Here is a 72089-nt window from a genome sequence, read left to right on the forward strand (position 1 = left end):
AATATTAACTGTGAAAAATGAATACTAAATTTTTGTAACTCACAAACTTTTAATTTGTTTCCTTCATAAATGTTACCCTTTCCTTTCAGTGTATTTACTAAAGGCATTTGTAGAATAAATTATTATTTTTTTTAATGCAAATCCTCACTAGAAGCTGTGAAACCTATCATACATTACAATACTCTGGGGAAGCTGAGGATTAGAAATTTGCCTCTTCTGGAGACCAAATGTGATGCTTTTTTTCAATTCAATTCAGACTTCCAATAAATGGGGGTACTATTGTCTTGCCCAACTGAGAAAAATAGTCTTCTGTTAAAGATTTTCATGTCACAATGGGATTGAAACCCACATTTCGTTGATCAGAGAGTGGAGACACTTGGCCAAAGAGGTTGGCAACTAGACCTACTCCTGAACCTCTGTGAAATCAAAACTCAGGAATTATGGGCCAACTGCTGCCATCTGATGTTCCTAATCAGTTTGTGTGAATATCACAATTTTTACAGTTTGTTTTTCTGAGTTGCAAGATTAAATATGATTTAATTTTTCATCCTGCCTTCTGGGAACAACATAAAAAAGACCCCTACTTACCTGCACCAGAGATCAAGTTACAGCAGCTGGCAGAAGGAGGGGGGGGTGGGTGCAAAGGCCTAGAAAAAATTTCTTCTAGTTGGTGACTGTAATTAACCCTATAAGCCTTTGTTCTGTTGATTTAGTATTACTTCGAAGCAACATGGAGTCCAAAGACTCATCTAGCATCATGGATCATATCAAATCCATCTTACTTGCTAATGGCTTTACCAAATCTTATGTCAGCAATTCGTGTGTAGAGGCTTAAGTGCTGTGAGGACATCATGTTGGAGGCTTAATGGATTTTTTACAATACTCAAAAAGAATTAAAATAGAATTTAATACTTCCTATATTTCATCCTAGTCACTAGGACATCTACGGGGATTACAAAAACAGTTAATGTAACATACACACAAATAATAAACAGTACTGAGCCCAATCACGTGGGCGACACTAAAGTCTTATCTAGTTGGAGCACCCTCTAAGGGCAGTAGTAGTTTGTTCCAGTGGAACCGCCCTCACTACTGAGCTTAACCACATACACAACACTTTCCTCTCCAATGGCTACAGTGATCACAGTATCAAAAAAATAATCAACTCCTCCCCTATTCCCCGTCCTTCTCGTCAACAAGAATTTAAAAATGCCATCACCATACTCTACATCCGTGGCACTTCCGAAAAAATAGCCAAGATACTAAAAAAGTACAACCTACACACAGCATATAAGCCCCACCGCAAACTTGCTACCCTTATCCGTTCTACGAAAGATCAGCTCCCTCCTCTCTCTCTGCCTGGAGTTTACAAAGTACCCTGTTCCTGTAAGCTGGCGTACTTTGGACAGACAGGCAGATCAGCATCCATCTGCTTAGAGGAACACGTCTTACATCTGCAAACACAACTATGGCCATTCAGGCTTGGCTGACCATGTTTTGGATACCACCCACAGGGTATCTTGGAAGAAAACCACCATGCTCCACCACAGCAAATTCAAGAAAGAGAGACTTTTCTTGGAAGCAACAGCAGCTCTCAAAAACCAACCAAATCTGAATAAATACGGTTGTATTAAGATTCCGAAGATTTGGGAAACACTCATCACCAGAGATCCCACCTTACATTCCAGGCCACCTACTACTGCCCTTAGAGGGTGCGCCAACTAGATAGGACTTTAGTGTCACCCACGTGATTGGGCTCAGTGCTGTTTATTATTTGTGTGTATGTTACATTAACTGTTTTTGTAATCCCAGTAGATGTCCTAGTGACTAGGACGAAATATAGGAAGTATTAAATTCTATTTTAATTCTTTTTGAGTGTTGTAAAAAATCCATTAAGCCTCCTTATGTCAGCAAGGTTTCATTGATAATTAGAGTTTCTTTGTCATCTGCCTCTCATCACGATGGTGATACAGAGGTGGTCCATTCTCTGAAGGTATAGCCAAACTACTTAAATCAGTTGACCTACAACTGTCCTTCTCCGCCTATCAACAAGATTTCTACTTTTCTAGGCTCTGTAAAAGATAAACCTCTGCCTTTGGCTAACCCTGGAATGTGTCAAATTCCTTTCCAGTTTGGGTTATCATTTTGACCAAAGAGGTAGATCAGCAGCCGTACATTGTGATGAATGTTTAGACTACATTAAAGTCCATGAGCCCGAACAATCAGGACGTGTGGAATACATTATCTCCTCCAGACACATTGAATTCTTTGGAAGAAAATTAAGGTTCTCCCATAAAAGTAATTATCTCATAGAATGCTTACATAAAGAAAATTGTGAAACCCTGATACATTGTCTGAATTTAAATAGAAGTGATGGACTAAAATTATCCCGTTTATGGGAAGTAGTTCTTTTTGACAAGTTCCTGAATTAATTTTTTAAATTAATGATCTTGAAAGTTATTTTATTAGAACTTTAATGTATTTAGACCATGTCTCTCCATAGCATGTACATATAGGCACATGTTTTCATTGTTGAATCTGTGGTTTCTGTTCTAGTTATTTAATTTGAAAGAAGAATGCCCTTGATACTGGGGATAAAATTCTATGCTAATAAAAAATTACATGAGTAAAATCTGTATTATGGCTTACATTTCAGTTTGTCGAGTTAGCATCATGGATGTTATTATGAAGCTGCATAATACACTGAATAATAAAGTAGTAATTTGGCCTGAATAATAGACAAGTTGATGATAAATGATTTTCATTGCTTGAATATTACATCCTCTCATTATGTACTGGTGACTTAAAATACTAAAAAACAATTTTAACTCAACATTAAAATTCCCTTGACCTCTGGTACTAGGCTAATGTACTACATAGGCTTTCAACCTTTTTTTGGTAGAATTATTATTATATTATTATTTTCATCCACATAAAAGATGCTACAAATGTTGAGTTTTAAGAAATTAAGTATGTTGTGTTAATACAGAATTTATGTATTGCAGAAGTGGAAAAGTAAAAGTTGGAGACTGTGTCTTGATGGTGAATGGCTTGTACCTAAAGGGACTGGAACTTGAAAGAGTGAAGCAGTTGCTTAGTGGTCCACAGAAAAATATATACATGCTAATATCAAGACATGTAAGATATGATTAATAAAAAAATTACTTAATTTGTTTTAATTTTTTAATTAAAATGAAAAGTCCTTTCAACTTAGTTTATAGTGATATAACTTGGATGGTATTTCCATATATGCATCACATAAAGATATTTAAAATGATAAAATTTAATATTACACCCCTTGAGGGTACATGCCAGTAATTTGATGATGATATATAATGCCCATGATTTAAATGATTTCCTTTGAAAGCTGAATAGGTAGATACTTTTGCAGGTTTGTATGGTGATAATTGCTGTGAAAATCTGTAATGTTAAATCTTTTCTTACTGTAATGACAGTGGTTACAAGTTAGGCTACAATTGTTTATAATTATTATTATTATTATTATTATTATTCAGGCCTCCACGGAGTCAAAAGACTCATCATGGGAGGTCCTTTCTAAGAAACATAAGTCTATCAAGACTCATTGAGGGAGATCCCTCCTAGGAAACACAGTCTATCATACCACTTCTTAAATTCATTGACCGTTCTCGCTCTGACCACTCCATCAGGCAATGCATTCCATGGTTCAACCACTCTCCATGCAAAGAAACCACTCCTCATCCTCTTTCTCACAGTTTCCTTTCGTAACTTCCAGGGATGGCCCCTTGTCATGACTCCTTCCTGCTGTTCAATCAAGTGAAAGAACTCCCCAGTGTCAACTCTGTAACCACCTCTCAACAGTTTAAAAGTCTTGATCATATCAGCCCTCCTCCTTCTATCCACCAAACTCTGTCAGTCCACACTCCCTCAGCCGACCTCATAACTAAAATCGTACAGTCCCGACATCATCTTTGTTGTCCGCCTTTGTACCCTTTCCACAGTTAATTCATCCCCTTCAAATCCTGGGGACCTGATCTGAGAACAATAGTCTAAGTGTGGTCTGATTAGAGTCTTATACAATGGAATGATAACCATTTTATCTCTGCAGTTCAGTGTCCTTCTCATTATTGCAGCAATCTTCTGCGTTACCTTCACTACCTTTGCAATATGTCCCCTAAATTTCAGGTTTCTATCAATCATTAAACCCAGATCTCTTGTCTCTCCTACTTCCTCCAGTTTAACTCCTCCCTTAGAGTATGCAGTGTCCCACCAATGTGTCCCAAACCTCAAGACCTTACATTTTGCTGCATTAAACTGACATCCCCATTCATGTACCCATCTATCTAGCTTATTCAAATCCTCTTGCAGGGCTACCACATCTGCACTATTACTAATAACCCTTCCCAGCTTTGCATCATCTGCAAACAACTAAATATCTCCTTGCAATCCACGGACAATGTCATTGATATAAAGGTTAAACAATATAGGTCCCAGTATTGAGCCCTGTGGCACCCCACTTGTAACTTTATGCCTCTTTGATATAGCTCCACCATACACAACTCTCTGATCAGGGGCACGCTGGCCATATATTCAGTGTGTGCTATGCACACAGGCACCAGGATAGTAAAGGTGCCAAAGAGGAGGAAATACTTAAAAAAAAATGTTTTTTTAATAGTGATTTTTTTTTATTGGTTGGGGGGGGGGATAGGAGTGCCAACTAAAGTTTTGCACACAGGCACCAGACACTACTGGCACGCCCCTGTCTCTGATACCTATCGGACGGCCAATCTTGAATCCAGTTGACCAATCTGACATCCAGACCCATGTGCTGCAACTTGAATATCAGCTTATCATGTGGTACCTTGTCCAATGCCTTTGCTAAGTCTAGGAAAAGGCAGTATATGCCTTTCCCTCATCTAATGCTCTTGTAACTTTATCATAAAAGGCTAGCATATTGCTAAATCAAGAGTTCCCCCTTCACAAATCCATGCTGACTCTCACTGATAACATTACCCTCATCTACCCAATGCTGTATATGGTACCTCACTACTTTCTCCAAGATCTTACTAACTACTGATGACACACAAACTGGCCTATAATTAGACACTTCCAGTCTGCTACTGCCCTTATGCAGTGGCACTATCATACCCTCCTTCCATTCCATGGGCACCTTTCCCACAGCCAGACTTTCATTGAAAAGCCAGGTCAAGAGCACTGTCAGTTCCTTAGCACATTCTCTCAAAACTCGTGGTGAAATATCATCCAGTCCCACAGCTTTACTAACATCCAGAGTACTCAGTATGTGGAACACACACACTCTCCTCCTGCACCTCTAAACCTCGAACCTGCTCTATCCCTCTAGTATTCAAATTGACTCCTTCAGGATGAAATACTCCAATAAAGTGTTCATTGAACAATTCCACTATGTCCTCTGCATCAGTCACTCTATTTCCCGTTTTTATCCCACAATGTTATTCTTCCACAGCCATTTCTCCTCCTATTGGCCACATAGCTAAAGAATTCCCTAGAGTTTTCCTTGGATCTAAGGGCCAATCTTTTCTCATATTCCAGTTTTGCCTTCCTTACCATACTAGTCACTTTTTTAGCCTGTGTCTTATATTCTTCATGCATTTTCTTGATAATGGTGTTTCTTAAACTGTTTCATGGAACCCTGGGATTCCCCGAGATCACACAGATATTTATAACTTGTATTAGATGTAGTTTCGGGGGGGGGGGGATTGAAAACATCCTGCGGAAAAAAAAACATGTAGAAAAATACTCAGTTTTATTAAATTAATTGTTGTAATATTATATATCACATGTTTTCTTGATTAATATATTTTGTATGTAACTGTTCATCATAATTCCTTTCAGATAATTTAGGCCTATCTGTGTCAGTTGTTGTGGTTAAAGTGTTGGAGGGGCTGGTGAAAACCAGGATCCAGAATTGGGTTGACAACAGTGGCATTATCTTTGATGGACAGCATGAATTTGCTATAGGGAGGTCATGGACACTACCTACTGATCACAACTATCATACAACAATATTAAAAAAACTAATTATTACTAATGCCACACACAATTTTAAACTTATCTTTTCACAGTGATCTCAATGAACACGGCTCTCTTTGCCGCCTAGTAGCCTTTTCTTTACAATAGTAGTTGTGATTTGGAGCTTCAGTTGAGATATTTTTTGGTAGTTCGTTAGTGATTGAGTTTGTGATGGTGTTTACTATAGTAATATCCATATCTTTTGTTCACATCTTGAATAATTGAATAACATATTTGTTGTTACACATGCTGGCCTGGCTGGCTGAGTGGGTAGCATATCCACTCTCTAGCCAAAAGGCTGTGGGTTCAAATCCTGCCATGGGCATGGATGTTTGTGATTATCTGTGAAAATACTAGTGGTGGCGGTAGATGGCGTTGGTGTAGATGATGGTTGTAGTTGCAGTTCGTTGTAGTTGGTTGGTGAATTGAGTGGAGGCAGAGAGTTGTAGAGTAGGTGCCCTCCCTCGATGAGTCATTGGGCTCCCTGGAGGTATTATGTAATAATAATAATAATAATGATATCCGTTGTTCTGTAAGCCTATATCTCATAACAGATTTAGCCTTAAATGCAACTCCTCTTGTGAAGTTGTTACTATTTTCGGCTGAACCTTCTTTCTCTCTCTCTCTCTCTCTCTCGTCAATAACAATTCCTCTGCTATTCTGTTCTATTCCCTCAGCCATATGGTTGGTGGGGGGGGGGTAGCTATATGCTACCATACTAGGGAAATGATTATGAACAAGGTGATTTCCTGTTGCTTGCCTTCCTTGCCGTACTATATCCTATGCCTGTGTGTTCACGGGACCAGTTTGCCTGCTTGCGGGATGAAAAAACCCCAGATAAACTGGTGGGAAAAAAAACCCTACTGTTCGCGCCCAAGACTGGCTAACTTGGCTATGGCTGAGGAAGATCCTTTAGCTCCTCACATTGTTGATGGGAATCCAACCTACCAACACTACTTCCCCAGGCATATGGTTGCGAAGCGCATAGCCACTATGCTAACCACATGGTCCCTCTGCTATCACTATTATTATTTTATTCAGGATCTTCATGGAGTCACAAGGCTCATGGTAGACAGTCGTAAGACCTATCATAGACAACACAAAGTCAATCATACCACTTCTTAAGCTCATTCGCTGTTTGTGCTCTCACTACCCTATCAGGCAATGCATCCTATGGTCCAACTGCATGCAAAAAAGCCACTCCACACCCTGTTGCTTACCACTTCAGTTCATAACCCCAAGGATGGCCCTTTTTTTTTCTGCCATACAAAAGAACTCCCCCAGTGTCAATCCTGTAACTACCTCTCTACAATTTAAATGTCTCAACCATATTAACTGTCCTGTTTTCCAGACTTTTCAGTCAGCTTATCCTCATAAATATTGTATAGTTCTGATATCATTATTTGCCTCTGCATCCTTTCCAAGGTTAATTTATCCCAGTAACCAAATCTGAGTGCAATAATCTAGATGCAGCTTTATATAGAAGAATCATCATTTTTCTGTCTCTCCGCTGGTCAGTTCTTCTCAGTATTGCAGCAATCTGGATCTTCATGAAAATTAGGGACATGTTTGCAATATGCCCCTAAACTTCAAGTTTCTATCAGTCATCACCCCATTATCTCTTGCCTCCTCTACTTCCTCTAGTACAGTTCCACCAATGCTGCCTCCCAACAATGGGTCACAAACTTGAAGACCTTACATTTAGTTGAATTAAACTAATAACCCTATTATCAGTTTAATAGTTTTTCCATCCATCCTACTTATTCAAACCTTTCTAACTACCACATGTGCTGTTGTTAATAACCCTTACTAACTTCATATGATCAGCAATGATGATTTGAGACAGAGAGCCAGAATCACGGTTGGTATTCTGACAGAGCTGTGTTAGGAGTAGGGAGTACAATTTGTAGATGTATTTCATGTATTTGCAGGAAGAATGGAATTATATAGATGTAATGGATTGCATTTGAATGACTTTGGAGTGAGTGAACTGGAAAAACTGTTGCTAGATCGAAGTGCAGTGTGTGAGCAAGAGATCAAAAGTAAGAGGTGAAGTGAAAGATCAGGAGAGTGGTACAGAAGAGACTGAAGTGCTTGGCAATATGGAAACAGTAGTGTGTAAAATGAAGAGAGAATGGGAATACAAGAGGAATAGGGAAATGGGGGTGGGAGTGCCCAGATGAACAAAGAGAGTGGATGTTGGAAGTAGTAATGAGTGTATATATGGGAATGATCAGCATAGAAATGGAATAGATCAGGATGTGAGTGGGGTAATTGAGACTAAATGGATATGTAGTAAGCAGTGATAAAGGTGATAAGGTAAGGGCAGGTGTGGTGGGGAAAATTATAACTAGCAGGTGGCTTGGGTAGGATTGTTATAGACCTAAAAGTGAACTGTGTTTATTTACAAATGCCATGAGTATCAGAAATAAAGAAGATGAAATTGTTACACCGAGTGAATTTATTTGCTCCAAAATTGTTGGAATAAGTGAAAAAATGGTTGAATGAAGATGATATCCTAACGAATAGAAATGGAAGGATGCAGTGTTTTTTTGCAAGGAGAGAAAGGACAAGGGGGGGGGGCTGCTGATAATAGCAGGGGAATTGTTCACATAAGGCAGACATAAAAGAGGGAAATAGTCACAATGATTTTGAAGTGTGCCGTGAGGTGGAAGTAGACAGTAAGAGATATTTAGTTGAATGTTGCTATAGGTCAGGGAATGTGGAGAGTGGTGAAGAAATGTATAAGCAACTTAAGTTAGTGAACAAGGGACGAGCGATTATTATGGTTGCTTTGAATTTTGGAATTATAAATTGAAATGAAGAGATAGCATTTGAGAATAAGGAAAATTAATTTCTCAGGAGAGACAAGGGATATGTGAGGATTAAGAGTTTAGATCTGATCATTTCATCAGAGGATGTAATTGTGAGTGAGTTTTGCACTTCCCTTGTCAGAGTGATCATGAAGTGATCACTTTTCATAATCATCAGCCAAGAAGTACATGGCTGGCAATTATGACAAGCTTGGAGCTATAGCATGGAATGAGCAGTTGAGCAGTAAGGAAATAAATGCTGCTTAGGAACTGACAAAGAAATACATAACAGCATCAGTGAGCATAAGTGTGTGAATGTATTCTGAAAATCTAAAGTTTCTGAAGTGAAAACTTTTCCACTTGGTTATACTATAAACTAAAGATGCCAAGAAATTATATTCTTGGTTTAATCCTTTATCCAAGTGTAAGCAAACAAAGTTTGCACGTGAAGTAATTTCAGGACTGGGCTACTTGTATATAGAGACTAACGACTTCACATCACTTGCCTTAGTATCCCACAGTGCAAAGTGGAGTAATTTCAGGACTGGGTATAGCATTATGGGAAGGGCCACTACCCAGACCAGTTTCGATTTTTATTGAGGTCTCATAAGTGGGAGCAGACCCAGAAGCATGATACCAAGGTTGAAGTAATGCAGAAGCCATATTTCCATAAACATAAGTAACCAAAAGGTGTCACACCTTATTACTAAAATACTCTGGATTATGACTTCTGACTTCTGCATTACTTGAACAAAATTAATTTGTTCAGATAACATTGTACTTAACACAGAACTCAACCACATATAAAAAGAAAAAAAAATTTTTTTGGCCAATGGCTACACCTCCTACCAAATAAAAAGAATATTAACACCACATACCCACATTGCAACCCTTCCCTCCTTCCAAACATAGATTACACCAAATCCATCACCATTCTCTATATTTGTCGCATCTTGGAAAAGGTGATCAAGATCTTAAAAAAAAGCACAACCTTGTGACTATTTATACATGACAAAAAGCTAGCAGCCCTTATCTGCTCCCCCCCCCCCCCAAAAAAAAGACCAGCTATAACTTCTGGATTTACTTAGCGTACCAGGTATCCTATAGCTGAAACCTTTCATATTATGGACAAACAGGTAGGACAACCAACATCCATATATCAGAGCACCAGAATTACATCTGATTTCACCATTACATCTGCTCTGGATTAGCATACCATGCCCTGGATATCTGGGACAGGATCTGGTGGGGAAAAAAAGCCACCTTTCTCCACTGAATCAAATTTAAATTTGAGGAACTTTTCTTTGAATCTGCTGCTGCTCTTACCAACTATCCTAACCTAAACAAATATGGTTATATCAAACTGCCCCTCATATGGGAGACAGTCAACCCAATGGCCAAGAACACCCAACCAAAGCCAATAGGTGGCATAAAAATTATAAGACTTTAGGTCTCCCTGTATCTCTCCTGTTCCATCTTTGTTACTGAAGTGTGCCTGCATGTACATATTAAATACCAGTGTATTAATCCTTGAAGATGCTGATTTAACTTCAGCAAAATATAGAAAGTAATAATTAAATATTTTTAGTTATCAAGTCTATGTTGTTAATTTCCTTAAACAATATATGATGCTGGAGAATAAACATATAAGCCTAAAAGCAGGAAAAACTCTCTACTAGAAATTCTTTTTCTTTCTATATAGCTTATTCTTCATGTTTATTGTGAAATATTTTAGTTTATTTCACTAATATTTATTACCTAAGTAAATCATAGTTATTTATTTAGTGAGATTTCATCCATTTGGAACACCTGAACTTGGAATATCCCAAGTTTAGGTGTCCCAAATGGATTGATCAATTAAAAGTTCATTTAATGTTTTTTTTGAGATTTTAGCATTTATTACTTAAATTTCATGCACTTCACCTCTTGCTGATAGCCTTTGATGAAATCTTTAATCGATAGTTAAGTTTTAGGAGAGGTTCTTTTCCAACAAGGAAGGTCTTATTTTAGGAATAAGACCTTCCTTGTTGAATCGCTGTTGAATGATTCCTGGAATTCCACTGAAATATCAGTAGTGGATTTGGTCCAGTATCTTATTTATGCATCTATAGAGCCACAGTGCATTCTTATAATGTATAGATGTTTGCTGGCTTCTTCTTTTTTTTTTTTTTTAGTTAAATCCAAAGTGAGAAGCAAACTCTAACATGCAAGGATATAACAAAATACTGAGAATTAAGAACTATCATTCCATAATCGGAATGATAGTTCTTAATTCTTCTATTGTTACTCATCCCTGTATTTTGCTAAGGAAGAGATATTTAATAACTACTGACACATTTCAGAAACTCAGTATAAATGTTTGTTTTTCAGATATTATCTTTTTTTCTACATTATAGAGGACCTAGCATTGTATGATGTACAATTCAGACCAGCAATTTGACTATTCCCTACAATAAATTTGTATTTAAAATTTTTCTATATAATCTAGACTTGATTCTGTGTTAGTTACCTCATTTTACACAACAGAAGAGGTTTTGAAATTTTAAACCATACCTGCTGATTTAGCAACCAACTGTTATTTTCATCATGTGATATGTTTTAACTCTTTTTTACCTTCTGGAAATTTTTTTAGTTTTGTGCTTCTTTTCATTGGAAGAAATTAATGCTTTATTCATTGTAGGAATCAAACAGGTCATCAACCCATAAAAATCAAGAAATTAAGGCAGGTCCACAAACAACTAAATTCCTTCATTCTAAATCTTCTTTTAATAAAGAAAGAGTCTCAAGAACACCAGAGAATGATAAGACAGATTTAAAATCTTGTACTACAAATGTTGAAGTTATTCAGAAAACAAAAGTAGAGGTATGTATAAGAACTGTGTATCATAGATTATTATAGCTAATCAGTCTTTTAAATTTTATAGCTGTTTTTTAAAAATGATTATCTCCATGATTGATAGAAGCAAATTTCAGTGACAAATTTCCTATCCTTTCAGTGGTAAATTTATTCTCTGAATTAACCTTGAGTTATATCAGACAACAAATTTTTCAAAGAGGAGACTGAATCACACAAATAGTGATTCTGATCAGTTAATGGTTAAGTTAGATAATGACTAATCAGAATATACTTTATATTATTGTTATTTGAACAAACTTTTAATCTATATCTAAAATATATATTTAAGTTTTGTATTTCTGGAAAAGACATACAACAAGGTGGCAAGAAAAAAGTTGTCCAAAATGTTAGTTATATTATTATTGTATGGGCACCTCCATGGAATCCAAAGACTCATTGCAGGAGACCCAAACTATCCACACAATCTATCATACTTTCCTTGAACCCATTAACAGACAAAGCACTCGCAACTGACTCTGGCAACTCATTCCATTCATTCACAACTCTCCAAGCAAATAATCTAGTCCTCGCATCCCTACTAATCACCCCTTTTATTCAACTTCCAGGGATGACCTCTTGTTCTGGCCCCCCTTCTAACTAAGTGCCAAAACATTTCCCCTGCATGAATTCTATAAAACCCTTTAAGCAACTTAAATGTTGCTATCATATCCCCTCTTTTCCTCCTATCAACCAACTTCTGCAATCCACATACCTCAATCTATTGTCATAGGGAACATTCCACAGACCACTCATCTTCTCCACTGCTTCCTCATCCCCAAGAAACCCAGGAAACCAGACTTGAACATAGTAATCCAGATATGGATGTTCAAGGCCTTATAAAGAGGAATAACAACTTCCTTATCTCTAGTTAATGTGTTCTTCAATAGCCAAGTAATCTTATGGGCTACCTTAGCAATATACTCTAAACTTTAACTCTCTGTCTACCACTACCCCTAAATCTCTAGTTTCATCTGTTTCCTGGAGTACAGTTCCATCAATGTGATACACAGTTTGTAATCTATTCACCCAAAATGCATAAACTTGACATTTCTCCACATTAAACTGATACCTATTATCTTTTGTCCATACTAACAGCCTATTTAAATCGTCCTGCAAGCTCTCCATGTTGCCTTGATTTGTTATTAATTGTTTATAAAATTGTTATTAATATTTAATAACAACTGAATATTTCCTTTCTGGTTATTTCCTATATCACTTATGTGCAAATTAAATAATAGTGATCCCAGCACTGAACCTTGTGGTGGGATCACTATTCTGCCTTGATTTTCACCTTGATTCTACCCCTCCATATACCACTTTTTGATATCTGTCCAGCAGCCATTCTCTTATTCACATAATCCGTTTCATATCCATCCCCATTTGTTATTCCCATATGGAATAAACAGGACATTATACAGAGAAATACATAGTCTATGTTTAAGTTGTGTCAGAAGTTAGATTGAAGCATTACAGAGAGGTTTAATGTAAAATCAGCAAGACAAAAATACACCTGTATTCCTGCTGAGTGTTCCATTTAAGACTTATGCAAGTATACTTACTTGAGAAGAGGCTAAAAAAATTGTGAAAGGGAAACTTACAGAAAAAACAAGCTAGATTCAACCAAAATGAGTTGCCAGGATATCCGATTTTTGCTTTAAGACTGATAGTTGAGAAATAATGTGAATATAATATGGATCTGTATTTAAGTTTTATAGATCTGGAAAAGGCATATTACAAGGTGCCAAGCGAAAAGCTATTCAAAAAGCTACAATTATATGATAGGGCATTATACATAGTTAGAAAATATAATTGAAGGAGATACAGAAAGATGGTCGGATGTACATCTGCAAGACAAAAATGCAAACTATCTTTACTCTTATATAAATCAAGTGGATATTAAATCTAGCATTATTTCAAAGCCGAACATAGGAACTATGAAAGTTTTGTAAAGAAGTTGATCAGGGAGCTTACAGGAACACACTCGCTGGCATTTACGAGTTGCTCTAGCAAGGGCCATATAGAAAGCATAGGCACTGCCCAAGCGTCTATATATTTGCTTTTTATTGGTCTATTTTGATAAGGTTTCACTGGCCTGACAGCTGTTTCGAACTAGTTGGTTCTCTTTGCAGAAACCTTAAGAAGAAAGCAAAAACTCTCATTCAGTACTAAGGAACTTGAAGTGTCGGAGAGGTGTATTTTTCATAAGCAAACTCTCTGCATAAAGTATTTACTAAAGGAAAATGCTTTTGTAAAAGGTAAAAGCCTTTTGGCTCTTTATTTTAGTATATATCTTTACTCTTATTTATCATTTATGTGGATCATTGCATCATGAAGGCAAGTGACATTAAGCCTGATATCAAACTTGGAGATATTTACCTGACTGCTTACTTTATGCAGATGTTATTCTAAATAAATGCAATATAAGCATTCATGATTCTTAAACTAAATTGGATAACTGCTGTACCAAATATGGTATGAAATTCAGTAGTAAAAAGAAGGGGAGAAAAAGCCAATGAAAATAGGCAGAATATAAACGTTACCTTCATTCTCAATGGAGAATCTATAGAACAAATAAAATATATATGTGGGAAGGCATTATGGGAAAGGCTACTACCTAGGTTTCAATCTCTATTGAGGTCTCATCAGTAGGAGCTAGAGCCAGAAGTGATACCAAGGTTGAAGTAATGAAATCATATTTCCATATACAAGTAGTCAAAAGATGTCACATCTTATTACTAAAATACTCTGGATTAGCCCCCTCACCATAATGTATAACATTATACATCTCTGTAAGTGTGTGTGTGTGTGTGTTGCATTATCGGATAGATACTGAAGCAATTGATGTGAAGTCATTAGCCTTTATATACAAACTTTGTTTGCTTACACTTGGATAAAGGATGAAACTAAGAATATAATTTCTTGGCATCTTTAATTTATTATATAACCAAGTGAAAAAACTTTCAACAACAGTGTGTTGATTAGTTTCGTTGTGGTGATTTTTATTATTATTATTTGGTAATCTCAATGGAGTCAACAGAATCATCGTGGGAGGCCCACTCACCCAGCAGTATGTCTATTATTATTATTACGGGCAACTCCAAGGAGTCTTTAGACTCATCGAGGGAGGCCCTAAACATCATGTCAACAACTATTCAGCTTCCCTGAAAAATATCCTCTGAATTAATCTTATAGAAACCCTTCAGTAATTTGAATGTCTCAATATATCACCCCTCTTCCACCTATCAACCAATGTCTGCAACCCACAAATCTTCAACCTGTTCTCATAAGGTTCATTCCATAGACCTGCTATCATCTTGGTCACTCGCCTCTGGATCCTCTCTACCGCCTCCCCTGGCACCCAGATCTGCACTCCTTGCACCCTTCTTCATCACATCTTTATGCAATTTCCAGGGATAGCCTCTTATTCTCCCCATCTTAACATCCACTTTTTTATAATTTCTTCTGCATTAATCTGATAGACTTTAACTAACTTGAAGGTTTCTATTATATCTCCTCTTTTCCTCCTATTCACCAACCTCTGCAGTCCACATTCTCTCAAATGCCCTTCATAACCCACACTTCAGAGTCCTGATATCACTTTGGTTATTTGTCTTTGGACCCTCTCTAGTGTTTCCACATCACAATGAAAACTAGATGACCAAATCTGAGCACAGTAATCCGACCAATGCCTTATATAGAGCCACCACCACCACCTCCTTATCCCTACATGTCAATGTATTTTTTATCATAGTAGCAGTATAATGTGCAGCCCTTGGAACTTCAGTCCGTTGTCCATCATCACTCCAAGATCCTGAATCTCATCCACTTCCTGAAGTACAGCTTCACTAATACAGTATGTAACCTTATGTCTCTATCCCAAAGTGTAACCTTGCATTTATAAAAATTAAAACTTTAAACCCACTCATTTGTCCAAGCTAAAAGTCTATTCAAATCTTTCCTGTAGAGAATTAACATCAGCACTGCTCCTGATAATTCTACCCAACTTTGCATCATCAGCAAACATATGGCGGAGCTGTGTCTCAGAAAAGGAAGGTGACTAATGGCATGTATCAGGATTCTGTTCTTGGACCTCTACTGTTTAATATCATTAACAAACAAGTTAAACAGTAGAGGCCCAAGAACAGAATCCTGAGACATGTCAGTCATCTTCCTTTTCTGAGACACAGCTCCACCATACACAACTTGCTGGTATCGTTCAGAGAGCCAATCTTCAATCCATCTAACCAACATACTATCTATTTCTATCCTCCTGTTTTATTTTATTCCATTAAACCTGAAATGAGCTTAAACCAGTACCTAAACTTAATATTAGACATTTAATATTTTGATTGTGACTATAATTTATCAACACAACTCAGTTTTGATTCATTTAGTTAATTCATTTGGACAGATATCAAAAAGTGGTATAGGGAGAGGCAGAATCAAGGTGAAAACAGGTGATTAGTGGTGTGCCACAAGGTTCAGTGCTGGGACTACTATTATTTAATTTGTATGGTTGGAGAGATGTTTACGATATGTATACAGCAAGGTTTAATTAAGATGAGAATGTGAATATGCAACATGCTTATGGACTATGAATGTGTCTTTCAACATCAGTAGCAGGCAAAAGGCAGAGTGGGAAATTATGAATGTAGCAATGGAATTCATTTGGTTTTTAGCTACTAAAAATGAAATGATATAAAACCTTCTTACAATTTATTGTTTAATGTTCATGAAAAATAATCATTATTGTGAAACCTCCATGTAGTCACTCATTTTAAGAGGGTCTCACTGTCACTCAAGAAACAACCAAACCATACCTTAAACTTATTAATTTTTACACTAATCACACTCACTGTATTTCACTCTCCCTAGTAAACAAACCTTGTGCACCTTTTCATTCACCACACTGTTGATAATTGAATAAACACATGGAGCTATTCTTGAATAATTTGATATGTCTTTCACAGGGCCATCTTTTTTACCATTCTTCTTTGCAAATTTATAATGCTCCTTATTTTACTCCTCATATGCTTCATCTCTTGACTCATCTTCACTAACTCTGCTTTTATCTTTTCAATCACTTTCTCATTGTCATTTTTTTATTACTATTATTACTATTACTATTATTACGGGCAACTCCAGGGAGTCATTAGACTCATCGAGGGAGGCCCCAAATCATATTCATCACAACTATTCGACATTCTTACAGTATCTATCATACCTCGCCTTAAACTCATTCACTGTAACAGCATCCACCACAGACTCAGGGAGCGCATTCCACTCATTCACTACTCTAAAAGTAAACAACCCAGCTCTAACAACTTTACTAACCACACTTTTGCCCAGTTTCCATGGATGTCCCCTAGTCCTCCCACAACCAGCCCTGTTCTCAAAAATATCTTCTGAATTAATTTTATAGAAACCCTTCAGTAATTTACGAGTCTTGCACTTGGTCAAGTTCCTAAAGAGTGGAAGGAGGGCAAGATTGTGCCACTTCATAAAGGAGGTGATCGAACTCAAGCATCAAACTATAGGCCTATCTGTGTGTCAGGTGTTGTGGTTAAGTTGTTGGAGAAGCTTGTGAGAACTAGGATCCAGAGTTGGGTTGACAACAATGGTATAATTTTTGATGGACAGCATGGATTTGCTAAAGGGAGGTCATGTTTTAGTAATCTACTTACTTATTACAATAAAGTGACTGCTTCCTTGGACAGAGGAGAAGGATACACAGTAATATACTTGGATTTCGCAAAAGCTTTTGATAGAGTACCTCATGATAAGTTGACAGTCAAACTAGAGCAGATGGGGTTGGATATTAGATTCGTGCATTGGATTGGAGGCTGGCTATCTGATAGGTATCAACAAGTTGTGTATGGGGGTGCGATATCCAGGAAAAGGAAAGTCACTAGTGGAGTGCCTCAGGGGTCTGTTTTAGGGCCATTACTATTTAACTTATATATTAATGATATTGGTGAAGATTTGGATGGAGATATTCAGTTGTTTGCAGATGATGCAAAGTTGGGACGAACCATAAAGAGTAGTGAAGATGTTGTGGCCTTGCAAGAAGACTTGAATAAATTGAGTGATTGGGCAAGCAAATGGGGATGTGAGTTCAATGTTGCAAAATGTAAGGTTTTAAAATTTGGAAAACAAAGATGGGATGCAGAATTTATGCTTGGTGAGAATATATTGTTGGAAGTAGAGGAAATAAGAGATCTGGGGGTGATAGTGGATAAGGATCTAAAATTTAGGGGACACATCGCCAAAATTGTGAAGACAACACAAAGACTTCTGGGAATGATGCGGAGGACGCTGACATGTAGAAGTAGGGAGATACTTGTTCCAATGTATAAGGCTTTGATTAGGCCACACTTGGACTATTGTGCCCAGATTTGGTCACCAGGTTTTCAGAAGGATGAAGAGATGTTGGAAAGGGTCCAAAGGCGAATGACTAAGGTAGTTTCTGACCTCTGGAATGTTGAGTATGAGGAAAGATTGAAAAGATGTAATTTACAGAGTCTCGTGGAGAGAAGGAAGAGGGGAGATATGATAGAGACCTACAAGTTGGTAAGGGGTTGTTATAGGATCAATGGTGGAGAAGTTCTACAGAGAATAGTGGGAGATCAGGGGAGAACCAGAGGTCATCCCTGGAAACTGTATAAGGAGGGTGTGAGTAAGGGAGTGAGAGGCAGGTTTTTTTCGTGCAGAGTTGTGAGTGATTGGAATGCCCTGCCTGAGAGCGTGGTGTCTGCAAGTAGTTTGAATGTGTTTAAGACACGGTATGATGAGATGTGTGTGTAAGATAAAAGGCCCTCCTAGATGAGTCTTTGACTCCATGAGGTCTTGTTTTAATAATAATAATAATAATAATTTGAATATCTTAATCATATCTCCCCTCCTCCGCCTATCAACCAATTTTTGCAACCCACAAATCCTCAACCTGTTCTCATACGGTTCATTCCACAGACCTGCTATCATCTTGGTCACTCGCCTCTGGATCCTCTCCACCTCCTCCCCATCAAAAAGAAACCTAGGTGACCAAATCTGAGCACAGTAGTCGAGATGGGGTCTTATCAAGGCTCGATACAGAGGAACAATAACCTGCTTGTCGCTGCTTGTCAACGTATTCTTCAGCAACCAAGTGATTTGATGAGCTGATTTGGCCACTTTTGCAATGTGTCCCCTAAATTTCAATTCCTTATCCACCAACACTCCTAAATCTCGTGCCTCATCAATTTCCTGGAGCACGGTTCCACCAATGCAGTAAACTGCCTCCAATCTTTTCACCCCAAAATACATAACCTTACATTTTGCCACATTAAATTGACATCCATTCTCCTTAGCCCAGACCTCCAATCTATCCAAATCATCCTGCAAAATTTTGACGTCATCTGCATTCACTATTGCCCTACCCAACTTCTCATCATCCGCAAACAAATGAACTGTTCCTCTCAGATCTTTTATTATATCATTAATGAACAAATTAAACAGCAGTGGTCCAAGAACAGATCCTTGTGGCACACCACTAGTCACAGGCCGTCTTGTGGACTCTACTCCTGAGTAAACCACTCTCTGATATCTCTCCGTCAACCACCCTCCTATCCATCTCACCAACCCTATGTCCATTCCCATATGCTGCAATTTACTGATTAGAATTCCATGTGGTATCCTGTCAAAGGCCTTAGCAAGGTCCAGTAGAATCACTGTAAACCCATTACCCTTATCCAGCTCAGCCGTCACTGTGTTATAATACGTGAGCAAGTTACTGAGACATGACCTACCCTTCACAAAACCATGCTGTCCCCGATACAGTATCCCATTTTCTTCTATCCAATCTTGTATTTTCCTCTTGACTATTTTCTCTAAGACCTTGATAATGATTCCTGTTATGCTGATTGGCCGGTAATTTTCAACAGCAGCCTTGGAACCACCTTTGTGCAGTGGAACTATTTTCCCCTCTTTCCACCCCCTTGGGACTGACCCAGACCCGAGACTCAAATTAAACAAAATGGTCAAGGGTACTGACAATACTTTGGCCGCTTCACGTACGACACGAGCTGGTATACCATCCAATCCCACAGATGTATTGACATTGAGGTTCTGTAATAGACTAGTTACCTCTACTTCATTCATCACAATTCCAGTATAAGCTGTTGGTTCTTCCATTCCTGCAAAGTCACCACCTGGATGATATACTCTTGCAAAGTGCTCGCTCAGTAATTCCACAATATCGACTGATTCGGTTACCTCCCTACCCTCAGCATTTTTTATGATCATTCTACCATGAGCATTTTTCCTTTTACTTGCAACATATTGAAAAAACTGTTTGGGATTCTCTTTAGCCTGCGTGGCCAATTTCCTTTCGTAATCTGCTTTTGCTTTTCTTACCACCCTTGTTACCATCCTGGCCTGAGCTTTATGCTGTTCCTGCGCCTGATGGTCACCCTTCTCCTTAAATTCCCTCCACAATTGTTTCTTTTTTTGCAGCTCAAGCTTAATAGTGTTATTCATCCATTTAACCCCTACTTGATTTATTATTCGGACTCTTAGTATACAGTCAACCATTGCCTCCTGCAAGCAGTTCTTAACCACCTCCCATGCACTATCAACATCCAGCCCTTGCAGTTTTACATACCATGGCATTGAGCCAAGCACACACCTAAGCTTGTCATACTTACCAGCTCGGTAATTCCACATGTACCCTTTCTTAATTGTAAATTCGACTCCTTTAGCCACCTCCCAAGTCATGACCTTATGGTCACTCTCACCAATTGGTGGCAACATGGTCATGTTCGTTACAGCCACATTCTCAGTTGCAATTACTAGGTCCAGCACTCTCTGCCCCCTGGTATTTTCCAATACATGTTGCCGTAGATAGTTGTCCCTTAATAACCGCATAAAATCCAATTCCTTCCTCCCATGGAAGGAATTGGATTTTATGCGGTTATTAAGGGACAACTATCAGAGAGGGCAATAAGGATTTTATTGCCCTCTCCTCTTTCCAGTCAATGTTACCATAATTGAAATCACCCATAATAATTACCCTCCTTCCACTCATTTCTTCTATTTGCTTATGCATACTATCCCCACCATCCACTCCATCACCCGGTCTTTAGCAGCACCCAATTGTATATTTTGTTCTGCTAGATTCTATCTCACACCAAACAGCCTCAAATGTGCTTTTTTCCCCATCCTGCAGTTCAACTTCTATACTCCTTGGCTGAAGCTCATCAGCTATCATCAATAACACTCCTCCCCCCTTTTTATTCACCCTGTCACTCCTGAACACGCTATACCCGTCGCATTCAATCCCACTAGCTTTATTATTATTATTATTTTATTATTATTATTATTAAACAAGACCTCATGGAGTCAAAGACTCATCTAGGAGGTCCTTTTATCTCACACACATCTCATCATACCGGGTCTTAAACACATTCAAACTCCTTGCAGACACCACACTCTCAGGCAAGGCATTCCAATCATTCACAACTCTGCACGAAAAAAACCTGCCTCTCACTCCCCTACTCACACCCTCTTTATACAGTTTCCAGGGATGACCTCTGGTTCTCCCCTGATCTCCCACTATTCGCTGTAGAACTTCTCCACCATTGATCCTATAGCAACCCCTTACCAACTTGTAGGTCTCTATCATATCTCCCCTCTTCCTTCTCTCCACTAGTCTCTGCAAATTACATCTTTTCAATCTTTCCTCATACTCGACATTCCAGAGGTCAGAAACTACCTTAGTCAGTCGCCTTTGGACCCTTTCCAACATCTCCTCATCCTTCTGAAAACCAGGTGACCAAATCTGGGCACAATAGTCCATGTGTGGCCTAATCAAAGCCTTATACAATGGAACAAGAATCTCCCTACTTCTACACGTCAGTGTCCTCCTCATCATTCCCAGAAGTCTTTGTGTTGTCTTCACAATTTTGGCGATGTGACCCCTAAATTTTAGATCCTTATCCACTATCACTCCCAGATCTCTTATTTCCTCTACTTCCAACAATATATTCTTACCAAGCATAAATTCTGCATCCCATCTTTGTTTTCCAAATTTTAAAACCTTACATTTTGCAACATTGAACTCACACCCCCATTTGCTTGCCCAATCACTCAATTTATTCAAGTCTTCTTGCAAGGCCACAACATCTTCACTACTCTTTATGGTTCTTCCCAACTTTGCATCATCTGCAAACAACTGAATATCTCCATCCAAATCTTCGCCAATATCATTAATATACAAGTTAAATAGTAATGGCCCTAAAACAGATCCCTGAGGCACTCCACTAGTGACTTTCCTTTTCCTGGATATTGCACCCCCATACACAACTTGTTGATACCTATCAGATAGCCAGTCTCCAATCCAATGCACTAATCTAATATCCAACCCCATCTGCTCTAGTTTGACTGTCAACTTATCATGAGGCACTCTATCAAAAGCTTTTGCGAAATCCAAGTATATTACTGTGTATCCTTCTCCTCTGTCCAAGGAAGCAGTCACTTTATTGTAATAAGTAAGTAGATTACTAAAACACGACCTCCCTTTAGCAAATCCATGCTGTCCATCAAAGATTATACCATTGTTGTCAACCCAACTCTGGATTCTAGCTCTCACAAGCTTCTCCAACAACTTAACCACAACACCCGACACACAGATAGGCCTATAGTTTGATGCTTGAGTTCGATCACCTCCTTTATGAAGTGGCACAATCTTGCCCTCCTTCCACTCTTTAGGGACTTGACCAAGTGCAAGACTCGTATTAAAAAAATATGTCAAGGCAGGTGTCAACTCTCTGGCACATTCCTTCAGAATACGTGGTGATATATTATCAAGTCCCACAGCCTTATTTACATCTAGTTTACTCAACTCCCCAAACACCTCTTGCTCACTTACAGTCAGTCTCTCCTCCCCATCATCAACTGCTCTTAATCTCTCCATGAAGTCACATTCACAAGATTGAAAGATCTTTATGAACTGCTCATTAAGTATCTCCACCACACATTCTGCAACAGCTGTCTTTATACCATTTCCTCCAATCAATGTCATCCTTCCATAATCATTCTTTCTTTTGCTGGCTACATATCGAAAGAACTCCCTAGGATTCTTTTTAGCTTCATTAGCTAACTGCTGTTCATACCTCTCTTTAGCTACTCTCACCAACCAAGTCACTCTCCTTGCCTGGTCTTTGTAGAACTCATGAAATTGGTTACTTCCACTTCTCTTATGCTGCCTCCACAATGCCCTTTTTCTCTGTATTGCATGCTTAATCTCTTTATTCATCCATCTCACACCTAACTTATTTAACCTTCTCACCCGTGGTATACATTTAGACATTGCATCCACTAAATATTTTTTGAAAATCCCCCAAGCTGCATTGATCTCTTTTCCAGCTAACTCCTCATTCCATGCTACACCTGCAAGCTGTCTCCTGAGCTCTTCATAATCACCCCCCTTGTAGTTCCACATATACCCTTTTTTCACAGGGGTCCTTGCACTGCTGGTAACCACCCAAGTAATCACCTCATGGTCACTTTCACCAATTGGTGGATGATTTGATACCTCATTGATAATTACATCCTCCGATGAGATGACCAAATTCAAGACCCTTAATCCTCTTGTGCCCTCTGTTACATACTGTCTGAGGTAGTTATCCCTCAAAAACTCAAGAAACTCATTTTCTTTACTTCCAGTTGCTATCTCTTCATTCCAGTCTATATTGCCATAATTAAAATCACCCATAATGATCACCCTTTTCTTATTTGCTTGGCTTATTTGACTATACATTTCACTATCACCACCATCCACATTACCAGGTCTATAACAACATCCCACCAAGTATTTGATTCTATTCACCTCTATCTCACACCATACTGCCTCAAAACCACTGGCCCCATTTCCCCCTTGCATCTCTACCTTGTATGGACATAACTCTTTCTCTATCATCAATAGCACTCCCCCTCCCTTTTTACCCCTTCTATCCTCACGAAACACATCATACCTTTCCATCTCTATTCCTGTCAGGATGTCATCCTCATCTAACCATGTCTCACTTATTCCGACAATCTCTGGGTGCACAGACGCAATTAGTGCAACCATTTCATCCGCCTTGTTTCTTATACTTCTAGCATTGGTATACAAACACAACAACTCATTTCTGGATCTACAGCTAGTTCCACTGATACCACTCACTCGATGTGATCTCTCCATGCTGGACTGGGGCCATTTCCCTTTCTGCTTCTTCATTTTAGAACCCTTTGCAATTCCATCTGTTTCCTTTTGATCCCTGATCATCCCATTACTTTCCTGCCTACACATTCTCTCACCTCCTCTTGGAGCATCCACCTTTCTCACGCTGTGTATCCCTGTCCACCCTGAGCCTCCCCGTTTCCCTGCTCCTCTTGCACACCCATTCTCTCATTATCTATACTCATACCACTCACTTCCACATTCATTTCCACTCCTTCAATCTCTCCTGTCTTACTCTCCTGCTCTTCCACATCACTCCCCTCTTGATCTGATTCATTCTCTCTATTCACTTCTCTACCTTCCAGCAGCAGTCTCTCCAAGCGACTCACACCATAACCACTCAAATGCAGTCCATCGCTCCCATACAGCTCACTTCGTCCCTCAAACTCATTCCACACATTAACAAACTGTACTCCCATCTCCTCACACATTTCAGCCAGAATATCATTCATAATCCTTGCTCTCCGCCTCATTTCACCACAATCATACCTAGGCAACACACTGACCACCCTTCCTGTCACACTATTCTCCTTTATCTTTCCAAGCAGTCTCCTGACATTCATTTTGACATGCTCTTTGTTCTCTCTCAAATCATTTGTTCCAATTAATACAATTAACTCTTTTGCTCGTTCCCGCCTCATGTTCAATGCCTCAATCACTCTACTCATTTTACCGCCTGGAAAACATACCTTGTGCATTTTATCCTCTAGCACACCTTTAATAATGGAGTCGCCATACAACGCCACTCGCTCATCTTTTGTTAACTCTTTCATGCCATCATGATTTATTTTAATAGTTTTGACCTGCATTCTCTTAATTTCATTCCGCATCCATTTCATTTCTTGCTTCATCCAATCCAATTCACCTTCTGAACCTCGCGACACATTCACTCTATCATTAAATCTTTCTAACTTTCTAACTCTCGACCCTCTCTTCTCACTTTCCCTCTCATTCATCCTTCTTTGTTTCCGTACTTTCGGTCCAACATACGTCCAACTTTCACTGTCATTCTTCTCACTTTCACTCTCACATATCTTTCTTTGTTTCCGTACTTAAAAAAAAACTTCCGTCGAGGCGGATTTGAACCACCGACCTATGGATTACTAAATTCCCTAACTACAGTCCACCGCTCTGCCAACTGAGCTACCGACGGAGATTAATTTATTTAATTAATTTATCATCTATTAATTAATTAATTAATTTATCATCTTCTGTCAGCCATGTTTCACTAATACCGACAACCTGTGGCCTGGAAGTGCCAACCGTGGGCAAAAACTCTTCCTTCTTGTTCCTAATATTCCTGGCATTAGTGTACATGAATCGCAGAAGCCCATTTGTCCCATCCCTACTTTGATTCCTTATACTAACTATCCCATTCTGATTTGTTGTCCGTCGTACTCGCCCGGGCATAATATACTCATTCATACACTTAACTGCCCCCCCCCCTAAAGTCTGCATATCTACTCCCCCCTCTTAATAAATCTAGTTTCCCTGAGTCTGTACATCCACTTCCACATCATTCATCAACACTCTTTCAAGTCTCCGTACACCAACTCCATTCAAATGTAACCCATCCATCTTATATAAGTCCTTTCGCCCATCGAACTCATTCCACACATCCACAAATTCCACACCACTCTCCATGCATAACCCACGCATAAAGTCATTGGCAATTATGGCCCTCCTTCTAAACACTTCGCTGTCATACCACAGTAAGATACTCACCATCCTAACTCTCTCACTCTTCTCTTTTGCTACCTCAAACAACTCCCTCACATCCTCTATCATTTCCATTTTGTCCTCTTTCAAATCATTCATTCCTGCCACGATTATCATCTCTTTCACCCTCTGTTTTTGCAGTCGAATAGATTCGCTGACATCCCTTATGTTCGCACCCGGCTGGTACGACTTCGTTAAACTCTCAATTATTACGCATCTTAATAGCGAATCCCCATACAGCACTCACTCCTTCATTTTATTGACGTTTCCGAACATTCTATTATTTGCCGTCACAGACTTCCGCTGGTTATTTGTCGGTACGTTCAACACACATTTTTCCATGCGCTCCAGTTGTCTTTTAGCTCTGTGTATCGCACCATTCAAACGAGCAATTTCGCTACTCGCATTTATCTCACCATTTTCATTATCGATCAAATCATCCATTCTGTCTGTGTTTCTACCTTCATTTACACTTTCAGCGACGCTCTCACACCTATCTGGCACTACCACGCAATTCTCTAGCACACCGCCATTTTCTACATGCTGACTATCGTTAACGATTGAGAAAGTCATTGTAAATTGCTGTCATTCACACCTACTTTCTACACATTATTGCATGCCCTCACTACCGAAACTCCAGTTGCCTTCTCTTTGTTCACTACCAATCTTGTATAATATCCTATCATCATCAGTTGTATCATCTTTCTCTACACGCTTCCCTACCATCAACCCACTTGCTTCCATTGCTACATTCATGATCTCCCACTCTGCCATTTGCCTGCTACTGATGTTGAAAGAAGCATGTTGTATATTCACATTCTCATCTCAATTAAACCTCGCTGTATACATATCTTAAACATCTCCCCAAGCATACGTATTGCATTCACAGCACCTTACCATTTAAAAAAAAAATCTACACCACGCATGTTCATCTTTCATACTGACCTAAATCTCTCTCTTTCTCTCACAGACAGAGAGAGAGAGAGAGAGAGATGCAGCTATCACACAACAAAAGTTAATTCACAAACTGTTCATATCCCCACACAACAAATGTAAAATTTTAACTCATCTCTCCACATGTCTCTGAGTGATTGCTCTACCACCTGACAGCAAATTTTTTTGATGATGTCACTTAAGAGGATAAAATTATTAACATCTGACTTCTATGGAGTCAGAGACTCATCATGGGAGATACACATTATTGTACACAAAGTCCATCTACTATGCCTTAAAATAATTCAGCATGTCTACATTCAGGAAATCCATTCCACTCACCGGCCACTCTCTATAGAAAGAACCTGCTTCTCATTCCTTTGCTCATAACCTCCTTATACAGTTTCCAAAAATGGCCTCTTTTTCTCCCCTCTTCTCCCATTCTATGAAAATTTTTTTTCTACATTAACTTGATATCCACCCTTTACCAACTTAAATGTCTCAATCATATCTCCTCTTTTCCTCCTATTCACATGATTTTGCAAATTATATTTTTTCAATCTGTTTACATACTCCACATTCCAAAGATCAATTACCACCTGTGTGAGTCTTCTCTTCTAACATATCCCTGCTCAAAACATATCTTAATGAATTGCTTGTTAAATATTTTAAGTACATCTTCTGCAGTGGTTACTAGTCTGTCATTTACATCAACTTATATTCTCTGATAATCATTCTTTCTCATCTGAAATGTATATAAAAAAAAAAAAATGGGATTTTCCTGATTAGCTAATTGCTGCTCATGCTGTACTTTTGAATTCTTTACAAGGCAAGTTGCCTTTCTACTCCACTCTTTATATTTCTTATATAATTTCAAGCTTCCATGCTGGTGCTTCAAGTTATCTCCAGATCATTTTGTGATTGTTAGCCTTTTAGTTCCATATCTGCTTTCCTTGAAGTTCTCATATGACCAATCACTACCCATTGAACACTTCCTATTTGCTCTTGCCATCTGGAGGCATATTGGATACCTCATTTACAGTATCTTTTGATGAAATGATTAAATTCCAGACTCCTGATTCTCATATATCCTCTGTTATGTACTGCCTAAGATAGTGATCTCTCAACAACTTGAGTAATTTGTTTTCCTTGCTCCTAGATGCCATCTATTTATTCTAATTTGCATTGCACTACTTATGTGTATTTTTGGTTAATATTCATTATATTCAAATACAAACTTATTTATTAATTACTGACAATTTACGAAAAACAAAACTACATTAGAGCCTACCAGTTTCGCCAGCAAACTGTCTGGCTTTTTCAAGGCGTTTACGGAGACATGAAAACTAGTAAATGCAAATTGAAAGGAACATAAAAAAACGTTGTAAACCAACTAGTAGCTAAGGTTACACGTTCACATGACAGAGAGGACTTATTGTTCTTATTCATTATCATGCATGCGTGTTTGTTGTAAACGTGTAATGTGATTACTGGCTAGCTGTAGTTCAGATTGATTTAGAGAGAGGATCAGGTTTTTCCACGAACTGTTTAGGATTGCACCCTGATTTCTGTTGAGGTTTCCACCGGTTATTAACACTATTGTGGCTTCCTTGAATAAACAGTGTCTGTAGTCTTGATCCAGATATGGCATGGAGTTGTTTTGCCACTCTATCGTGTGGTTAGATGTACAGAAATGATGTGCTAAGCCGGAAGAGATACTTCTATTGTGCTTTACATCACCAACATGTTCTTTTTGTCTGATTTCTAAACTCCGTGAAGTTTGTCCGATGTAGGCAAGACCACAAGAGCAAGGAATGTAATATACGCCTGGATATTTGTAGAAAGGCACCTTATCTTTTGGGGATCCTAAAACTTGTCTGATGTTGGTGGTTGGTTTGAAGACCACTCTGATGTTGTAGGCTCTTAGTATTCTGGCTATTTGATAAGAAATTGGCTTGATGAAAGGGATCATTACAGTAGAAATGTGCTGGGAGCGTGATTCTTCTTGTCTGGGGTTGTCACCGTATAGATATTTTTTGATGATGTTTTGTGGATATCCATTTTGTGATAATGTGTTGGCTATTAGTGAGAGTTCAGTCTGTGTATCCTCCTCTTCTGATATAAACTTTCTGGCCCTATATTTCAACATGTGGATAATGCTCAGTTTGTGTGTCTTGTGATGGTTTGAAGTATAATGAAGATATCTTCCAGTATCTGTGGGCTTTCTGTAAATAGATAATTTGACACTATTTGATTGTTTCTTTATCAAGATGTCTAAAAAATGCAGTTGGTTGTTGTTTTCCACTTCCAGAGTGAATTTTATCCTGTTATGTATTGAGTTGATTTTATCCACAAACGATTTTAGATTTTCTAAGCTGTCTTGCCATATAATGAAGAGATCGTCAACATATCTCCACCATGTAGATGGTCTAGGGGAGATTGTGGAGAGAATTTCTTTTTCAAGTTTTTCCATGAAAAGGTCTGCACAAGATGCTGATAGTGTGCTTCCCATTGCTAGGCCTTCTAATTGTTGGTATATGGTGTTGTTAACCTTGAAGAAATTAGATTGAAGGCAGTGTCTGAACATCTGTGTGATGTCTAGAGGAAAGAGATCTTGGATGATGTTTATTATTACCTATTCTACTGGTACATTGGTGAAAAGGGATACAACATCTAGACTGGCTAGCATGTCTAGATGTTGGATCTAGAAGTATCTCTTCCGGCTTAGCACATCATTTCTGTACATCTAACCACACAGTAGAGTGGCAAAACAGCTCCATGCCATATCTGGATCATGACTACAGACATCGTTTATTCAAGGAAGCCACAATAGTGTTAATAACTAGTGGAAACCTCAACAGAAATCAGGGTGCAATCCTAAAAAGTTTGTGGAAAAACCTGATCCTCTCTCTCTAAATCAATCTGAACTACAGCTAGCCAGTAATCACATTACACATTTACAACAAACACGCATGCGTGATAATGAATAAGAACAATAAGTCCTCTCTGTCATGCGAACGTGTAACCTTAGCTACTAGTTGGTTTACAACGTTTTTTTACGTTCCTTTCAATTTGCATTTACTAGTTTTAATATCTCCGTAAACGCCTTGAAAAAGCCAGACAGTTTGCTGGCGAAACTGGTAGGCTCTAATGTAGTTTTGTTTTTTGTAAATGGTCAGTAATTAATAAATAAGTTTGTATTTGAATTATATAAACGACCAAATATGTTTAGTTTAAACAGTTTAATTCATTATATTCATTAAAAATATCTCTAGAAAGAAAATGTTACAAATATTGTTTTGCTTACTGTGCTCTGTAACTTCTTATGGCTCTACAGCCCAAATGAGCCTTGGCCTACTGGATTTGTTGCCTCCAGACTTGTCTCCAAAACTTTACTTCTCGAGTTTGGATATTGTAATATGATGTTGATATCTCGACAAATGGTGTCTATCTTGTTTGTTTTTCCTTTTGGTCTCTTACCAAAAATTTTACTGTTTACTGTCATCTTAGGAATACTGTCCTTTTCCATATGGAAAACACTTGCCCACCATAACATTTTTAACTTGATTATATTAGAAATCATGGGTTTTTTATAAAGTTGATATAATTCATGGTTGTATCTGACGCTCCAGAGATCATTCTCATTCACTGGCCAAATATTTTTCTAAGGATTTTCCTTTAAAAATCTGAAATCAATTCTTCACCTTTTGCTGTAAATATTCAGATTTCACATCCATAGGTAACAACTGGACAAATTATTGATTTATATATTTTTTGTCTTCCACTGAATATCTTTTGAACTTGAGTACATATGAAAGAGAATAAAAAGCCTGATTACTTCTGTAATCAAGTATGTATAATACATGCTCTTATAATATAATTGTTTATGTAAGTCTTTATTCCTAAGAATGCCTTCTTTGCATATCAAGAACCAAAAATTTACTGGTTCAAAAGACCTAGTTTTGAATCCTCTTAAGGATATGAGGAACTCTTTATTTAGCTCTTATCAACTGAAACAGCAGTTGACAGATCCAAGACAGAAGCGATAGCAGTAACTTATTGTTCAAACAATATTAAAGAGAAAATTTTGACGAAGACTATATTATAGCTGATTAGGTTACAAACAAACCAAGCAGTTTCAAGCTACTATTCAATAACAAGCATTATTATAATCAGATGTTAATGGAGTTAAGAGACTTTTTACTTATTATGAATCGCTCTTACAAACGTTTGTGAACCTATCATACATTTAGTATTGAGGTGGAGGTTGAGGAGACAAGAGACTTTGGAGTGGTAGCAGACAAGGATCTGATATTCAGAGGTCATATTGTATAAGTCATCACATCAAATTATTGCAACGATGCAGAGGAACTTGACATGCAGAAATAAAGAATTTCTGGTTCCATTGTATAAAGCCTTGATAAGCCATCACATGGATTGTTGTGTACAGATGTGGTTATCTGGTTTACATGGTGATGATGATATATATTGGAAATGTCTAGAGAAGACTGGCTAAAGTGATAACTGGCCTTTGGAATGGGTGATATGATGAGATTAAGGGAATGTAGTGTGAAAAGCCTTCTGAATAGGAGGAAGAGAAGGGATATGATTGAGACATTTAAGTTGGTAAAGGGTTGTTACCAGGTTAATGTGGAGGAAATTTTTCATAGAATGGAAGAAGGGGAGAGAACAAGAGGACATTTCTGGGAGCTCTGTAAGAAGGATGTGAGCATCAGCATAAGGAATAGGTTCTTTACATGGAGAGTGGTTGGTAAGTGGAAAGCATCATCTGACATTGTGGTGAATGCAGATACATTGAATAAGTTTAAAACATGGTTGATGGGCTTTGTGTCTAACAGTGTGTACTTCTCATGATGAATCTTTTGACTCCATGGAGATCTAATGTTAATAATAACAGCAAACTGAATCTACTCACTGTTGTGAAAAATATGTTTAAAAACATTATTTTCTATTCTAAGAAAATTGCCAGTGAGTAAAAATACAAACTTTTTATTTTAAAAAAATAAATTAAAAAAAATTAAACATCAACTTTTCAAATCTTTAGTTTCACTGTGCAAATGTTTGTTCTCCTTGGCTTGATTTAAGAATGAATTTTTTTTCCAAAATTCTTGACTCGAGACACATTAAATTAAAGTTTTTTTACTCTGTCCTCAAAATATTGAGCATAATTTTTTTGCAACTGAAATATAATACTTTCAGAAATATTAATGTTATTTATTTAAGGATGCTGGCAGCTGCATTGCTACATTACCTCGCCATCCAAAGTCTTCACGGTTTTCATTCCATACAGTGGTGTTCAAAAAAGGTCCAGGACAAAAAAGTTTAGGATTTAGTATAGTGGGTGGAAGAGATTCTCCAAAGGGTGAACTTGGCATTTATGTTAAAACTATATTTCCCACTGGTCAGGCAGCTGAGACAGGAAGATTAAAGGAAGGTAAATGTTTTAATTTTTTTTTTTTTTTTTTTTTTGTTGTTTGTATGTTTGTATTGCAAATGTATTGATATTTGAATATTGAAACTCAGTTCAGGAAGAAAAAACAAAACAAGACTTGAATTTAGCAGTACTCAGAAAGATCTCTCACCAAAAAAATTAGTTAACACAGTAGAATGGTCTTATGAGGAGATATATTACACTTATAAACAAAACACATTGCAATCAGAAAAATATTAGGTTTATTGTTCACACTTTTTTATCTTCACAATTAGGCTGTTGACTCTACATTAAATTGCCTCAGTGTTCCATAATTCACAACTCGCCTGCTTTTGTACATGTAAATTGCATGCATTACAGGAAGGATCCTTCCCAAAATGCTGACAATATTATGTAATACAATATCAGAAGAATGAGGAATAACATGGGATTAATAATGATGCTAATGCACTAATCTGTCCAAAAAAAATTGGTCTTTTGAAAGGTTATGTAGGAATAACACTGACAGGATGTGTGGTAGATATTTTTAGAAAGGACATATATGAAGAATAGTGCTGACATGTAGCTAATGATTATTATTATCATACCTCCCATGAGTCAAGACTCATCATGGGAGGCCAATATTCTCAGGTAGTGCAGTCCACCCACTGGCCATGCAAAGCACCTGCTGCAAAGTGTAAGCCTACTTTGCAGCAGGTGCTTTGCATGGCTAACTAATTCAAGATAACTAATTCAAGACCACACCCTCTTTAAACAGCATCTAGGATGGCCTCTTCTACCCTTGTTTGCCTATCCTCTATGAAAAATCTCCTCCACATTAATCTGGTAACAGTCCCTCAACAACTTATGTTTCAATCAAAATCCCCTCTCCTATTCACAAGGCCCTGTTCCATTTTCTCATATTCCATTTTCCAATGATTCAACACTAAGTGAATCTTCTCTAGACTTCAAGATTTCCTCATCCCCTTGAAAACCAGGTGACTAGATCTGTTTACAGTATTCTAGAGGAAACTGTAACATCTTTGCTTCTATATGTTAAAGTGTGCTTCATCGTTGCCATAATATATTGTGATATCCTCACAGTTTTAGCAATGTGATCCCTAAACTTCAAGTCTCTTTCCACCACTACTGAGATCTATATCTTTCAAAATTTTTTCCATTAATTCTATATCCTACATTCCATTCCTGCCTACTGAATTTCAAGACCATACACTTTGCAACACTGAACCAATAGCTTCGTTCACTTGCCCATTCACATAATTCACATAATCAGTTTACTAGAGGGCTACACGGTGTGTGTTGTTTGCAGAGAGCTCCCGAAAAGATAAGTATTATTTTAAGAAAAAATTGGCAATATTGATTTAATCTTAATGTAGTATTGTTTGTTTTTGGTAACTTGGTCTGTCTGTGTGATTTTTGGTGTGATTTCTGCTCTATTTAAACTAGTAGTTTAAAGATACGATTGATAGTGTAGTACATGGCGGCAATGCGATGAAAAACAATGACGACTAAAACTTCACCGTCTTTGTTCAAAAACTTTAATGTAAGGGAATTCGTCCAGTGTAACATGTGTGGCATGTATGCTTTTCCGAAAGAGTCTGGATAGATAATGATAGTGGTGGGAGACTGTGCCAAAAATGTAAGGAAAGTGAGGAATTGAAGTGTGTGTCAGGTCGTGAGATAGTTGTTGTAGAAGAAAGCCAGAATGTGAGAGAAAATAGTGGTTTGATAGTCAATTGTGATTTTGTTCAAGATAGCAATGAGAGCAGTGATGAAAGAGAGAGTGAAGGTAATTATAAAGAGAGAGAAAATGGTTTGAATGATAAAAAAAATGAGAAATTAGCTGTAATGAGTGAGATCACACAGTTACGCAGAGTAATACATAGGGCGAAGCGACAGTTGGAGCGACTACAAAACTCTTTCCCGAATGCCTTGGCTAATGGAAATAAGCAAGTGAAAGGAAAAATAAGCGTATGACTGGGAGTGTTTCAGAAATGAAGGAAAGAGTGTTGTACGGTGACTCGTTAGTAAGAGGTGATAGATGAGAGTTTGACTAAATCGTTCTTACCGGGTGTGAAAATAAGGATGTAAGTGAGAGTATTAGAGCACAAAAGCAGAGGGTGAAAGAAATAATAGTCGTAGCCGGCACGAATGATTTGAAAGGAGATAAACTTGATATGGGAGAGGACTTAAAGGAACTATTAGAGGTAGCGAAAGAAACGAGTGATAGAGTTAGGATAGTGAGTCTATTGCCGCGGTATGACAGAGAGGAGTTTAGAAGGAGGGCCATAATCGCAAATGACTTTATGCACAGGTTATGCAGACGGCGTGGTGTGGAATTTGTGGACGTGTGGAGTGAGTTTGATGGGCAAAAGGATTTGTACAAGATGGATGGCTTACATTTGAATGGATTTGACGTGCGAAGACTGGAAAAAGTGTTGCTGAGTGAAGTGAGAGTGGATGTGCAAAATCAGGGAAACTAGAACTATTAGGGAGGGGAGGAAGTGGATATACAGACATCAGTGAGGCAGTTGAGTGTAAGAATGTATATAATGAGCCCGAGCCAGTACGAAGGACAGGAAATCTGAATGGGATAGTTAGTATAACGCATCAAGATAGGGATGGGACAAATGGACCACTGCATTTCATGTATACTAATGCCAGGAGTATTAAGAACAAGAAGGAAGAATTTTTGGCCTTGGTTGGCTCTTCCTGGCCACAGGTTATTGGCATTAGTGAAACATGGCTAACAGAGATGATATAGTTAGTAGAATAGAATGTGTAGGGTATAGTGTGTTCAGGAGGGACAGAGAGAATAAAATGGGGGAGTGTTATTGATGATAGCTGATGAACTGCAGCCAAGGAGAATAGAAGTTGTATTGCAGGATAGTGAAAAGAGTTCATTTGAGGCTATTTGGTGTGAGATTGAGGCTAATGGAACAAAATGTACAGTTGGGTGCTGCTATAGACCAAGTGATGGAATAGATGGTGGAGATACTATGCATAGACAAATTGATTAAATGAATGGAAGGAGGGTAATTATTATGGGGGATTTCAACTATGGTGACATTGATTGGAAGGAGGAGAGGACACATGTGAGGAAGAAACTGGATTTTATTCAGTTACTAAAGGATAACTATCTGAGACAGCATGTAATGGAAAATACTAGGGGTTCGAGAGTGCTTGACCTAGTAATAGCATTTGAGAATTTGACTGTAATGAATATGACCATGTTGCCATCTATTGGTGAGAGTGATCATAGGGTCTTGACCTGGGAGGTGGCTAAATGTGTGAAATTTTCAATTAAGACAGGGTACATGTGGAATTACCGTGCTGGCAAGTGTGATATGGCAAGCTTAGGAGATTGCTCGGTTCAGTACTATGGCATGTAAAACTGCAAGGGCTGGATGTTGATAGGGCATGGGAAGAGGTCAAGGAGCATTTGCAGGAGGTTATATCTAGAGTCCGAATAGTAAATCAAGTAGGGGTTAAATGGATGAATAACACCATTAAACTTGAGTTGCAAAAAAAGAAACAACTGTGGAAGGAATTTAAGGAGAAAGGTGACCTGCAGGCACATGACCGGTATAAAGCACAGGCCAGAAGGGTAACGAGTGTGGTAAGAAAAGCAAAAGCAGATTATGAAAGGAAATTAGCCATGCAAGCTAAAGAGAATCCCAAACAGTTCTTTCAATATGCTGCAAGTAAAAGAAAAACTGTACACAGTAGAATGATTTTAAGGAATGCAGATGGTAGGGAGGTCACTGAATCAGTCGATATAGTGTAATTAATGAGTGAGCACTTTGCAAGAGTATGTCATCCAGGTGGTGACATTGAAGGAATGAAGGAACCATTAGTTTATATGGGAATTGTGGTGAATGAAGTAGAGGTGAATAGTCTATTACAGAACCTTAATGTGAATACATCTGTGGAATTGGATGGTATACTGGCACGGGTCTTGCATGAAGCAGCTAAAGAATTATCAGTGCCCTTTACCATGTTGTTTAATCTGAGTCTCGGGTCTGGTTTAGTCCCGAAGGTGTGGAAACAGGGGGAAAATAGTTCCACTGCATAAAGGAGGTTCCAAGACTACTGTTGTAAATTACCGACTGATCAGCATATCAAGAATCGTTGTCAAGGTCTTGGAGAAAGTAGTCAAGGGAAAAATACAGGAATGGATTGATAAAAATGAGATACTGTACGGGGGACAGCATGGCTTTGTGAAGGGTAGATCATGCCTCAGTAACTTGCTCAAGTTATAACACGGTGACGGCTGAACTGGATTAGGGTAATGGGTTTACAGTGATACTGCTGGACCTGGCAAAGGTATTTGACAGGATACCACATGGAATTCTAATCTGTAAACTACAACATATGGGAATGGATATAGGGTTGGTGAGATGGATAGGTGGGTGGTTGATGGCGAGATACCAGAGAGTAGTTTACTCAGGAGTTGAGTCCAAAAGATGGACTGTGACTAGTGGTGTGCCGCAGGGTTCTGTTCTTGGACCACTGCTGTTTAATTTGTTCATTAACGATATAGGGAAGGAACTGAGAGGAACGGTTCATTTGTTCGCTGATGATGCAAAGTTGGGTAGGGCAGTAGTGAATGCAGAAGATGTCAAAATTTTGCAGGATGATTTGGATAGATTGGAGGTTTGGGCTAAGGAGAATGAATGTCAATTTAATGTGGCAAAATGTAAGGTTATGCATTTTGGGGTGAAAAGATTAGCAGCAGTATATCACGTTGGTGAACTGTACTCCAGGAGATAGATGAGGCCAGGGACTTGGGAGTGTTGGTGGATAGGGAGTTGAAGTTTAGGGGGAACATTGCAAAAGTGGCTAAATCAGCTCAACAAATCACTTGGATGCTGAAGAATACTTTGATGAGCAGAGATAAGCAAGTTATTGTTCCTCTGTATCGAGCCTTGATAACACCCCATCTCCATTATGGTGCCCAGATCTGGTCACCTAGGTTTCTTCTTTATGGGGAGGAGGTTGAGAGGATCCAGAGACGAGTGACCAAGATGATAGCAGGTCTATTTAATGAACCTTATGAAAACAGGTTGAAGATTTGTGGGTTGCAGAAATTGGTTGATAGACAGAAAAGAGGAGATATGATTGAGACATTCAAATTGCTGAAGAGTTTCTATAGGATTAATTCAGAGGATATTTATGCGAACAGGACTGGTGGTGGGAGAACTAGGGGACATCCATGGAAGCTGGGCAAAAGTGTGGTTGGTAAGGGTGTAAGAGCTGGGTTTTTTACTTTTACAGTGTTGAATGAGTGGAATAAGCTGCCAGAGTCTGTTGTGGGTACCATGACTGTGAATGAGTTCAAGGCGAGGTATGATAGATACTGTGTGAATGTTGAATAGTTGTTCTTGACATTATGTTAGTGCCTCCCTCGATGAGTGTGTCGACTTCCTGGAGTTGCTCGTAATAATAATAATATGCATCAGGGTCAGTTGGCAAGTTTAATTTACTTTCAGTGGATACCAAAGTATCTATTTTTTCCACCATCACTCCCAAATCCCTGGCCTCATGAATCTCCTGGGGTACGGGAGATTGATGATATACTATCCACCAATGTGATATACTGCTGCTAATCTTTTCACCCCAAAATCCATAACCTTACACTTTGCCACATTAAATTGACATCCATTTTCCTTAGGCCAGTCCTCCAAACTATCCAAATCATCTTGCAAAATTTTGACATTCTGTGCACTCACTATTGCTCTACTTAACTTTGCATCATCAGCAAACAAATGAACACTTCCTCTCAGATCCTTTCCTATATTGTTAATGAACAAATTGAAAAGTTGTGGTCCAACAACAGAACCCTGCGGCACACCACTAGTCACAGGCCATCTTTTGGACTCTACTCCTGAATAAACCACTTTCTGATATCTCTCCATCAACCACCCTCCTATTCATCTCACTAACCCTATATCCATCCCCATATGCTGCAGTTTACTGATTAGAATTCCATGTGGTATCCTGTCAAAGGCCTTAGCAAGGTCCAATAGAATCACTGTAAACCCATTATCCTTATCAGTTCAGCCGTCACTGTTATAAAACGTGAGCAAGTTACTGAGGCATGATCTACCCTTCACAAAACCATGTCATCCCCCATACAGTATCCCATTTTCATCTATCCAATCCTGTATTTTTCTCTTGACTAATTTCTCCAGGACCTTGACAACGATTCCTGATATGCTAATTGGTTGGTAATTTACAACAGCAGTCTTGGAACCTCCTTTATGCTGTGGAACTTTTCTACCCCCTCAGGACTAATCCAGACCCAAGACTCCAACAAAATGGTCAAGGGCACTGACAATTCTTTAGCCACTTCACGTACGACACGAGCTGCTATACCATCCAATCCCACAGAAATATTGGCATTGAGGTTTTCTAATAAACTATTCACCTCCACTTCATTCACCACAGTTCCCATATAATCTATTGGTTCATTCATTCCTGCAATGTCACCACCTGGATGATATACTCTTGCAAAGTGCTCGCTCAGTAATTCAGCTGTGTCAACTGATTCGGTTACCTCCCTACCATCGGCATTCGTTGAAATCATTCTGCCATATACATTTTTTCTTTTACTTGCAACATATCGAAAAAACTGTTTGGGATTCTCTTTAGCCTGCATGGCTAATGTTCTTTCACAATCCGTTTTTGCTTTTCTTACCACACTCGTTACCCTTCTGGTCTGCGTTTTATACTGTTCATGTGCCTGCTGGTCACCTTTCTCCTTAAATTCCCTCCATAGTTGTTTCTTTTTTTTGCAGCTCAAGCTTAATGGTGTTATTCATCCATTTAACCCCAACTTGATTTATTATTCGGACTCTAGGTATACAGTCAGCAATTGCCTCATGCAAACACTTCTTAATTGTCTCCCATGCACTATCAATATCTAGCCCTTGCAATTTTATATGCCATGGCACTTAACCAATCAAACTCCTAAGCTTGTCATACTTATCATCCCAATAATTCCACATGTATCCTGTCTTAATTGTAAATTCCACACCTTTAGCCACCACCCAATTCAAGACCCTATGATCACTCTCACCAATTGGTGGCAACGTGGTCGTACAGATGCAATTACTAGGTTCAGCACTCTCTGACCCATAGTATTTTCCATTACATGCTGTTGCAGATAATTATCCCTTAATAACTGCATAAAATCCAATTCCTTCCTTCCATGTGTCCTCTCCTCCTCCTTCCAGTCAGTGTTACCATAGTCACAATCTCCCATAATAATTACCTTCCTTCCTGCAGGATAGAGAAAGAGCACATTTCTTCTATTTGCTTATGCATACTATCTCCACCATCTATTCCATCACTTGGTCTATAGCAGCACCCAACTGTATATTTTGTTCTGCTAGTTTCAATCTCACACCAAATAGCATCAAATGTGCTCTTTTCTCTATCCTGCAGTTCCACTTCTATTCTCCTTGGCTGTAGCTCATCAGCTATCATCAATAACACTCCTCCCCCCATTTCATTCTCCCTGTCACTCCTGAACACACACCATACCCCTCACATTCAATCCCACTAGCTATATCATCTTCTGTCAGCCATGTTTCACTAATTCCATTAACCTGTGGTCTGGAAGTGCCAACCACGACCAAAAATTCTTCCTTCTTGTTCCTAATACTTCTGGCATTAGTATACATGAAATGCAGAAGCCCATTTGTCCCATCCCTATTTTGATGCCTTATACTACTAACTATCCCATTCTGATTTGTTGTCTTTCGTACTTGCTCGGGCATATTACACACATTCATACACTCAACTGTCTCCCTTAAGTCTGCATATCTACTCCCCCCCCCTCCTTAATAACTCTAGTTTCCCTGATTCTGCACATCCACTCCCACTACATTCAACACCTTTTTTTCAAGTCTCTGTACACCAAATCCATTCAAATGTAAACCACCTATCTTATATAAATCCTTTTGCGCATCAAACTCACTCCACACATCCACAAATTCTACACCACTCCTCCTGCATAATTCACTCATTATGTCATTAGCAATTATGGCCCTCCTTCTATACTCTTCACTGTCATACCGTGGCAACAGAATCACCATCCTAACTCTCTCACGCTTCTCTTTTGCTACCTCAAACAATTCCTTCAAATCCTCTCTCATAGCCATTTTGTCTCCTTTCAAATCATTTGTACCTGCTACTACTATGAATTCTTTCACCTGCTACTACTATCAGTTCTTTCACCCGCTGCTTTTGCATTCTAATTGACTTGCTTACATCCTTATTGTTCACCCCAGGTTGGTACGATTTTGTTAATCTCTCAACTATCACACCTATTACTAAAGAATCTCCGTACAACACTCGCTCTTTCATTTTGTTTACACTCACTATGATACTCTCATTTTTCCTATAATGCTTTTGCTGTTTATTAGTTGGTACGCTCGGTAAACATTTTTGCCAACGCTCCAGCTGCCGATTTGCTCTGTTTATCAGTCCACGTAACTGAGTGATCTCACTCATTGCATCAGTCTCATCATTTTTATTTTCCGTTAATTCATTCATTGATTCTGTATGTTTACCTTCATTCTCACTTTCAACGCCACTCTCACAGCTATCTGGTACTACCTCGCAAATATCACTCGCATTCATACCTCGCATATCACTATTTTCTACATTCTCACTTTCAATAACGATATCACCCTCACGATCTGAAACACTCTTTAAATCCTCACATTCCTTACACCTTCTGCACACATTCACTCGACTATCGTTGTTTAACCAAACTCCAACCGCTCTCCTCAATGCATACGTTTCGCAAACGGTACACTGAATGAAATCCTTTAAATTAAAATTTTTAGACAAAGATGGAGACCTGGACACCATCTTTGTATTTCTCTTCATGGGGGCCATGTGCACAAATAATCGTATCTATCAATTTACTAATTAAAATACTCAGAAAACACACAAAAATCACCCAGACATGCTAAGATACGGAAAGTAAATAATACTGTAAGATTCAAGGAAATTTACCAATTATTACTCAAAATAATACTTATCTGTTCAGGAGCTCTCTACAAACACTACACATCATGTGGCCCTCCAATGTATATTGAATATTTTACCATTCATACTTTACAACAACAGCTGATATATGTAAACCAGACTAAAGATAAACCCTCAACCTTCTGTAAACCAGACAAGTCTATAAAGCCAAAAAAAAAGGAAAATGTTTATAATGGAACTGTCATGGGTTTCACCAGAATATGGATGATAACAAACAGAAACCTTTCTGTTTCTGTCTACAGGAAACATACTTAAAAACACAATGAGGACCTACCTTAAAGAATTTCACTGTTGTACGTAAGGATAAAATTGGAGGTGGTCCTGCTCATGCTGGGGTAGCTATCCAAGTGGACAGTCACACTCCTTTCCATCATGTCCAGCTTAATACTGCTCTGCAAGCAGTAGTGATTCACCTATCTGGGGATTTCTTATTACAGTTAGTTAAATTTATTTACCACCAAGTGCTGAGTTAAATGAAATTGATCTTGATAAATCAATCTCGTCTTGCCACTGCATGAGCCCATACTTCTTATGGATGACTTTAATGGCTGCAATACTCTGTGGAGTAGTGCCAACACAAATAGACTTGTTCATATCATTAAATGAATCCTTGACAATCACAAACTCTCCTTTTTGAATAATAGACTCAGTACTTTCTTCCCTATGCCTACCAACTCATATTTTGCAATCTATGTTGCAATCTGCTTCCCTTCCATTCTTCCACTGCTTATGTGGGATGTCAAAGAGAATATATATACGAAAGCAATCACTTTCCTGTTCTTTGCACAATGTCTTCACAAGCCATGTTCTCCTACATGGAAGCCCATGTGGAAAATGGATCAGGTTGACTGGAACACTTTTTTCCATCTTGCAAAATTTAATACTGATACAGACAATCGAACACCTATCAGTGAAGCAGTAAAGTATGTAAATTGTCCAGGCAGCAGCATCCTCTTTTCCAAGAACTTCATCTCTATTTCCAGTCTATCCAAAGCCTTGGTGGAACCCAGAATTCCAGGCAGCCAAAAAGGATCATCACAGAGCATGGGGATATATTTTGTAGATACCCCATCACATCAAACTTGATGATAACTTTTAAGCTTGTTTGGGCTAGAGCACTTTATATGAGACATCAGAGTCAAAAACAATCTTGGATCCAATTTATTTCATCAATTAATTAAATGTCCAGTACAAAAGTTGTATGGAATAAAATCTGGAAAATGAAAGGTAGATATAGAACACACTGTTTGTCTACCTTAGACCATAATGGATGCGTTGTTGATGATGCCAAAGTTATTGCAAACACTTTGGGAAGAAATTTTTTCCAGAATTTCAGCAATATTTTTATATCCTACTGAATTTTTAATATTGAAAGAGCAGCAAGAGAAACAAAGGCTAAATTTATCTATCAATGGGCTTGAGCCATGCAATCAGCCATTTAAGGAAGAACTAAAGAGAGCTCTTTTACTGTCTCGCCCTAGTGCAGGTGCCAGATTACATCGATTATGAAATTAAAAAACATCTATCATCACCTTCTATGGATCACCTTCTCTTAATATACAACAGAATACTTGCAGAGGAAGAGTTTTCTGGATTCTTGGCATAAGTCAGTAATGTTGCTATTCCAAAACCCGAAAAAGATCCAACACAAGCAAATAATTATTGCATTATTGCTCTGACCAGGGAGTGCTTAAGGGTCAAAGCTGTATAACTAGTAGAAGACCTCTACAACCTTTTAAGGAATGTGGAGAACTGACTGGGACTTTAGACTTGATGTCCGATCCTCGCCTTCTCGTGGTGCACCCAGTTAGGTATCTACCCAAATACTGAACGACCAACGATGGGCTGCAATTTGGGAATTAGCCAACAAATTGTATTCTTATTGGCTTAAACCACAATGTTGAAATGATAGCATAACATGACAGAATTTCATGCTGACTGGGACATTGCCTGATTAAACAAGCCCCCCCCCCCATTGTTTTCATCACAGAACCAGGGTGAACAGTGAAAAGTCAATTACTGGAACAAATCCCAGAACACATTCTAACTCAACATCAACAGAGCTCCCAAATTAGAACACTCCAAAGGCTCCTTAAGAATGTCACTTCTTGGCCTGTGGAAGTTACTAACAAACTAAAACCTTTTAACTCTAGACCCCCCCCCCCCCTCCGAATATATGGACTTCCAAAAAAACATAAACAAAATGTGCCATTACGTCCCATAATGGATGTATTGATTCCTCCCACATACAAATTACCCAAACATTTAGCCAAAGCACTCTCACACACACTATACTGGCATCACACATAAAAAAATCTCAGCCCACTTCAAAGTCAATATAGAAAACTTCTCACTCCAACATACTGAGTAATGGTCAGTTTTGACTTCTCCCTATTCACAAACGTCCCACTCAAGGAAACCTTAGAGTCATCCTAGCCAAATTTCCTCCCAATATCTCAGCTCTATTTCAGTTCACAGTGAACTCAGGCTATTTCGTTTGGCAAGGAAAATTTTACAAACAGATAGTAGGGACAGCCATGGGTTCACCACTCTCCCCACCCCTGGCCAACTTCTTTATGGAGACTTTTGAAGAAAAAACCTTAAACCCAGCCCCACAAAAACCCACAGTTTGGCTATGCTATGTTGATGATGTGTTCACTATTTGGCCACATGTCTCAGATACATTCCACTCCTTAACACACTTAAACAACCAACTCCCCAAAATCCAGTTCACTTTGGAAAAAGAGGGAAACAACAGTCTCCCTTTCCTAGACACTCTGATCACTCGCCAGCCTCATGGATCCTTGCCGTTCTCTGTTTACAGAAAACCTACACATACAGGCAGATGCATTCACCAGCAATCCCATCCCCCCCCCCTCACAACAATATGGGGTTATAAAAACCCTATATAACAGGGCAAAATTAATCTGTTCAGATGACAATACCCTAATCACTGAACTAAACCACATCCTTAACACTTTCTTAGCCAATGACTACAACCCCCCCCCCAAAAATATTAAAACCAGTTAACCCCCCCATTCATAACAAAGATTACACTAAATCCATCACCATTCCCTGTATCCAGGACACCTCTGAAAAGTTAACCAAAATCTTAAAAAAGACCTAAACAAAAGGGCATACTTCTGACCTGACTTCTTGTTACAAACCATATAAGAAATTGGCATCCCTTATCCACTCCACCAAAGACTAGCCACTTCGCCTAGACCTACTTGGAGTATACAGGTCCCTTGCAGCTGTAAACTGTCCTACTTTGGCCAAACAGGCAGGACAGCAAATGTCAGGATATCTGAACAGAAAGACTACATCCGATTTCACAAATACAGCCACTCTGCGCATGCAGATCATGATCTGGATACTTGCCACAGAATATGCTGGAAGAAAATTTAAATTGCCTCTTGAGAACTTCAGCCCAACAGCCAAGGCAACCCAATATAGCCCACTAGAGGGTACCTTTAGGACTCTAGGAACAACATTAGTTTTGTCTCTTCTGCTTCATTTAACATCCAACAGCCAAGGCAACCCAATATAGCCCACTAGAGGGTACCTTTAGGACTCTAGGAACAACTTTAGTTTTGTCTCTTCTGCTTCATTTACTCTTTGTAGTGCCTGCATGCACTTCCTATATTTCAGCGATGCAACATTGCCGAAATATAGGAAGTATTTATTAAAGTTTATTTTAATTAATATTCCAGTATACGTTGTAAATTCCTGAAATAATTTAATAGGCATGTGTTACCAACGTATAAGCCTATCTACAAGAATTACATATCCATACTCGAAATAGGAAAGGTCATCAAAAACCTGAAATGTGAAAAGGCAACTGGAGTAGATGAAATTCGGCCAGAAATTCTCAAATATGGAAGGATAAAAGTTTTACAGTGGCTGCTTTACATAATTCAGAAGGCCTGATCAAAGGTTCGAATTCTAGATGATCGAGCAGAGCTCACATAGTATCCATCTATAAAAAGGGAGATAAAACTGAGTGTTCCTGGTAAGATTTATACAAGTATATTTGAGAAACAGCTAAGAACAATTGTGAAAATGAAGCCTGGTGAAGAACAAGCTGGATTTAGGCCAAATAGAGGTTGTCAGGATCAGATTTTCACTTTAAGATAAATAGTTGAGAAATCTTGGGAATATAACATGGATATGCATTAAAGTTTTGATCTGGAAAAGGCATATGAAAGTGCCAAGAGCAAAGCTCTTTAAAATGATACAGCCATATAGTGTAAATTGGACATTATATCAATCAGTACATTGTCTCTAACCTGTAAATCAGCCGTTAGAGTTGAAAGAGGTACAGGAAGATGGTTCGAGGTAAAATCAGGTGTGTGAGAAGGGTGCAAATTATCTCCACTGTTATTATCTATGTGGATCACATTATGAAGGAAGGTGGTATTAAATCTGATATCAAAATTGGTGATGTTAATCTTAGCTCTTTGCTTTATGCAGATGATGTTATACTTGTAAATAAATCCAGTACAAGCCTGCAAGATTCCCTGACTAAATTGAATAACTGTTGTAATAAATTTAGTATGAAAATCAACAATAACAAGGCAAAGACAATGAAAACACTGTAAACATGAACTGTATCCTGAATGGTGAACCTATAGAATAAGTAAAACATTTCAGCTATTTAGGCACAATTTTTAGTGATGATGGTAAATTATATATGGAAATAGGCAACAGAATTAGTAAAGCTGTTATGGTAGGAAGTCAGCTGAATAAATTTAAATGGAATAAGAAAGAAAGAAATTAATCAAAACACTAAATTAGTTGTATACAAGACAGTGTTTAAATCAAATTTAACTTATGGATCTAGATGGGTTAGAAATAAAACACTTGATCAAAGACTGGAGACTTCTGATATGAGAGTTCTGAGAAAGATTAGTGTAGTGAACAGAGGGCATCAATGGCAGTATCACATTAAAAATTACGATATTATTATTATTATGTGACACCTCCAGAGAGTCCAAAGATTCATCTGGGGGGGGGGGGACCTACTCGACAACTCTGTCTCCACCAACACCATCTACTGCCACCCGCCACCACTACTAGTATTTCCATAGACCATCACTAACATCCATGCCTACGGCGGGATTCGAACCTGCAGCCTTTTGGCTGGAGAGTAGATATGCTAACCGCTTGGCCAACCAGGCCAGCAATATTAGGAAAGCACTTGCCATTGTTAGTATTCAGAAATGTGTTAATAGAGCTAATCTCAGGTGGTATGATCACTTAAACAGAATGGGAGAGGCAAGATTAGCAAAACAAGTGTTCTTTGTCAGGTTGGCATGAAAAAGATCAAGATGTAGATGGATTGATAAAGTAAAAAGTGCCTTAAAAGACAAATATAAGATCTGATAATATTGGAATCCTGACAGATAACTGATTAATTTGGAAGAAAATTGTTGATTGGAAGTTAGTAATGGCATAACCTTTTTATGTAGTACTATCATAATTATCAAATTCAATTCCCAATATGTAATCTTGGAAGTAGAGGGGGGGGGTACATATCGGGAATTTGATGATGATGCTCTGACCTGTTGTCTTTGTAAGATATTAGAGCTAGAGCAAATGGTTAATACCAGACTTCTCTGGTATTTAGAAAGCAACGATGTTCTCTCCAATACACACAATGTGGCTTTCATGAATAACGTTCAACTTTTAGACCATTTGGTCTGTTTAGAAACTTGTATAAGAGATGCATTCCTGAAGCAAGAACATGTGGTTTCAGTTTTCTTTGACATGGAAAAAGTTTATGACACTGTCTGGAGATATGGAATATTAAAAGACCTCTAAAGAAGGTGTCTGCTGAGACTTAGGTCTCAGCAGACACCTTTGTGTATTTATTAAAAATTTCTTTTCACGAGAACTTTCCAAGTCAGAGCGGGAAGTATGCTGTCTCGGCCATATCATCAAGAACAGGGTGTTCCCTAAGGCTTTGTCTTAAGTGTGACACTTTTTGCTGTGAAAGTTAACTCAATCACTGAACAGTTTCCTCCCATTGCAGACAATGCTCTATATGCTGACTTCACAATTTTCTGTCACTCTTGTAACATGAGATTCAGCAAGCAATTGATTGTGCTTCTCTATGGGCTCTTAGTGATGGATTCAGGTTTTCAACATAAAACTGTCTGTGTACATTTCTGTCTAAAATGCACTCTTCACCCAATACTGAATGAAGAATGGGATGAACTGTTATTCCAGTAGTAACAGAAGCCAAGTTCTTGAAACTCATCTTTGACAGAAAACTTATAATCCTTGCACATATTTGTGAACTAAGAGATAAAAAGTAAAGAGAGCATTGAATCTCCTTTGCAGTCTATCTTTTACTGAATGGAATGCAAATTGATCTTCATAGCTTCATCATTATTGTGCGCTTATACATTCAAAGATGGATTATGGTTCTGCAAGGCAGAATAACCTGTGATGTTAGATCCCATCCATCATCAGGGTATACAGATAGCTACTGGTGCCATTAGCACTTTGTCCACTCAAAGTCTTTATGTCAAAGCAAATGAGCTGGCTCTGTCACTTAGATGGAAACAGTTGTTTCTTAATTATGCCCTAAAGATAAAGTCTCTTCCCATCCTGTTTGGACTAGTCTCTTTTCTCTGCATTGGGAAGCTCAATATCATATTTGTCAGACTGTCATATGTCTTTTTGGTATGCATATTAAAGAGACGACGCAAGATGTTGGCATGAATGTTGACAACATTTCCTACACCAAACATGACAGCATCGTCCATGGCAGGTTTGCCCTCCATCCTGCAACCTCTCACTTTGTCAACTACATAAGACATCTGTCTACCTGCAGTTGTTTAATACACACAGAGCAGCCCACTCTGATTTCTTGCCCATCTATACTTGATAGTACAAGAACTGACACCTGTGTTGGCTGTGCAGTTGTGTTTCCTGACATTACTATCTCCAACCAGATCCCACCTGATTGCAGCAATTATATATCAGAGTTACATGCCATTCAGCTTGCACTTGTGCATATCAAAGAAAACAGTTACCAAAGTGTGTAATTCATACAGACTTATTGAGCTCTTTACAGGCTGTCTCCTATCCTGTGTATAATCCACATTCAGTGCTGTGTGAGGTGTTGCACCTGTTGTACAAAATGAAAATCCTTTATTTTGATATTCGGTTGTGCTGGATTCCCAACCATATACAGACTACAGACACTGCATAAAATCAAAGCTAATTGTCCAATGGCAGTCATCACGGCAGGAAGCATTTACAAATAAATTACATGACATTAAGCCTGAAATTAAGCATTGACATTGTAGTCAATGTAGAAAGAGAGGAGAAGAGAGGATGTTGTTCTTGCTAAGCTTCACATAGGTCACAATCATCTTACACATTCTTATTTACTGAGGGCTGATGATCCACCTGTGTATGAAAAATGCAATGCACATCTTACTATTTGTCATATTCTGGTGAAATGCTAGCACTTTACACAAGAGAGGAATGAAATATTTACCTATCTATCCAAGCCATATACACCCAGGCAGAAGTTACGACTCAGACAGATTACATGATGCTTTTAGCCTTTTATAAAGAATTAATTTGTACACACACATCTGACTGCAATTTTATTTATATGTAGATACCACATTTCTTAACTTAATTTTTGTACATACATCTTGTTTACTAATTTATCTTTGACTATTTATGTACTGCTGTAATCTTTGCTGTTCTTGCACCAATAAACCAACCAACCTGCAAGATCTTTACATCATTCTTATTAACTATTGCTCTAATCAGTTTTACATCATCAGCATTTCCTTCAGATCATGTCCTATATCATTAGTGTACAATTTAAATAGCAGTGGCCTGAGTACAGAGCCCTGTTGCACACCATTAGTCGCATGCCCTCCTGGACTTAACTCCTAAACTGCTCTCTGACATCTCTCCATTAGTCATCCTTTTATCTCCCTCAGCAGCTTCATATACATGCTCATTTGCACCAGTTTACAAGGGTGGTCTGAAAAGTTCTTGGCCTAGACCATAGATGGCCAGCACTATTGGCGAGATTTTTTTTTCTAAGTTGGTACATCTGTCATAAGCATCCATGTGAAATTGCAAGTCATTCTATCAAGTAGTTTGTTTTATCAGTTTTATACAGCTGTCTGAAGCAAAAGTGTTGTGTGTATCCCTTGAAATGGATACACAAATCCTCAACCTGTTCTCATACGATTCATTCCACAGACCTGCTATCATGTTGGTCACTCGCCTCTGGATCCTCTCCACCTCCTCCCCATCAAGAAGAAACCTAGGTGACCAAATCTGAGCACAGTAGTCGAGATGGGGTCTTATCAAGGCTCGATACAGAGGAACAATAACCTGCTTGTCGCTGCTTGTCAACGTATTCTGAAGAATACGTTTGATTTGATGAGCTGATTTGGCCACTTTTGCAATGTGTACCCTAAATTTCAATTCCTTATCCACCAACACTCCTAAATCTCGTGCCTCATCAATTTCCTGGAGCACGGTTCCACCAATACAGTAAACTGCCTCCAATCTTTTCTGCCCCAAAATGCATAACCTTACATTTTGCCACATTAAATTGACATCCATTCTCCCTAGCCCAGACCTCCAATCTATCCAAATCATCCTGCAAAATTTTGACGTCATCTGCATTCACTATTGCCCTACCCAACTTCGCATCATCCGCAAACAAATGAACTGTTCCTCTCAGATCCTTTCCTATATCATTTATGAACAAATTAAACAGCAGTGGTCCAAGAACAGATCCTTGTGGCACACCACTAGTCACAGGCCGTCTTGTGGACTCTACTCCTGAGTAAACCACTCTCTGATATCTCTCCGTCAACCACCCTCCTATCCATCTCACCAACCTTATGTCCATTCCCATATGCTGCAATTTACTGATTAGAATTCCATGTGGTATCCTGTCAAAGGCCTTAGCAAGGTCCAGTAGAATCACTGTAAACCCATTACCCTTATCCAATTCAGCCGTCACTGTGTTATAATACGTGAGCAAGTTACTGACGCATGACCTACCCTTCACAAAACCATGTTGTCCCCGATACAGTATCCCATTTTCTTCTATCCAATCTTGTATTTTCCTCTTGACTATTTTCTCTAAGACCTTGATAATGATTCCTGTTATGCTGATTGGCCGGTAATTTTCAACAGCAGCCTTGGAACCACCTATGTGCAGTGGAACTATTTTCCCCTCTTTCCATCCCCTTGGGACTGACCCAGTCCTGAGGCTCAAATTAAACAAAATGGTCAAGGGCACTGACAATTCTTTGGCCGCTTCACGTATGACACGAGCTGGTATACCATCCAATCCCACAGATGTATTGACATTGAGGTTCTGTAATAGACTAGTTACCTCTACTTCATTCATCACAATTCCAGTATAAGCTGTTGGTTCTTCCATTTCTGCAAAGTCACCACCTGGATGATATACTCTTGCAAAGTGCTCGCTCAGTAATTCCACAACATCGACTGATTCGGTTACCTCCCTACCCTCAGCATTTTTTAAGATCATTCTACCATGAGCATTTTTCCTTTTACTTGCAACATATTGAAAAAACTTTTTGGGATTCTCTTTAGCCTGCGTGGCCAATTTCCTTTCGTAATCTGCTTTTGCTTTTCTTACCGCCCTTGTTACCATCCTGGCCTGAGCTTTATACTGTTCCTGCACCTGATGGTCACCCTTCTCCTTAAATTCCCTCCACAATTGTTTCTTTTTTTGCAGCTCAAGCTTAATAGTGTTTTTCATCATTTAACCCGTACTTGATTTATTATTCGGACTCTTGGTATACAGTCAACCATTGCCTCCTGCAAACAGTTCTTAACCACTTCCCATGCACTATCAACATCCAGCCCTTGCAGTTTTACATGCCATGGCATTGAGCCAAGCACACACCTAAGCTTGTCATACTTACTAGCCCGGTAATTCCACATGTACCCAGTCTTAATTGTAAATTCGACTAATTTAGCCACCTCCCAAGTCATGACCTTATGGTCACTCTCTCACCAATTGGTGGCAACATGGTCATGTTCGTTACAGCTACATTCTCAGTTGCAATTACTAGGTCCAGCACTCTCTGCCCCCTGGTATTTTCCAATACATTTTGCCGTAGATAGTTGTCATTTAATAACTGCATAAAATCCAATTCCTTCCTCCCATGTGCCCTCTCCTCTTTCCAGTCAATGTTACCATAATTGAAATCACCCATAATAATTACCCTCCTTCCACTCATTTCTTCTATTTGCTTATGCATACTATCCCCACCATCCACTCCATCACCCGGTCTATAGCAGCACCCAATTGTATATTTTGTTCTGCTAGATTCTATCTCACACCAAACAGCCTCAAATGTGCTTTTTTCCCCCATCCTGCAGTTCAACTTCTATACTCCTTGGCTGAAGCTCATCAGCTATCATCAATAACACTCCTCCCCCTTTTTATTCACCCTGTCTCTCCTGAACATGCTATACCCATCGCATTCAATCCCACTAGCTTTATCATCTTCTGTCAGCCATGTTTCACTAATACCGACAACCTGTGGCCTGGAAGTGCCAACCATGGCCCAAAACTCTTCCTTCTTGTTCCTAATACTCCTGGCATTAGTGTACATGAATCGCAGAAGCCCATTTGTCCCATCCCTACTTTGATGCCTTATACTAACTATCCCATTCTGATTTGTTGTCCGTCGTACTCGCCCGGGCATAATATACTCATTCATACACTTTTTTGGTTTGAAATTCCAGAAACCTAGTTTTTCATTTGACTGATGAATTTGCACTGTTGAACTATAGAATTATCACATAAAATGAAGATTTTACCTACCTTATCTTAAGGAAGTGATAGCATAGCATGGTCATGACCAGTAGAGCAATGAATTCCTACCTCAGTGGGGCATACCCAATGTACATTACTGATTTTGTTTAACCCTGTGGAGGTCACGGTCGAAAAAATTGCAGCGTAGGTTGCGTGTATTTGAAATACATTCATTACTAGTATCTGCTAAAATGCGATAAAACTTAAAAAAAAAAAAAACACTGAAAATATAATACATGATGGTTTATTTCTTTTCAGTTACAATCTAGAAATTATTGAACAAAGAAACAAATTAAAAAACAACAACTAAACCAATAATATACTGACATCGGAGTTCGCAGTATCTCTCAGATACAATTTACTATAAAATATCACTTTCGCATTCGACTCTATCATTCTCATCATTGAACTCGAGTAACATTCGCTGAATCTCTTCAACATCTGATGGATTATCCAATCGATATATTTTTCCAGCCATTTTCAACAGTAAATAAATAAATAATAAAAAAAAACAACTGAACCAATACTTTACTGACATCGGAGTTAGCGGTATCTCTCAGATAGAATTTACTATCAAATATCATAAACCTTTATATAACACATGCTAAACCAAAACTGACTGCATAAACAGTGTGGAATATCACTCACAATATATGCATGCGCAGCTAGTCATGACCTCCAAGGCTATACACTGGATATGTGTAAGAATATTTATATTAAACAATTTGTTTGTATCTGTCAGATCAGCCGCGACCTCCACAGGGTTAAAATGCTGTTGCTTGCTTTCCAGTAGTAAAATGGTAGGTGGTCCTTGGTTTTCTACTTCAGTTGTAATAAGAACTATATGGTTAGCATGGCAATGCTATCTTTTGCAGGCTGTAGATGGGGGGACAGACAACTAAGGTGTCCACTAAGGGTTCAGGTCAAGAAAGAAGCCATGGTGCTAAGCTGTTGGGCTGGTTGACTTTTACTGGGCAGAATCACTAAAACTGTTTCCAAAAACACGTCGCAGATCCATAAGTTAAAACTGGTTTGAACTTTGCCTTGCGACTAATTTTACTGTTATTCCATATAAATTTATTCACTTGACTTCCTGCCATGCCAACTTTGCTAATTATTATTATTATTCAGGCCTCCATGGAGTCAAAAGACTCATCGTGCGAGTTCCTTCCTAAGAACGTAAAGTCTGTCAAGACTCATCGAGGGGAGGTCCCCCCCCCTAAGAAACACAGTCTATCATACCACTCCTTAAACTCATTGACCGTTCTCGCTCTCACCACTCCATCAGGCAATGCATTCCAAGGTTCAACCACCCTCCATGCAAAGAAACCACTCCTCACCTTCTTGCTCACAGTTTCCTTTCGTAACTTCCAGGGATGGCCTCTTGTCATCACTCTTTACAACTGTTCAATCAAGTGAAAGAACTCCCCAGTGTCAACCCTGTAACCACCTCTCAACAGTTTAAAAGTCTCAATCATATCACCTCTCCTTCTTCTATCCACCAAACTCTGCACTCCACATTCCCTCAGCCGATCCTCATAACCAAAATTGTACAGTCCTGAAACCATCTTTGTCTTCCGTCTCTGTACCCTTTCCACAGTTAATTTATCCCCTTCAAATCCTGGGGACCAAATCTGAGAACAATAGTCTAAGTGTGGTCTGATCAGAGACTTATACATCTATTTCCATTTTAACTTGCCGCCTTCACTAAAAATTGTGTCTAAATAGCTGAAATGTTTTACTTGTTCTAGGTTCTCCATTCAGGATGAAGTTGATAATTTTAATGTTTCTGCTTATTTTCATTGCCTTTGTCTTTTTATTGCTGATTTTCACACTGAATTTATTTACAGTAGTTATTCAGTTAAGTCATGGAATCCTGCAGGCATGTACTGGATTTATTTAGACATATAACATTATTTGTATAATGTAAAGAAACTGAGATCAACATATCTAATTTTATTATTAGGTTTAGTACCACATTTTCTTCATAATGGGATTCATGTAGATGATATAATGTGTACCCTTGAATAACAGTGGATATAATGTGTACCCTTGCGTCACACCTGATTTAACATCCATCGTCCTATACCTCCTTCAGTTCTAACTGCTGACTTACAACTCAAATAAAGTGTCCCATTTACACCATATAACTCTAGTGTTTTCAACAGCTTTTCTCTTGGCACCTTCTCATATACCTTTTCCAGATCTACAGAACTTAAATGCAGATCCTTGTTATATTCCCACGATTTCTCAACTATTTGTCTTAAAGTGAAAACTTATCTGGACAACCTTTATTTGCCAGCCTGGTTGGCCGAGTGGTTAGGATATCTGCTCTCCAGACAAAAGGCTGCAGGTTCGAATCCCACCATGGGCATGGATGTTTCTGATTGTCTGTGGAAATACTAGTAGTAGTGGTGGTGGTGGGCAGTAGATGGCATTGGTGTAGTTGCGGTTAATCGTAGTTGGTGGAACGAGTGGTGGAGACAGAGTTGTAGAGTATGTACCCTCCCTCGATGAGTCTTTGGACTCCCTGGAGGTGTCAAGTAATAATAATAATTATTTGGCCTGAACCCAGCTTGTTCTTCTCCAAGCTTTCCTTCTGCAATTTTTCTTAGCCTTTTGTCAAGTATTTGAGAAAGTTTCTCAAGTACTGTGTGTGGGTACCGTGTACCCATACACAGGAGATTGATCAATCAACTTCCTGTGTATGGGCACAACATTAAAAAAAAAAAAAAAAAAAAAAAGTATACTTACATAAATTCTTTTAGAAAAGCTTAGTAGGGAAATTCCTCTATAATTCTCACATTGTTCTATTTCTCTTTTTATAGATGGGTGCTATGAGAGCTCTACTCCAATCATCAGAAAGCCAACCCTCTGACCAGATCTTCTGAATTATGCATTGTAACCACTGTAAAACTTATATACTTCCATATTTGAGCACTGCTGGTCAAATATCTACTCTATCTGTTTTTCCATATTTCAAGTATCAACACTTTATCAACACTCTGGATGTGTTCCTCAATAACGAAGTAATCCTATGTGCAATCTTGGACACCTTAGCAATGTGTCCCCTGAACTTCATCTCCCTATCTGTCAACACTCAACACCCCCAAGTCCCTAGCCTCATCAATCTCTTGGAGTACTGTTCCATCAATGTAGTACACAGCTGGTAATCTTTTAATCCCAAAATGCATGACTTTACACTTTTCCACATTGAACTGACATCCATTACCTTTTGCCCATTCTACCAGCTTATTTAAATCATCCCGCAAACTTTCAACATCTGCTTGATTTTTTTATTGCGCTACCCAACTTTGCATCATCAGCAAACAACTGAATATCTCCCTGTAAGCCATTTCCTATATCATTTATATACAAATTAAACAACAGTGGCCCAAGCACAGAGCCCTGAGGCACACCACTGGTCACCTGCCTCATCCTGGACTTGGCTCCTCCATTACACCACCTTCTGGTATCTCTCCCTGAGCCATTCTCCTATCCATATCATCAGTTTAGTATCCATCCCCATCTGCTCCAATTTGGACAACAGTATTCCATGGGGTATCCTGTCAAAAGCCTTAGTAAAATCCAGAATCCGCTGTGTAGCCATTTCCTTTGTCCAACTCAGATGTCATTCTATTATAAAAAGCTAATAAATTGCTAAGGCAAGATCAACCTTTAACAAAACCATGTTGGCCCCTATAGAGTATCATATCCTGATCTACCCATTCTTGAATTTTGTCTTTAACCAACTTTTCCAATACTTATACCACCACTCTCGAGATGATGATTGGCCTGTAATTAACTGCCGTAGTTTTAGAACCACCTTTATGCAAAGGAACTACTCATATCACTCCTTGAACTCATTGACTGTTCTTGCTCTCACCACTCTATCAAACAATGCAAAACCTCCATGCAAAAAAACCACTCCTCACCCTCTTGCTCACAGCTTCCTTTCGTAACATCCAGGAATTGTGCCCCTTGTCATCACTATTCCCACTGTTCCACCAAGCAAAAGAACTCCCCAGTGTCAACCCTGTAACTACCTCTCAAAGTTTAAAAGTCTTAGTCATATCACCTCTCCTTCTTCTTCTATCTACTAAACTCAATAAGTCCCATTGTCCAGTTTTGCATATTGATATTTTCTCACGTCACTATACTCGATATTGCCTGCCATTCTAAAAGATTATCCTCATATTGAATGTTATATTGAATACTACAGATACTCCTTTTTCCTGATTGTTATTGCCTGAATACAACATCTTGTATTTGTTGCTTAGAAAGATCTGAATTTAATTGTCTTCTTTGTTTTGGTAACACGTATTATGTCAGTCTGGTATTTATCCAATTCTTCTGCTAGTTCCATTTCTTTTCCGTTGATTCTTATGTTGATGGTGCCAATCTTGAACTTGCTGATGTTGAGTTGGGATATGTTCCAGGATTTGTTCCAGTAGCTGATTTTTTTTTTTTTCTTTTTTTGTTTACCCTGATGAAAACAATGAGGGGTCTTGTTTAACTGGGTGATGCACCAGCAGCATGAAATACTTTCATGTTGTACTATCATTTTGCGTTATGGTTTAAGCCAATAAGAATATATTTTAGTTGGCTAAATCCCAAATTGCCAGCCCATTCTCATTCATTGAATATTTAGGGATACCTAACAGAGTGGCCCACAAGAAGGTGATGATTGGACGTTAGGCCAGAAGCATTGGTTAGTTCTCTGCATTCATTAAAAGGCTGTATGGAGATCTCTCAGTTATACAGCTTTGACCCTTAAGCACTTCTAGTACAGAACCATGATGAGAATAAGCTCATTGTTAGTACATATACTACCCTACTATTGTTCATATATCTGCTTTTGTATATGCTTTTATACATTTATTTATTTTTTTTTTTTCCAGACATCTAGCCAGATCACTTTTTTTTGCCTCTCTGCTAAATAATATGTATAATAGCATATGGATTTTTAATTATTTGCATAAAAAAACAGTTTCCTATATTGATACTAAAAGATGCTAAATTTTTAATTGCTATTTATCTGCAATTTAAGTGTGAATTTTAAAAACTAACTTAGAAAAGTCACGAGTAAAACATTTTAGTGCTTCTGTAAGATGTTTGTGTGTGTGAGAGAGAGGTATAGGATAATAGGACATGCTCCTTTTTCTTTTCTTTTGCTGGAGAATTTTAAGTCTCTACTGTTTTCATATTGTTCTTATTCATGACTCAGAACCACATAGTTATTTAATTTTGTAACTGTGTATAATTTCATTAGGTGATGAAATTATTACATTAAATGGACGAGCCCTAAGTGGTATGTCTCATGCTGAAGCAATTGCAGCTTTTAAAAGTATTAAGCAAGGTCCTGTAGTTCTTTATGTTAGTCGAAGAAATACCTCAGTCTTAAGGTAAGTCAAAAGTGAAGTTATTTTTTTTATAGTGATATGTAAATACAGAATAGGTTTTAAAAACAAAATCTGTTTGACATTTTCTCATGCATGCCAAATCCAGGTTTGGCATGCATGGGAAAATGGTGGGGTAGAAAATTATTTCAGCAATCAAGCATCAGTGGTGAGGTAATTGACTACTTGTGTGTTACTGTCTGTTGTGGTGCTTTGTGGTTGTCTAAAGAAATGACAACATTTGTCACTTCAGCTTTTAATGTCCTCTTCTTCTTCTTCCCTTCAGGTATTAGAATCAATCTTTAGCCCTTCTAAGCCGTACCCATCCCTAGGATAAGGTGGCTAACCCTATGTCTCCTGGTGTGTCCTATGTCTGTAGCTGCATGTGTTCACGGGACCAGTTTGCCTGCTTGTGGGAAGAAAAACCCCAGATAAACTGGGGAGAAAAACCTTGCAGTCCATGCCCAAGACTGGATAACTTGGCTATGTCTGAGAAAGATCCTTAAGCTCCTCATGGTGACAACTGGAATCGAACCCAGGACACTCCTTTCCCAGGCATATGGTTGAAAAGCTCATAGCCATCGGCTAACTGCGTGGACAGCTTTTAATGTGATTTATTTTATTTATTTTTGAGGTCAGGGTCACAATTGACTTCAAATTTTAAAGAAGAAACAATTAAAAGAACCTTCATAGTTCATTCATTATTGACAATGCACTCAGCTTGGAAAGATCTAGGTTTGAATCTTGTTTAGGACATGGAACCTTTATCAGAGATTATCAAATGAAAGTGTATTAGCCAGTGTCATACAGAGGTGGCAGAGTTTTTCTTCCCAGAAACTCAGGTTTTTTCCAATAAACAAAACAGGCAAACCGACTAGAAGAACACATGCAATTACAGATATAACAGACAATGCAGATAGGATTAACCATCCCATCATAAGCAGTAATCAGGTTTATAAGAAGCCAAGTTTCTTGGCTGTGACAGACCATTCAGCATAGCACAAAATGGAAATGATATTGTAAAAAAATTGAAATGCATTTAAAGCATGGTAACATTTACATAAAATATTTGCAATAAATTCATTTAGGCCTTCGATATTAAAATATTCTAATGTTTTAGTGCAGTAATGTAATGTTTTGGATTGTTAAAGAATAAAACCTGTGAAATTTTGTTTTTAAAGTTGTAATCATGTGTAATATATTACAATACTTTGCAGTTGGGGGGGGGGGTGGAAGCAGGCATGCGGGCGCCACTGCTGGGGCACAGTTCATAAGTTCATTTTTAAGAAACAAAATATTTATCATAAAAACAAAAAATTCTTACGATGATCAATATTAAAATAAATAAGGCTGGATACACCAAATAAAAATTTTTAAAAATTGTATATTGTCGCCTCTTTGATCAGCCGGCTGTTTACAATTTTGCAGCGAGAGCAGGCTAAATGCTTGCCTGCAGAACGTTGTGTTTACTGCAGTCTATCTAAAGTAAAACGGTGAACGGTTTTTATGCACAGAAACGAATATTCATACAAAACATTTGTTGCTAGTTAACCAGTCATGGTATGCATCTCAGTAGGCTAATGTAGACTATTATTTCATCTCTGTATCGTGTTGTGTAATAATTTCTTGTGGGTATAAAATAGAAATGGAATCAAAAATTAAAAATAAGTTATCTGGTGCACAAAATCGTAAGTGTCATGCTGTGAAAGAAGCAGATATTAAGAAACAAACTGGGTCTCTTAATAAATTTGTTAAAATATTAAAATATTCTGATGCAGATTGTAACCAACTCGATATATCAGAAATCAGAGTTGAAGAACTGTGCACATCATCCAATTTTCATGAAAGTACTATTGCGACTATTGAATAAAATAAAAAGATGCATGATTTAAGTGAAAAACAGTTAGGAGAAGATTTAATTGTGGTTGACCACGAACCTAACACATTGTTAGTCTCTGTGAATTTAGAAGATCCAGGTGAATGCGGAAATATTGATGAAAAATTACGAGTTATTTTAATTGAAATGGGGCCTGTTCAAAAGAAAAATATAATATATCCCAGAGATACAGGGTGTTCGGGATAAATTTGACATATTTATAATTAATTATATTTTTCCGTAAGTTACATGTATTAACACACACTTCTCTTCATTTAAAAGTTTGGACCCGTCTTCATTCATATACAAGATGTCAGAAAGGATGGATAGCTGGAACCCACCTGAATCATGGAAGAGAATAACTTGTATCATGATGATTCGTGCCCGCCATCAAAATAAGGATATTACGACTGCTGCCCAATGCTCCCTGAATACAGTAAAAACAATCAGGCATGAACTAGAGACTTGCAATGGTGACTACGAGGATGTAGCAAGAAGAAAGATCCCTAGCAGACGATCTGATTGCGTTCGTACAGCAGAATTCCTCGCAAATCTGTAGGAACAGGTGTTGAAGAACCCTGGCATTGGAATTCGGGCTTTGTTCGTGGAGTTGCTAACTGTAGTCAAGCCCTGGATAACAAGGGTAGCCAATGGTAGGCCGTATGTATGGCAGCAGGATTCGGCCCCTTGCCACACCTCTGGGAAAAGTCAAAAATGGTTGTCTGAAAATTTCTACGACTTCACCAGTCCAAATGTTTGGCCTCCAAACTCCCCAGACCTTAACCCCATGGATTATTTTGTATGGGGCGCAGTTGAAAAAGACACCAATCGCACTTCCAGTAATACAAAAGCCCAGTTAATGGATAAAATTAAAACAGTTTTTGCGGCCCTTCCCAGGGAGACTGTAGCATCAGCTTGTTCGAGGTTCCGAAGCAGAATTGAAGCTGTGATCGATGCTAATGGTGGTTATTTTGAGTAAATCTTGTTGATAGTATTGTAATTAACTCTGCCTGTAATGTTTTTTTGTCAATTCATTAAATTTAATAGATACAGAGAAGATTTTCTTTTTCCTTACGAAACTGTCAAATTTATCCCGAACACCCTGTATATATGCTCATAAATTTGGCGACACGTATTATAATAGAAAAATGGAAAACTGGGAGCTCGTGCCAAGAACACGGCTCATTTATTCCGAAACTTTAAATTCTGTTTTTTGCTTTTGTTGCAGACTTTTCGCACCTACTAAATCAAGTAGTCTTGTAGAAGGTTATAACGATTGGAGAAATCTAAGTACAACTTTGCATAGACATGAGACTAGTTTAACTCACATGAAAAATTTCTTAAAATGGAAGGAACTTGATAAAAATTTAAAAAACAAAGCTAGCATTGATTGCCAGACTCAAAGTTTTGTATGAAATGGAAAAGAAACATTGGATGAGTGTTTTAGAATGCTTGATTGAAATTATAAAATTCCTTGGTAGCCAAAATTTAGCTTTTTGCAGATCATCTAATAAATTATATGAAGTTTGATTCCGTTATGGAAAATCATGTTGAAAGGGCACAATCAGGGATACAATTTTATTATCAATTCGAAAATCTAAATATTATTCTATAATTTTAGATTGCACACCTGATGCAAGTAAAATATGACAAATGACCATTATTATTCGCTTTGTTTCCTGTGACAATGGAATTGTCAAGATCAGGGAAAACTTTTTAGGTTTTGCAGATATATCAGATTCCACAGGACGTGGTTTATGTGCAACAATAATGGAACAACTGGAAAAATGGAACATTCCCATTGAAGACATGCGAGGTCAAGGGTATGGCAATGGAGAAATATGAAAGGAAGAAATATGGGCTCCAAAATTTGCTTTCGAACAAAAATCCTCGAGCTTTTTACGTGCCATGTGGTGCTCATACTCTAAATTTAATCATTAATGATGCAGCCAAAGGGAATGCAGATACAATTGGTTTCTTTGCAATTATTCAAGCAATATACAATTTCTTTTCATTCTCTTACAAACGTTGGGCAATCCTTTTAAAGTTCATAAAAAAAATTAACATTGAAACAGCCATCAGAAACGTGATGGGAAAGTAAAATTAATGCAATCCGTCCTCTACGATATCAGTTAGGAGAAATTTACAATGCACTTTTCAAAATTATAAATAATGAAAATTTTAATAAAGAAACTCAGCATGAAGCACAAACATTATGTGCAAGGACTACAAATTTATTTGCTCTCTTATAACTTGGCATGATTTACTTAACAGAATAAACCCTGTGAGTAAAATGCTTCAAGACAAAAATATGAACATTACCTTTGCTTTAGAATCTATCGAAAACTTAAAAATATTCTTACAAGAGTATCGATCAGATACAAATTTTAAAAAAGTTCTAAAAATAGCAAAAGAACTGAGTGAAGAGGTGGATGGAGAACAAGAATTTAAAACTGGTAGGGAAGTTCGACGACGAAAGAAGACACGACAATTTGACCATGTGCATCATGACGAAACACCACAAATGGCAGAAGATAAATTTAGAGTGAAAATGTTTTATATACTAATAAACGTTGCAGTGTGTTCGTTAATAGAACGTTTTGAACAACTAAAAATATATTATGATAATTTCAATTTCTTGTATAGATTACTACAAATTAATAACGAAGATTTACAAAAAAATTGTGACGATTTAGAGATTCTCTTGAAGGAAGGTGACAATAAAGATGTAAATGCAATAGACCTATATGACGAGTTATGTGCTTTCCAGGATATTTTTCGGAAGATAATTTAAATAATCCGAACCCTTTCACTATTCTTAATTTTATTGTGTCCAATAATTTATCTTTCCCTAACTTTTCAATTGCTTTAATAATACTATTAACCTTATCTGTTAGTGTAGCGTGCAGTGAACGTTCCTTTTCCAAGTTGAAATTGATTAAAACCTACTTAAGAACAAGTATGTCACAAAAACGGCTTGTTAGTTTGGCGTTAATAGCTATTGAAAATGATATATGTGCGGAATTAGACCATTCTGCCACCAAGCTCAGGTGTTCTGGTGGGATTCCCAAATGTGTCAACCCAAGGTTTTGGATACAATCTATCCAGCGAGTCCTTGGTCTCCCACCCTCTGGCAAAGAGGGCCTGCTGAGGGAGCCTCTCTTGTGGCATTCTGACCAGGTTTCCGTATCAACGTAACTGTGATCTCTCAACATGGAGAAGCAGCGGTTGATTATTGAGGGTTTCCCGAATTGCAGAGCTTCTGACTGTGTCGAGTTTTGTCAGCCCTGCAGCCCCTCGAAGGAACCTCATTTCAGCCGCTTGGATTCGTGTCTGCATTCTTTCCGTCATTACCTAACTCTCATGACCATAGGTGAGGATGGGGACATAGACTGTATTCAAGACAGCCAGCTTTGCCTTCTGGCCTAACTCCCGCTTCAGTACTACCGAACGACCAAGCTCCCACAATATTGAGCTTACTAAGCCAATTCTAGTATCTAGCTCTACATCCCATTTTCCATCATTTGTGAATATGGACCCAAGGTATTTAAACTTCTCCACCTGTCTCATTGGGACTCCACTTACATGTAGAGTGCATTGGGATGGTTGTCTTGAGACCACAAATGTTTCAGTTTTGGCTGCACTGATCTTCATTCCGGCATCTGCCCAAACAGCTACAAACCTATCCAGGGTCCGCTGGAGGTCATCTGTGGAAGAGCTAAGCAGAACTAGGTCATCTGCAAAAAACAGACGTCCAATGCTACATCTTCCAATTCTGACACACTCACTGCCTCGGATGTGCCTATCAATCCAGTCCATAAATATTATGAAAAGGAGGGGTTACAGAACACATCCTTGGCTGTGAAAGGTTCAGACTTTGTGCTGTTTACCCTGACACAAAATTCTGGGCATTCATACAGGGACTTGATGGCAGCTAATAGTTGGCCATCCACTCCATACTATACCAGTCTTGAATACTGGTATTATAATAATACCAGTCTTGAAGACTGGTATTATTATACCTGTCTGCCGTTGCTTTGGTGTTTGCCTAGACATCCAAGCAGCCTGACACACTCGAGTCAGCTAGAGAACACCATCTCGATTTAAGGCTTTTAGCATTTTGGGCCGAATTTCATCATCGCCAGCAGCCTTGCCCGATTTTAGCAATTTTATTGCTAAATGGACCTCTTTTGCTGTGAGACTAGTCATTGCCCCAATCTGCACCTCTTGGATGTCCACAACTGCTGGGCCACCCAGGTTAAGAAGGCTCTCAAAGTATTCCTCCATCAGTGGAGGATATCCTTCTCGGTTGTTAAAAGTGCACCATCAGAGGCCTTAATTGCCCTTGCTGTGCACGATTTCCTCCCTCGAAGGCGACGGATGGTCTGCCAGAATACTTTGTTTGCATTTGCGTAGGATGAGTCTAATCTTTCTCCATTTTGTGAATATGAAATCAAAAACCCTAAAATTTTAATTTAAAAAATTTCAAGTATATTTATGTAATTTAATTTATTTTCTGTTATTCTGTAAAGATGTTATTTTTTGAATACATTAAATGTTCTAATTATTTCTGAATTCTTTTTTTATTTTCTCCTCTATCTTTAGTTTCTTTTATTTTCCTAAAAGATAGTTCCACTTATAAAAATTATTAAAATTGTTTTCCAAGTTACTAAGAATTTAGTAACTTGTAAAATGCAAGAATTTTTTAAACTTTAGTAGAAATAAATTCTAACTTTAATTAAAATTCATTTTAATTTTGTTAGCGATTCGGGTCGGTGAGAAGGCTATAATCCCTGTATCATTATATTCAACGATTAAAGTGAAGTGGCTTTATCAAAATTTGCTTTAACTTTTGAGAATTTTTTGAATATTCTGGTTTTAACGATTATTCTGCCTAGTCAACACCCCCTGTTCATTACATTTAGCGAACCAACGTGTGGCTGTTCTGTCAAAATTTATTTAAGAAATTTCAAATAATTTAATTTTTATAATCGTAAAAGAACCACACATGCCCGGATCATTACAGGGGTGCTTAGATAGAAATTGCATGCTGGCGGGAAAGACCCTAGCGGCGGTTCTGGGGGGGGGGGGTACTTGAGAGCACATAGGCCATCAAAATCTGAGTGACCTAGCAACAACTCAAGTTCTTATAGTGCTAATAGAAAATTTATTGTGGATGGAGAAGAAAGTTGCACCACACTGATCATGCTAGCATCTAAATAATTGAATAATAATAATAGCAGACAACATTATTACTTCCTGTATTTTCTTTTCATCTTTTGATATTGTTTAAATTTTCCAATCTGTAAGAAAGCATTAAAAAATAGAATCAAATTCAAGCAGCTTTCAAAGGCAAACCATATTGATGGTTTTTCTACTTTCTTCTCACATAGAAAGGCAAGGAGAAAGTAGAAACTTGTTGACTTTGCATTTGAAGAGCTGCAGATTTTGCTACTCAGGAAATACAAAAAAGAAAGAAAACTGTTTCAGAAGAACACAGTACAGAATGAAGAAGAGGAAGAAAAACTTGTTCTGTGATTTTGGAGTTGAACAATAAAGTAGTGTTGATGAATACCTGCTGCACGTTTTAACAGATTTAGAAGAGAGCAATGTAATTATCAATGCTAATTCTGATGAACAGTGTCATTGGAAATATTTATAGAAAATGCAGGCTCAGAAACTGAAAACATCTCTGAGAAAGAGAATAGAATGAAATGGTAAAAGATGGATCATTAATCAACCGTATCGCTCTCTTTTGTACCGAGTTAGGTATTCTTAAAGGTACCACTCTAAATATGAGAATAGTATTCAATGATTGGATGTACTTATGATTTGTATGAAACTAATTAGCTGTTCAGAAGTAAACCAGTGCATTGAGTTAAAACAGTTTCTTGAATGCTCAGAAGGCAGTATTTGTTATGTTTATGCCAAATGAGATTGAAATCTAAAATAATCCTAAGAAGAGAAATTGCATTATTTTAGGAGAATAATTGGGTTTTGACAGAAGTAAGCCTGGAGGAAGAATAGGGTTCATTTGGTTGTAAAAAAAAAACAGGATTAAATTTTGCTAGAATTGAAATTAAGATTATCAGCATCCCACTAAAGAATGGTTTATAGATCAGAATTTATGGTTGTAGAAATGGATATTTTTATTATACAAGTATCTCCATGGGGTCAGAAGACTCATCTTAGGAGATCCACACAAACCTTTCATAATACCTATCATACCTCTCCTTAAACTTTCAGAGCATTGCAACTAATTCTGGTGCCCCATTCTACTCATTCACCACTATTCAAACAAAAAATCTAGTCTGCATGCTCTTGCTAATGACACTCTTACTTCCAGGGATGATCTGCTAGCTCTCTCTCTCTCTCTCTTCATTACATATTAAAAAAATTTTCTTTGTGTCAATCTTGTAGAACTCCTTTAATACCTTTTAAGTTTCTATTGTATCCCTTCTCTTCTTCCTATCAACTAACCTTTGCAATCCATACACCTTAACCCGTTCTCATAGTGAATATTCCACACACACCTGTCACCAGCTTGGTCACTGAATTCTCATTACCACTTTCTGATCCCCAAGAAATCCAGGTTACCAATCTGTGCACAGTAGTCAAGATGTGGTCCCAAATCATAGCCTTATAAAAATGGATAATAAGTTCTCTGTCTTTACTTGAGTGTATTTCTATTTTACCAACTTTTTTAGTATGCTCTCTGAACTTCAAATTTTTGTCTACCATTATCCCTAAGTTCTTAGTCACATCTATTTCCTGCAATCTAGTACCATCAAGATGATACATAGTATGTAACCTTTTCAACCCAAATGTGCACAAGCTTGCATTTTGCAGTATTAAATTGACAACCACTATCCTTTGCCCAATGCCAATTTATTTAAGTTATCTTGCAAGATATCTACATCACCTTTATGAAATATTGCTCTTCCCAGTTTTGCATCATCAGCAAACAACTGAATATATAGATCTAAAATGAACTGCTATGTTTGTTTACAAATGCCAGAAGTTTCAGAAATAGGGAAGATGAAATGGTGTCAGTGATTTGAGTTTATTTGTCCCAAAATCATTGGAATAAGTAAAACATGGTAGAATGAAGATGATATCATAATGGGAATAGAAATGGAAGGATACAGTATTTTTCGTGAGGATAGAAAGGACAAGAAGGGAGGGGGGGGTGCTGCTGTTCTATCATCAGCAGCACTCCCCCACTCCACATAAGGTAGACATGAAAGGGGGAAATAGTGGCAGTGGTTATGAGTCAGTGTGGTGTAATGTAGAGGTTGAGAGAAGACATATTTAGTTGGATGTTGCTATAGACCTGGGAATGTGGAGGGTAGTGATGAAGAAATGTATAAGCAACTTGGATTACAGACCAAACGAAGGGTGATTATTATGGATGATTTTAATTATGGTAGTATAGATTGGAATGAAGAAATAGCATTTGGGAATAATGAAAATGAATTTCTGAAGTTCTTGAGAAATAACTATCTCAGGCAGCACATAAAGGGGAGGGCACATGAGGATCGAGAGTTCTAGATCTGGTCATTTCATTACAGGATGTAATTTTGAGAGGGATTTCACACTTTCCTCTCATTGGGGAAAGTGATCATGAAGTAATGATCTGTGTTGTGGCTAGTCATAGACTTTTGTAATTAAAGGATATATGTGGAATTATAAGGCTGGTGATTATGACAAGCGCTTAGGAGATAGCTTGGAGCTATAACATGGAATGAGGAGTTGAGGAGTAAGGAAATAAATGCTGCATGGGAACTGACAAAGAAATACATAACAGCATCAATGTGTGAATGTACTCTGTAGGCCAAAAGCTGAATAAGGTAGGTGCAAAATGGATGAATATGGAGCTTAGCATGAAATCCGAAAAAGGAAAGTACTTTGGAGGAAGTACAAAATGAATAATGGTAATAATCGGTTACTTGAAGAGTATAAAGAACAAGCCAGGAGAGTGGCTCAATTAGCAAGGAAAAGAAAAGTAGAGTATAAGCAGAAATTGGCAAATCATGCAAAGAAAAATCCTAGAGTTTTTTAGATATGTAGTAAGTAGAATAATCATGGTAAGATGAAGTTAATGGATGAAAGTGGTAGAGTGGTAACTGCTGCAGAAGACATTGTTGAGGTATTCAGTGATCAGTTTATAAGGATGTTTCATCCTGATCAGGGTGGAATCATGATGAACTTAAGTGTACAGTACATAGGAGAGGATGGCTTTGTGAGTGATCAGGATGTATTTGAGGAAATAAATAAACTTGATGTCAATTAGGTGATAGGATTTGATGACTTATCACCATGCATCTTAAGGGAATGTTCCAGGGAATTGGCATGCCTGTTTAATAGTCTTGCAACAGCACAGGTTCCAAGGGAGTGGAAGGAGGGTAAAATTGTTCCACTGCATAAAGGTAGTGATAAGACTGTAGCTTTAAATTATAGGCTGGTTCTGTATATCTGGAGTTGTGGTGAAGGTACTGGAGAGATTGGTGAGAGGTAGGATATAGAAATGGGTTGATAACAGCAGTATTCTTTGTGGTTATCAGCATGGGTTTATTAAGGGAAAATCATGTTTTACTAACTTACTTATGTACTATAAGAAAGTGACAAATACCTTGGACAGGAGAGATGTATATACAGTGGTGTGCTTAGATTTTTGCAAAGGCTTTTGATAGACTGCCACACAACAAGCACTTAAATAAATTGAAACAGATGGGATTGGATAACAGACTTCTGATTTGGATCAATGACTGGCTGTCAGATAGTTATCAGAAAGTTGTAATATATGGGGATGCGGTATCCCGAAAGAGAAAGTAGTGTGTTGCAAGGGTCGGTTTTGAGCCATTGTTGTTCAATTTGTATGTTAATGATATGGGATAGGTTTAACTAGTGATATGCAGCTGTTTGCAGATGATGTAAAACTGGAGACAGAGAGCATTGCAGAGTCAAGCAGATATTATGGCCTCACAAGAGGACTTGAGGTATTATTTCTGGGAAAACACCCATGTTACTCCTCTTAAAAAAACTATTATTTTTATGACTATTTTGCCTGCTTTTGTTTAGGAGTGCCCCTTTTTTATATCATTGGCTTTTTATTCAAGAATTCTTAATTCTTAGGGCATTGCAGATATATTTTAGAGACAAATATATGTAACATAATAGAAGAAAATTCGCACATACCTTTTCTTGTATCTTGTTACCTGTCTTCTTTCTGCAGTGTGCATACTTCTGCTGTTATGATGTTGAAAGGGGAGTGGGGGGGGGGGCTTATGCAATGTGGGAGAATTAATTTGAAAAAGCCTGGTTTTTTTTTATATAATATAAAATATATATACATATATTCTTTTTAAGGGTGGACAGAGCACTTTTTTTGTAGGGTGGGAAAAGATGAAAAAAGGGCTGAAAATAGAAACTGTTTTTTAGAGGAAAGGGAAGGGTTTATGGAAAAAGGGGACCAGGGAGAGGGTTGACAGGGTGTGAGCTGTTTCGACCGTGTAGGTCGTCATCTGAACTTGTGGAGGAAGTGGATGCTATGTCATATTGGCTTGGTGTTTCTGCCTTTTGAAGTGTTTAATCGCCTATCGGTTGGAGTTGTGACCTGTGGGGGAGTAGGAGTGATAGAATCACTCCTACTCCCCTCCCCCCCAGCATCACCTTTTATGACAGATATGTGGGCGATATTCTGTGCATTGAAGACCCAACACACATCACCACCTTACAAGCATCCCTTAACAGTTACAACAACAGACTAAAATTCACCATAGAAACCGAATGGAACAAATCCATCAATTTCTTAAACTTGACATTAATCAGAAAAAAACAACAAAATAGCCACGAAAATATACCACAAACCCACGCATATCGGAAACTACCTCCATTTTTACTCATACCGTCCATATTCTGTTAAAAAAAATCAGTCATCCTATCACAATTCATAAATGCTTACAAGTTTTCAACTAACCATAATTATCTCAACACAGAAATGCAAAAACTAACATAGATTTTTAAAAATCTCAACTATCCCACACAACTAATAAATTATGCAAACAGGACAGCAAAAATCCGTCAAAACAACCCAACAACCAAAACAAACTTCCCAACACAAAAGTTATCAAACTGCAATACATCCAGAACACATACAAAGCCTACAAATACATTTTCAAACATACTGACTACAAACTGGTATTCACCACAAACCAAAAATTGGCAAATCTTTTAAAACCAACAAAATCTCACACACACACACACACACACACACACACACACACACAAAGAAATATTAGGACACCACAACGTAACGTAGTCTACAAATTTCCCTGCCAAAAAGACTGTGATATCACCTACACAGGTTCTACCATCAGGTCTCTATGGGCAAGACTACAAGAACACTTCTGTGACTGTAACATCCCTATTCCAGAACATTTAAACCCCAAAATATGCAACATCAAAAAAAAAATAGAATACAAAGTACAGGAAAACAGAAATAGCAGTTCATACCCTGCAAATCGACAAGGCCATCGTAATAGACAGACAAGACAATGAAACAATGTTCAGAATATCGGAAACGATAAGCATAAAATGTGACGAGAACTCGATCAATGTCCACCGACCCTACATAATCTCTGAGTGTTGGAAGCTGCACAACATAAAAAATTAGGTCACAACTCCAACCAATAGGCGATAACCCAAACACTTCAAAGGCAGAAACACCAAGCCAACACGACAGCATCCACTTCCTCCATGAGTTCAGATGATGACCCACGTGGTCGAAATGGCTTGCACCCTGTCAACCCTCTCCCCGGCCCCCTTTTCCCATAAACCCTTCCCCTGCCTCTAAAAAACATTTTCCATTTTCAGCCCCCTTTTTCATCTTTTCCCACCCTACAAAAAAAAGCGCTCTGCCCACCTTTAAAAATAATATATGTATATATTATATTAAAAAAACCTGGGTTTTTCAAATTAATTCTCCCACATTGCCTAAGTCCCCCCCCCCCCACTCCCCTTTCAACACCATAACAGCAGAAGTATGCACACTGTAGAAAGAAGACAGGTAACAACATCCAAGAAGATATGTGCAAATTTTCTTCTATTATGCTACATATATTTGTCTCTAAAATACATTTGCAATGCCCTAAGAATTCTTGAGTAAAAAGCCTAATGACATAAAAAAGGGGCACTCCTAAACAGAAGCAGGCAAAATAGCCATAAAAATAAAAGGACTTGAATAGATTGCACGAATGGGGTAGGTAAGTGGAATTATCAGTTCAGTATTACAAAGTGTAAGGTTTTGAGATTTGGTAAGCAACAATGAAATGCAAAGTATACACTTGATGGGGAAACTGTAAAGGAAGTAAAGGAGATGAAGTAGAATGACCTGAAATTCAGGGGCAATATTGTGTAAGTTTTGAAGACATCACATCAGATAATGGCAGTGATGCGGAAAACCCTGACATGCAGAAATAGAGAGGTTATGATGCCACTGTATATAAGACCTTGATCAGACATCATATGAATTGTTGTGCACATAGATTTGTTTGCCAGGTTTTCTTGGTGACAAGGATATGTTGGAAGGGGTCCAGAGGAGATTCCCAAAAGTGGTCAGTGGTCTTTGGAATGTGAAGTACAGGGACAGATTGAGAGAATGTGAGTTGCAGAGCCTCATGAATAGGGGGAAGAAGGAGGGGGGGATATGATTGAGACATATAAGCTAGTTAGGGGTTGTTATCAGGTTGACATGGAGCAGATTTTTCATAAAATGGGAAAGGGGGGTATAACAAGGAGGGTGTGAGGACTAGGTTCTTTGCATGGATAGTGGTTGGTGAGTGGAATACATTGCCTGAGTGTGTTGTGAATGTAGACACATTAAATTAGTTTAAGGCAATGTTGGATTGCCTTAAGCTAATTTTCAGCCTGACACACTCGAGTCAGCCAGAGAACATCATCTAGATTTAAGGCTTTTAGCATTTTGGGCCGAATTTCATCATCACCAGCAGCCTTGCCCGATTTTAGCGATTTTATTGCTAAATGGACCTCTTTTGCTGTGAGACTAGTCATTGCCCCAATCTGCACCTCTTGGATGTCCACAACTGCTGGGCCACCTGGGTTAAGAAGGCTCTCAAAGTATTCTCTCCATCTGTGGGTGATATCCTTCTCAGTTGTTAAAAGTGAACCATCAGAGGCCTTAATTGCCCTTGCTCTGCACGATTTCCTCCCTTGAAGGCAGCAGATGGTCTGCCAGAATACTTTGTTTGCATTTGCATAGGATGAGTCTAATCTTTCTCCCAAGGATTCCCAAGCTTTCTGCTTTGCTGTCTTTACTGCCCCAGCAGCTTTTCGTGCCTCAGCTTTTTGTACCCCAGAAATGCATCTCAGGTGACCTGACCCTAAGCCATGTTAGGTAGGACTCCTTTTTTGCCCGGATAGTTTTTTGGACTTCTTGGTTCCACCAAGGTGTCCTTTTCTCACTGCCCGTTGCCATGCTGAGCCGCTTTCTGCCACAGCATGAGAGTTCAGAGGCAGGGACAGCTGTTCTGAACAGCTTCCACTCCTCAACATCTGCAGTATGCTTGGGATTTGAACCTGGAGGAAATGTCATCTGCAAAATTCTTCCTCACAGCCTCATTTTCCAATGCCTCCCATTTCACGCAGTATAGCTGCTTCGGCCTACCAGTGTTGATGGTAGCATCTGGTTTCTGAAGCCATAGTGTGCACACAACAAGGTGTGGTCAGTTAATAGTTCTGCCCATCTTCTCACACAAACGTCCAACAATGAGGAAAATAGG

General features: G+C 38.3%; 1 non-coding gene across 1 annotated transcript; it reads right to left on the reverse strand.

Annotated features, from left to right (window-relative positions):
* Positions 1-25060: 25060 nt before the first annotated feature.
* TRNAY-GUA (transfer RNA tyrosine (anticodon GUA)) lies at positions 25061-25148 on the reverse strand. Its single transcript is given in 2 exon segments — positions 25061-25096; positions 25112-25148. It is a non-coding gene; the product is annotated as a tRNA-Tyr (tRNA).
* Between the last annotated feature and the right edge of the window lie 46941 nt (positions 25149-72089).

This window comes from Typopeltis vanoorti, chromosome 4 (assembly GCF_054136105.1).
Source record: "Typopeltis vanoorti isolate ZY-2024b chromosome 4, IOZ_Tvanoo_1.0, whole genome shotgun sequence".
Classification (NCBI taxonomy): Eukaryota; Metazoa; Arthropoda; class Arachnida; order Uropygi; family Thelyphonidae; genus Typopeltis; species Typopeltis vanoorti.